Source organism: Pezoporus occidentalis, unplaced genomic scaffold, assembly GCF_034315485.1.
Source record: "Pezoporus occidentalis ecotype Australia unplaced genomic scaffold, CSIRO_AGI_Poc_V1 ctg11, whole genome shotgun sequence".
NCBI lineage: Eukaryota > Metazoa > Chordata > Aves > Psittaciformes > Psittacidae > Pezoporus > Pezoporus occidentalis.
The window spans coordinates 13,298,421-13,369,676 of record NW_026912886.1 but is presented as its reverse complement, the minus strand read 5'-3'; the positions used below and the strand labels follow the sequence as shown (position 1 = coordinate 13,369,676).

The 71,256-nt window shown below is 45.1% G+C and overlaps 1 protein-coding gene and 1 long non-coding RNA gene across 6 annotated transcripts; one reads left to right on the top strand and one right to left on the bottom strand.

Annotated features, from left to right (window-relative positions):
* Nucleotides 1–26,971: 26,971 nt before the first annotated feature.
* NR2F2 (nuclear receptor subfamily 2 group F member 2) lies at nt 26,972–40,907 on the bottom strand. 4 transcript variants are annotated; one of them, XM_062631473.1, is made up of 4 exons: nt 40,890–40,907; nt 40,404–40,465; nt 31,881–32,408; nt 26,972–28,661 (listed from the first exon to the last, which is right to left on the bottom strand). In XM_062631473.1, exons 2-4 carry the CDS (start codon nt 40,444–40,446, stop codon nt 28,387–28,389), a joined length of 846 nt encoding a protein of 281 aa, XP_062487457.1. In that variant the 5' UTR covers nt 40,447–40,465; nt 40,890–40,907; the 3' UTR covers nt 26,972–28,386. The 4 variants fall into 4 exon arrangements, with proteins under 4 accessions (XP_062487457.1, XP_062487449.1, XP_062487430.1 ...); XM_062631465.1 differs by lacking the exon at nt 40,890–40,907 and having other exon boundaries at nt 40,404–40,806; XM_062631446.1 differs by lacking the exons at nt 40,404–40,465; nt 40,890–40,907 and adding an exon at nt 34,199–36,026 and having other exon boundaries at nt 31,881–32,429.
* On the top strand, nt 36,937–71,046 carry LOC134170241 (uncharacterized). 2 transcript variants are annotated; one of them, XR_009967169.1, is made up of 8 exons: nt 36,937–39,478; nt 39,604–39,739; nt 47,638–47,685; nt 48,162–56,371; nt 59,601–59,816; nt 60,131–60,343; nt 61,695–64,190; nt 70,027–71,046. It is a non-coding gene; the product is annotated as an uncharacterized LOC134170241 (long non-coding RNA). The 2 variants fall into 2 exon arrangements; XR_009967170.1 differs by lacking the exons at nt 36,937–39,478; nt 70,027–71,046 and adding an exon at nt 69,210–69,845 and having other exon boundaries at nt 39,533–39,739.
* Nucleotides 71,047–71,256: the final 210 nt, after the last annotated feature.

Below are 71,256 nucleotides of genomic sequence, written 5' to 3'. Positions count from 1 at the left end.
TTTCCTACTTTTTTCCCCTTTTTTTGTTTCGCTCAAAGCGGGAAATTCGGCAGAAGCTGAAATTTACGTTGTACAAGTGCAAAATTCCCCTCAAAAAGGGAAATAGTTCTTAGAAATTGATTTATTTCTATTTCTCCCCGCTGCCCGTCGAATGCCTTTAGTATTGCGTGTTTCTAAATCGGTTTGTGAGGTTTTTTATCTTTATTTTCCTATTCGTAAATTTGCATCCGAAAACCTGGATTGCAAACACATCACTAGATCGAGGCACAAAAGCCAGAATCCTCCTAATTCTGGTTTATCTTTTCTGAAGGGAAAATATTAAATAATTATCCCCCCAAAATACGATTTGGTCATTCTTTAAATCAACCGATCTCTGCGTGTTCGAATTACTTTGTTTTAAATCAGTCTTTTTTATTGTCGTCGGGAAATCGCTTCTGCTACCACATAGGTTCCGTTCTGTGGCACAGCGCAGAAATATTCCCAGCAGAGGAAAATACACCCCAAACGCATCTTGCAAAAGTTTTTGTGTTCCCACCCTGCAGTGGATCCCTAATCTTTCTCCTTAAAATTCTCATCCTTCAGACAGGAAAAGTGGGGTCCACTTTCAATGGGGGTTTGTTTGTTAATGAACTGATCGCTTAAGATAGCAAAAGAGGGGGGGGGAGTGAATATTTTGTTCATTATTGAGATGTCACTCGCCAGAGTTACCACTGTCAGATTCGGGCAGTGAGGGAAACGGGAAACTTTGCCGGGTTTAAATACAGAGTTTCTTATCCTAACTTCAACAGTGCAAATCTCATCATGGGGAGCATTTTGCAGAGGTTATTTTCTGCACCCCAGCTGCAGAGTGGTTAGTTTGTATTTCGAGAGAGATAGTGAAACTCCGGTTACTCAGTGGAGTCTGAATCCTTTTTCATCCCTTCCAAGGGGAAAAAAGGTCCATCTTTCTTGTTAATTATTTTATTTTATTTCGTAGAATATATATATTTAAAGTCAATTGCCAAAAAGATTTTTCTCTCCTTCCCTGTCCTCTCTTTATCTGAGGAAGCGCATTAGGTGCCAAGAAGTTAGCTGAAAATATATACAAGCATAATATATATATATATAAAGCTAACCAAAGAAGAAAAAAACCCAAGCAGGATGTGGAGTACGGGGGATATTTTACTATTCCCACTGTTTGTCTTGCAGAGCACCTGGCTGTAAAATGCAAAGGGGGCAACTTTCCCGTGAACCGAGGTGCCCAAACTCCCGTCTCGGAGCTAATTAGGAAGGAGCATCCCGGAAAGTTCTTATTCCCAACCCGGCTCGTTCTTTTCGGAAAGTTACCCTCATCGTTTCTTTTAGAAACCACAATAATTAGACCTGAGCGGAGTTAACTACTCTTCTTCCTGGTCAACAAATCAATAGCAATTAATTTGAAACAGCTGAGATGATAAAACACTTCCTATTGCACCTGACCTTTCCGAAAGAGTTATAAATAGAATATACTGACTATATGTTTTAACACAATTCCCGCTTGGTTTCATGCGTCTTCTGCTGTCCCTCGGCTTTTAGGACACTTTTAAATTTTCAATTTCCTGCCTTTTTCCCGACTTATTTTTTAGACTTTAAACAAACTTCCTTAGAACGGTTTAATAATTTAAATATTACAATAATGGTGTGAGACATTTGAAGCAAAAAAAAAAACTATGAAGTGCGAGTAAAATGGTATACATTTCATGTAAGCATATATGATGAATGAGACGGTATTAGGCATGAATATACATGTAGCAAATATTCTATCACTTATGCACACTGTTTTGGAAGACATGAATTGATCTAAAATTGAAATTGTAGAGGAGAAGAAGGTGATGGGGTGGGAGGACTGTAAAGGGAAGAGATCAGAAATGTTTAGGTGTGGAATATTAATTATAAACCACGGAACTCTCTTCACTTTGCTTGGTAAGAAAGCCTCATCTTCCCCCGCTCCCCCTCTTGCTCCCTCTCCCTCTCTTTTATTGGAAAGAGGATCCTAAATTCCTTTTGACTGATAGGAAGTTACAAGACAAGATGCTATTTTCTCTTTCTTTTCTGACAACTCTGTCATCCCAGGGATCATAGTCATGTCAGAGTGTCTGTCTGGGAGAAGAAGAAGGGGGGGGGGGAAGAATCAGTGAAGCCTGTGGCCATCTTTGCATCAAAATTTTCCAGACCTCTATTTTTGATTGTGATCCCGCTGATCTGAGTTTGAAATGCGAACGCAGCAAAGCCCCTAAGCCTTCAATCGTGTGAAATTTTCAAAAGATCTCTAGAAGCAATCTCAGGCTGTCTGACCCCTGACAGGCGGAGATCTCTTTATACCTCTCTCTGCCAGCACTTCATTTGTTGGAATATCTTTCAGATTTGCACCTCCAGATGACAACCTGAGTGTTTATTATGTGTATGAATCTGAAATCTTCACTGTAGTACAAAGGAGACGTCTTCAACATCATATTTAATTTCAGATCATAATTACCTGCTCCTCTTTTGCTTCTAATTATCTATTCCTCCTTCCTCTCTGTGGCATGTTGATATTTTGGTGATTCTCCCTTTTAATCGGCCTTTCTTGCTTTCTTTCTGTCTTTTTTTAATCATATTAGTTGAGTCCACGGGGGAATTAAACATGTCACGGTGGACACACATCATGCCTATGTGAAGAGATAAAATTCTAGCGACGAGTGTGCACTCCCTATGGCTCCCCATATAGATGTATGTGCTCTGGAGAAATAATAACTATTCCTGCAATTATAATCCAGGTTGTTAGTATGCTTCAACTCCCATTAATCTTTATACATCAATTTAAATTGGCAGCAGTGTTTATGTTTTGTCCCGTGACGTAGCAGCAATGTCATTTGGTAGCAACCAAAGCAGCCGGAGCCCTTTAGCATCCCTCCTTCAGGAAAGCAGGAGGGGAGGAAAGGGGAAAAAATAAGGATAATTGTTAAAACCCCAAAACACCTCTAACTTTTCCCCATTTTCTTTAAGGGAACATATGTCTCCTTCCTGTCCTCCTTCTCTCCTGTATAAAATAAACCCTCTGTTGCTCCAGACCCTATGGAGAGAGATGGAGCTGGTTATGCAGACGCTACTTATTTTATATTATATTGTTTTGTTGGCGTTAATTTCTCAGGTGAAATAGCCGACCCTTTAATAGCATGATAGGTGTCATCCCAAGTGCCCAGCTTATTTGCACAGGCTTGCTAAGGTAGGATCCAGGCTTGCTCTGCAGCTTAAAAAGGAGGAGTGAATGAATGTCCCTGGTGGGATCGGGGGAGCCCAAGGAGGTGGGAGGCTGGTGCGGGAACCCGGCGGCCACCCCCGACCTCCCTCGCTGCCAAGGTGCTGAGAACTGGGAGATAAGTTTTATTTTGTACAGGGATTTCCATCCCTACCCCTCCGCTATGGAGCCGGGGTGTTGCTATGATTCACTTATTAAAATACCTTATCCTCAGTTCAGTTTGTCCCGAAAGTGATTGCCTACGTGGTCAGACGTTTCCGTATTTATCCATTTTTTCCCATAAAACATGTATTAAAACAAAATGTTACTTTTCTTTCTCTCAGGAGCTGTATATAGAGACCCTCCCTTTTTGAAATAGACCGCAGGGACTGTCATTAGATCAGATGGCAAGCCTTTATAGAAAGTGTTTTGCATAATTACATACCAAAGCCAGAATAGTCACCCTCACATTTTATGGGTCACAAACCATCAACAATTGGCACATTATTGTCCAAGAAACCCCAGTCCATTCACTGATAGAGAAAACTAGACTGCCTAATCTAGAACTGAAGAAGATTGAAATTTCTTCTAACAAGAACCCAGAGAAGATTATTTTCAAACTGACAACGTGTTTACATATAGTTATAAAGTTCAGAGGACCGGTGGGGAGAGAGAAAGGCTATAAACCACTAAACATGATTAAGAATCTCACAGTGGCCTAATATAGATGGTTCATGAAAAAGGAACAGACTGAAAGCTCTTCCCCCCCCCCCCAAAACACCCCCACCGACAGCCCCTCTCCTTTTCAGATCTGTTCCCTTTTCTACCGTTGTGATTCAGTAATTAAGATATTCTTATTTGGACAGACAGCTCCTCTGGTAACTGAATAATATTAGTTCCCTTTGATGTCAAACTTTTGACAGTTATCACACTAGCATTGGGCAATTTAGCACAAATGCCCTCTTTTTTTCTTTTTCTTTTTCTTTTTTTTTCTTTTTTTTTTTTTTAAGGGAGGGGAAAAAAAAAGTCTTTGAAGGAAAGTAATAAGTGTGATCGCTATCAGCAAATGATGTAAATCTCAGCGGACAAGCATCCCTGGGTATAAATTACATTTTGTTGTGTATAATGAAGCGAGTTTTGTTTTTACCTCATTCGCTTATCATTGTCCAAAATTAAGGCAATAATCCCACTTCCTTCACACCAATTCACCGCAGTCCCTCCCCCCCCCCCCCCCCCCATCCCCTTGATTATTTTCCTTTCTTTCACGGGAAAATTGGACGGGTTTCCAAGCCCCCGCCCCGCTTCCCACCCACCCGGCGCAGCGCGGAGCCACCGGCGCGGCTGGGCGGGGGAGCGGCGGGAGGAGCGGGGCCGAGCGGGGCCCCGACCCCACACCTGATCCCCCTAAAGCCTCCCCCCATGGTCCTTCCTTTTGCTGTGGTCCCCCGCAAAAGATAACCCAAGCCACCAAAATCAAACCTACAGCCCTTCGCCTGTGCCGCCTGGCAGCAGCGGAGCAGCGGTACAATAATAATAATAATAATAATAATAATAATAATAGTAATAATAATAATAATAATAGCTCTCGTAGCAAGAAACAAGGTGCATCCCTGGCTGGATTTGTGCCGGGCGTGGTGCCCGGCTGGTTGAGAACGGGAACAGTAGAGCTGCTTCCTGTGAGGAGTGGGGAAACGGGGTGGGGTGGGGGGAATTGCAATCCTTGCAATATCCAGTTCGGGATTTAGGGACAAGGGGTATCCCGGGGACTGCTCGTCTCCCTCCAGCATCCTACCCAGACCAGGAGATGGAGGAGATTTAGGGATGAGCCCCCCTCACCTGGCCCGGCTCCCCCCTCCCCACTCCGGGCAAGATGTCTCCACAGTACCGGGTGGTGATGGAGTGGAAGAGACTTACTTATCCTGCTTTTTTCATCACAACTTTGGTGGCGAGAGAGGAAGGGGGGGGGGGGGGGGAGGAAGGGGAGAGAGAGCTCTCGCCAGGTTTGCTTTATCGCGAGATCTGGGCAATTAAAATAAAATGAAATAAAATAAAATAAACCCACCCTTCAGCTCTCGGTGGAGTTGGATTTAGTGTATGCGGGGGTGGGAAAGGGGATGAGGCAGCTCCCCGGCTGTAATGTCCTCGCTAATCCCGCCGGACAGCTCGGGGGCAGCTGCGTGTCCCCGTGCGTGTGTGTGTCCCTTCTCCCCCCGCATCCCTCCGCTCCCGCAGGCAGCGCCCGCCGGTGCCGGCAGCACAACGCATTGCCCGGTCGGGGGCAAAGCCCCGGCCCCGGCCTTTCCGTACCCCCGGGGAGGTAGGGGGTACAACCCCCGATCTTTTCCAGGCGCAAAACCCGCGGCCGCGCTACCTCCCGCCCTCCCTCCTTTCCCTCCCTCCGTAATTAGCAGCTGTGGGGAGCGCCCTGATTAATTTAAATGCTTTTTGTAACACTGTAAGGGCGAGAGATATGTTTGCGGCCGCAGACGGGTTATATTATTTTCGGGCTCGCGTTTCTGTGGCTGGAAGGGGGGAAGCAGCGGAGGATGCGCTGGCGCTTCCCAGGAGATCACGTCGCCCCCAGCATCGTCCCTCGCTCCCGGGGGAAAGCGGTCAGGCTTTTCTGGAAACTTTGCTCCAAAAGGGTATCCTCGTGTTGTGTAACATTTTCCGAGGATTTTCATTACACGTTCAGCCAAAGGTAACACAATCATAGAGGGGAAAGTTTCTTTCCGTGGCCTTTTCCCCGGCGTCGGGGCACCCCGGGGCTGCCAGGCAATGGGACGCGCTCCCGCCCCAGCCCCAAGAGAGGGCAGCTCTGGGTTGGTGTTGGTCCCGGGGCGGCTTTCAGGGGAAGCTGGGCCGGGGTCGCCCCTACAAACTCCTATCGTAATAATAGACTTTCTCCTGTCGCTGTATCCGCATCTCCAGTGCGAATAAACCTCGGAAAAATCTCCCCGGAGCCCCTGGAAAATAGACACGGAAGGGGGATGGAGTAGGGGGCAGACAGCGCTTCAAACTGGGGGGGAATTAGTGAGGGAATGTGCACCCAGATACTTGCAACAGGTACGGAAGTGTTTCACCTGATTCTCAAGCTCTTCCCTAAAGAGAGAGGTTATTAATTTTCCGAGAGATAAAGAGCTTCATGCAGAGGGATCAATTGCGTTTGCAAAAACAAAAAAGGGAAGAAAAATGTATTTGCTTCTCAATCTTTTTCTAGGTTAAATAGGACTTGAGGAGAGCAAGAGACAAGTCCAGCTTTGGAGAGAGCGTAGTCAGACAAGAAACTTCGAATAAAGTCCTTGAGCGGTAAAAGAGAAAGTGCAGAAACTTTCCCAAAGGTCACCTTTAGAGTGAAGCAGAGGCTTCTCTCTCCCTGCTCTGCTCTTACATTTCTCGGGGTAGGGGTGTGATGAGGACGCCGAGACTTCCCTAACATCGATCGCACCTCTGCCCCTCTCCACCTTGGGGGGGGGGAATAGCCAGGACTGGGAAAATCAAGGGAAGTTAATAGTGCTGGGAACCGAAGAGCAGCCCTTTGATTTGTGCTGTCTGCAGGAAAGAGAAAACAGGGGAAAACAACAATAAGAAAAATCTTTCCCGGCCCTCTATCACAGACGGGGCTCCCGCCGCTCGCTTCGCTATTTACAACTTAGTTTAAAACCATTTGACAACCTCAAATAAAAATGTTTAGGCAAGGAAACCTCGGGAACCGTTTCTATGTTCCAGGAGCAAAGACCAACGCTCTGTACCAGCCCGGTCCCGTCCCGAGAGCCCTGGGTAGGGGGCGGGCGCCGGGGGAGCCGGCGGGAGTGAGCCCTCCGCACATGTAATCACAGGCATTAATTCAGTCATAATAATTCATTAGAAAGAAGCGTTAATTACTTCCTCTGCAATACTTTTCTGGTTGCAGGCGAGCCCGGGAAGGGACCGGCGTTGTCCTGCCCACACTTGGATTTGGAAGGAAAGAAGCTTCGCCAGGGAAAATTGCCTCTTTTTTTTCCCCCCGAAAATAATCGACCTTTACCTCTGTTAGTGCTCCCGATTAATTTCTTGCCTTTTCTTTCTTTCTCCTTTTTATTTCCCCCCCCTTCCCCACACGGTGCCTGTTAAGCCCGCAGGTAATAAAATGGTCAGGTAAAAGAGAAGGAACGGCCCATATTTATTTTAAGAACGTTCCTGCACTGCCTGGCAGAGGTGGTGAGTTCAGTACTCGGATCAGTTTGGCCTTAAAAACCGGTAACGCTGCGAAGCGCTTAGCTCAGAAGGCCTCTAAAATTAAAAATTATTAATAATCATAAAGTAAATTTAAAGGGGGAAATATCACTTGCCTTCGCTTCCCCAGCTGGATGTTTGGGATCGTTTAAATATCCCTTTTTCCCCTTCGAGGGTCTATAATAAAAGGGGTGAAAATGACACTGCTTTCTGCACAAGGTGGAATATTTGCTGCTTTAAGGGTGGTTTTGGAGGCTCGGGGAAGGGCTCAGCACCCACCGCCGGCTCCGCTCCCCGCAGCTCCTGCCCCGACACTGTATTAACTCCTAGTTAAGCCAGCAAATAATATTGCTCATTCATCTTTTTCAAAGTTGATTTATAGCAATCGACAGGTTAAAGCGTCATCTGACTTCATTACTTTTAAAAGCTGTCTATTTCAGAACTGTCACTTTTCATCACTTAAACCGAATAAAACGGTTGAAGAAATGAATTGAGAGAGACTTGGAGATCGTGTTTATAATTCTTTGTCTCGACGTTAACATTCCTAATGACCTGACCTGTGCGGGGAACCTGTGCGCCTAACGCGGCGATTAAAAACTATAATGAAAAGAAAATCAACACACCAGGCTCCAAAAGTTACAGGCAAGGTGAAAAAGTGGCAGAGGGGACGGAAGAAGACCAGGGCAGGGATGCAGCACACACACTGCCATAGCACCATGTCTGACCATACATGTACGACCCACCCCTAGAGAGGTGGAAGTTAGCACTGGGTTAATAGTAAATCACTCTCGTCTCCGTTTTTATCTCGCATTCCTATTACAGCTGCTTAAAATATGGGGGAAATAAAAATGAAATCGTAATTTTAAAATTAAAAGGTGTCTCGGATCCATTTAATGTATTTTTCATGCACCGTTAAGGCATTATTTATTTTCATCTCTCCAACTGATCATTTCAGAGAAGGTTGAGGGTATTGTAGGGAAAGGATAGACCTATAAAAGATCTGTTTTATTGTTATTATTATTTTTTAGAGCAGTTAAGAAAGTAACCATAACTCTCACAAATGCAATCCGAAATGACAGCTCTCGTCCCAGCGTTCAGGAAGCTCCCTGGCAAAATAAAACCCGGCCGCCCTGCTTTCACCTTTGTGGCAGTTTTTCTGCCTGCGCCTTCAGGGTGTTTTCCTCTATCAAACTATTGCCAATAACGGGAGTTTATTAACAAACTCGCCACCCAAGTGCAGCGCCAGTGGTTCACTTTCAGGGGCGCAAAAACTGGGGAGGAGGAGGGATTACTCCCAATAAACTACACGGGTTGTTCCCCTGCCTCTGCTTTCCCTGGGAGTGATGGCTGAAAATAACAATGGCCCCGTAAAAACGGAGCCGGGGTCCCGGGAGGGAGCTGGTCCGCGGCTGAGCAAGGGGGGAGTAGGGCCGAAGTGGGGAGGGCAGGCATCGCGGAGTGCCCGCTGGTGCGGAAGGTGGGTTAATGAGCACAGGAATGGGGAGGTGGGGCGGTCCCGGGAGCGGAGAGCTGTGTCTGGACGGGCTTTGTTTAATAAAATATATATGGTTTTGACTGTGATGCTTATTTGGTGGTAGTCGCTCCTCGCTGCGCGCCCGCGGCGCGCCGCGCACCCGACCCCGCTCTGCCGCCGGGCCGGGCAGCGCTCCCTACCGCCACCTCGCTGCGCAGGACGTAACTGCAGGCGCGTAACCGCCGCCAGCACCTGCGGGGCCGACCGCGCCGGGGCCGCGCTGGAGGTGGAGGGGGTTCGGGCAGAGACCTGGTGCTTTCAGCTTCACCGGGTAACACAAGCAGCGGGGTTTCAGGGAAGCTGTAAACAAATAACGGGGAGTTTTCCTCTCCTTCCCTGTAAAAGCTTTGCTTTTATTTCTTCCCCGGCTTTTTTTGACGGTGGTGCCTAACCCTTCAGGGACACTGACCCCAGGAGCGCCCTTGTAGCACCGATAACTGCTGCAGAGAAGTTCATTCAGTTAAAATCAGGAAAACAGGGATCACTTCCCGGCTCTGGGAGCTCCTGGCAGAATTTCCGCACAAAAATGAAATAAAATTATGTTAAATTAAAATAAAGGTATTTAACTACTTTATTTTAGATGTACAAAATGGGATGTAGAAGGCAGAGTCATTTCTATAACTACATCTAGCACGTACAACTATGGCATTTCTCGGGATGCTTTGAAATGTTTTAATAGCTTGGTTTTCCCTAGGAAAAAAATAACAAACGTAAACGGTGAAAGAAGCCCACCAGCCTTAGCTGATATAGACCGAAATTCCAGCATCACTTAAGGGAGCAATAAGAAATGAATAAATAAATGCAAAAGAGAAGAAGAAGGAGAAGTCTTGGAATAGTTTTAGCACTTGGAGGACTCTTTGGGGAAATTATTGTTAAAAACATAAATGAAATAAAAAGAAAGCGAGCCCCCCAGGCTCACCATGGGGACAGCAGTGTCACAGGCTATTCCTAAGCACCCCACGGACCTCTGAGCGGGGATTGGGTTTTGGGGGGGGATTCCTTCTTTCTGCTCCTACTGAAAAGGGAGCAGAGGCACGGGCAGGGAGGAAAGGGGCCATGGGGAAGCAAGTCCCCATCTCGCAGAGCTGACTTTGGGTGACAAGGGAGGACAAACACCCCCCGGTTCCTCCTAGCCCTCCTTCTTACAAAGAACTGCCCACCAGCGCATACGGCAGTTATTTAGCATGAACTGTGCATTAAGTATTGATTAAGAGCATCCACATGTTATTCCGAGAATATAAAGAGCTATTAGGAGCCATTTGACTTTACCAGAAAGTAGCGAATATTAGTTAATGAGTAATGGAGAAAATAGAGAGGTGCGGGCCCCCGGCCGGCGGTACCGCGATTGGATTCGTTCAAAGGAAGCAAAAAAAAAGAGGAGAAAAATCGCTCTATTTTTGAATTCCGGCGAGAATTTCTACCGGGAACAATATAACCCAACAGCTGCGACAGGTGGAAGGGAGATAATTGAGCAAAAGCTGCTTTGGACAATTAATATTAAGGGGAGATAATGTCCCCGGTCCGGGATTGTAAAGAGCCGGGGTGCGAAGGGCAGCGCAGGGGGATGCAGCAACACCCAGAAATTATGACGAATACTCCGAATTAGGGGAAAAGAAGAAAGGGGGGAAAGGCAAGAAGGAGGAAAGATCGCTAAGAAATTCCCCCTGTGCGGGCAGAGCATCCCGCTAAGGAGTTGCCTCATTTTCCCCTTGCCCGTCCGATTCCTTTCCCCCCCACCCTCCCACCCCCCCCCCCCCGTTTTGGGGGGTTAAAAAGGGGGTATTTCAGGTAGACAACTCCATGCCCGGAGTCCTTTTTCTCTTTTTTTTTTCTCTTTTTTTCTTTCCTAATGCTTTTATTGCTATTGCACTTCCTACCACAAGATGCAGAGCAAGTCAGCGGAGTTTGTATTACAACTATGTCATAATGTTTCACTGATGCAAAACATGTAGCCAGAGGGGGTTGCTAATGATTCCTGGATTAGAGAGAGGGAGAGCGAGGAGTGAGAGAAAGAAAACCTGGTTTCTTTTCTTGTTTTTTTTTTTTTTTTTTTGGTTTTTTTTTTTTTTTTTTTTTAGGCTACATAAAACCTGCCCATTAATATCCAGCACTTGCAACATCTCGGTATCTCGCACACACACGCGGATCTGCCATGAGCCTTTTAAACACCGCAAACGTTTTGCATATTCCACCTGTTAATTATGTTTGCAGCCTATTAATTTCCAGGAGATTCTTTTCTAGAGAAGACAACTTCCAACTTTAAATGAAAGGGAGGGGGAATTGGATCCTCCAAGAGCTGGGGGTTTCCAGTCAGGATGGAGACCGCTGCAAAGTCACCTTAGCCCAGAGCCCCCTGAGTCTCTCCCCTCTCCCCAGGACACACAGAACCCATACCCTCGGTGCTCCGGGCAGCGGGCTGGTTCCTCCCGGGTGTGCAGCTCCCCTGGAGCGATGGGGAGGGAGATGGGAAGGGAAGATGATGCAGGGATTAAGGAGCATCCCGCCGAGATGCCGCAGGGCACTGCGGGGCTGTCGTTGTCCTCCATCCGCGCTGGGCTCTAGGCCCGGCCACGAAGGCTCCCCAGGGCAGAGTAGGAGCTTGGGGAAGAGGGATATAGGGCCAAAGGAGGGGGCAGAGCCCTCTGCATGATGAGTAAGGGGAGATAACGGGGGTCTGGATCAGCCCTGGCCCCGGGGGCGACCGCCCTGGAGCAGAGCGAGGCTGCGGGGCTCCGGGTGCCCGGTCCTGGCCGACCTCCAGGCGTCCGGCCAGCCCCGTTCTCTGTGCGGGCTCTCCGGCAAGGCTGAGGCCGCAGCTGGAAACGATTTTGTCCCTTTGACAAGGCACTTTGCTCGCGTTTTCTCTTTTTTCATCCCGAAAACGAGCCTCCGAAACCCGTGCGGGGAGCAATGTGGGTCGCAAGGGGCCGGGCAGTGCCTAGACGGGGGGAACAGGGCATTGCGACCTTCTCTGCCCCGGTACCCACAGGCTGGAGCCGCGTACATCCCCCCCCGAAGGCTCCGGGTGAGACCCCCGCTGCCATCCTCATCCTCCTCCCATCCCAGGGCTGCCCTCCCCAGTGCTGCCTCTGCCCGTTCCCGTCCGTGTCCCCAGGCCCGGCCTGGCACCATCTCTGCAACGAGGCCGGATAGGAGCCACGGGGTGCCGAAGGCCATGAGGAGCCTGCAGGGGGGGAACCATAGAGCCCGAGATCTCGAGCATCCTCGGGAAAAGACACCGGGGGAAGGAAAGGGTTTGGGGTCGTGGTTACAGCCCAGGAGACCTGCCGGCCAGGGCTGAGCTTTGTACCTAAACCCGCCTATGCAAGACCAGCGGACAGACCCCAGCCTTGAGCCCGACCCCGGGGCTGCCACCGGCCCCGGGCACCCCGCAGGCACGGGCAGCGGCGGGAGGTGTCCGGCCTTTTTATCTCCAGATTTCGCTTAGAAGAGATGACAAATAAGAAACTTTCAAATGTGACCTAGTTCCATCTCCCCCTCCCCCTTTCCCTTTAGATATTCACGTCATCTATTAAGGGAGAAGGAGGGGGAGGAAAGAAGGGAGAAGCTAATTTTACGAGGTCTGGTGGGTTCTGGAGTCTGGGTGCTGGGAAACAGGTGTTGGCAGTTCGCTAGAGTGTCAGTCAACTTTTGGAGATGAAGTCATTAGGGAGGTAGTCTCCTCGGAACAATCTGGTGGTTTCAGTCGGAGTTAATTTATACCGAAAAAAAAAAAAGGGGGGGGGGGGGAAGAAAGGAGGGAAAAAAAAAAAAGAAGAGCCTGTAGAAATACCGAAGAGGACAAACATAACGAGAACAGATTCACACTCCTACAGATTATGCCACTTGGAAGTCACATCCTGAGAAAAATAGCCTCTATTGCCCAGCAGCGGGGAGAGGGTTATGCGGGCTGCAGACCCGGGGTAAGGGGGATCCTGTCCGAGCTCCCCCCCACCCCGAGCCGCCCCGCATCTCCACCACCTCCAAAGGTGACCACTGGGCAAAGGCCACCTTTCGCCTGTGTCGTCGTTCCCCCCCTTCCGCTCCCCAGCTCCTGCGTGCGGGGCTGGAAATTGCCAGTGACCCTGAACTGTTTCTGGGCCGCGTTTGAAAAGGCCGGCGATCTGCGCCCGAGACAAAAGGTTTCATGTGCACAAATACAATCTGCTACAGGCCCAAGCCCGGCGCTACTCGGAGCTGCCGCCGCCGCTCCGAGCCCGGGAGCCGGGAGGCGGGGGGGTGAAGCGGGGACGGGGTGGTGGCTGCACCGGTACCACCGGGGTGGTTGAGCCCGGCAAAGGCGTGGTGTGAGGCTCTGCCTGTCAGACAGGCATCATGGCATATCATGTGCTTCAAAAGATGGGGGGGGGGGGGGAGGACTGATGCTCCGATCCGATCACCCACCCCCCTTTGGAGCTGGGTGACAAATCACCTCCGTTGTATCAACCACTTGTTTCTTTTAGTATCGCGGGGAAAGATTTCATTAATGCTCCTCCGACCCCCCCTTCCCCTCCCTCCAAATCTCTTTTCTTGCTCAGAGTGTGTCTTCTAATCATAATTAAAATCGTCTCATATACATCGGCGTCTCTTGTGTGCATATTGAATTGCAGGTGACTGGGCGGAATGTTATTTCACTCTGGTCTCTCATTTTTACATTTTCACAATAAAATATAATAATAACAATAACAATAAACACACCCCCAACTCCAGCGCTTCCCGCCCCCCCCCTCCCCTGCCGCAGATAAGGTGTATTGTGAATATCGATAGAGAGGAGAAAGGCGATATTCGCAATCGATCGGTTAAGGGGCAGCCGTCATGCATCATGTTCAATCCCATGGCAAGCCCGCTACTCCACTTAATATAATTAAGATTAAAACTGGAGTGGTGGCGGAGGGAGCGGCTGGGGATGGTTTGCGAGGGCAGCAGCAGGGGTCGGGTGCCCGAGCTGGCGGGGTATATATATATATATATACACACACACACACATATGCATATATATATACATACAATATGATTTCCACCTTATAGCCCACATACATGTCGATAGGCGCGGGCTACGCGGCTGCGCAGCGGTGCACTTAGGTTCCGCTCTGGCACTGAGCAGGAAGCTCACCCAGATGACTCTCTTTATTATTTTTTTTTTCCTTAAAAGCAGAGGATTTACTGTTATTTACAGTCCCGTAATTAAGCCAATATGATGGGGTTTGAACCAGAAACCCAGTGGCGGTAGAGGGAGAGGGGCTGAAGCCAAGTTTATTGTCTATCATTTCAAGGGGGGAGGGGGAAGGTGAGTGTAATTTACGCGCTATTATTATTATTTCGGTGTGTCTGAGGCCACAAGCAAAGCATAAATCGAGGTGCTGGGTGTTTATTCCGGGCGATGTGACAGTCTGGATGTCAGGCAAGGAGGGACTGTGGGAGAGTTCAGGCAGAGCTGAAACCAGGGTTTTCCTCCAGGCTTACACAAGGGTTTATATCATTCTTTTCTTTTTCCTTTCTGATTTTCTTTCCTTGTTTTTTTTTTTTTTTTTTTTTTTTTTAACCAAACAGACACGCTTAGTTCCTTTTATTTCCCGACACCGTATTAAGCCCCTGCTCCTTAAAGTCCTTTAAGCCATAGGTGCGCGTTTACCTCCTCTGGAGCCAATGCAAAATACACTTCAGCTTAGGGGTTATAAAGAAACCTTCTCCGAAAGCAGAAGCTCTGCTGAGCAGCCTGGTGCTGCTGATTACCTAGTGCAACTTGAAATGATCTCAGCCGGTGGAATATTAATCAAATCAATCAGGGTTGACAAATGAGAAATATTTGAGGGAAGGTGGTAATTTACAACTTTGTTATTAGTTAAGAATCTCCCGCCTTGTAAGAGTAATTAATAACTCCTGGATGGGAACAATTTGGAGACGGCAAGAAGACAGCGTCTTGAAATAAAACAGGATAAAGAGAGGGGTTGAGAAGTGAACTGCGCCTCCTTGGAAGGGAAACTGCAAATGATTTTTTTATAAGATGTCTACGGGGGCATTATACATATAATATGTATATAATGTATACACACGTATAAATATGGCATAACCAGAGAGAGGGCGAGCGAGGGAGACTAGACAGGAGATAAGTACTGAAAAAATAAATCAAAACATTGATTCTTGTGGTCACATCTCCCATCCAAACATTAGACACAACGCTGGATTTCAAAGTACTTCAAAGAAATGATACCCAATATGCAAAAGTGCAAGTCAGAAACCAGAGGAGTGACTCCAAACTGATTCGAGAAATGTATTTTCTTCCACCTCCCTCTCATTCACCACCACCACCACCCCCGCAATGCCTGATAAATGTGAAGACCCCTTTTCTCCCCAAGTCCCGCTCAGATGGGAAAACTCAATTGTCTGCAATGTTTATAGTGTTAACCCTACTTATCTGCAGAACCCTCCCCTCCCTACTCCTCCCTTTTCACTTTCCAGAGGCATACATTGATTATCAGACTGCATGGACCCCCCTCCTCTTCCCCAACCCCACCCTCAACAACTGACCAAAATAATGACTTGTTGGAAAACTATAAATCATTTTCGTGTTTGAATCCCTGAAGACTCTATTTAAGTAAATAGGCTTACTGTGAAACAATGCATAGATCCGAGTCCTTCTCCGGATTGCTTCCAAATGCTGCCATCTCCAAAACTTTTATTTACAACAGAAGAAGGGGAAGGAAAAAAAAAAACAAAACAAAACCCAAAGCCAAAAAAAAAAAACAACAAACCAACAAACCCTCAAACAACCCAACACCAAACTTTGGCAAACTTTATCTCTTCTTTATTATAAGCTTCAGCCTTGCCTTGGTAAGCCCCAGCCTGTTCTACAAAAGGTGGCTAGAGATTGAGATTTATTGGTTTCCAAATGAAAAGATTCATTCGATATAAGAGGTTAACTCAAAGTTCCTTAAACCGTGACTAGCATTGGCAAGGAGCTTTGCCTAGTCAGCACAAAGGCAGTTCAAAGAAACCTTTAAAAATACACACAGATATACATACACACAAACACACTCTCACACTTTAGCCTCAACTGCAATTTTCTTTTCATTTTTGTTTCTTTCTGCCATTACAAAGCCCTGAGCCCCTTTGTAGGTAGCTGGAGGTTTTTTTCTTTTTCTTTCTTTTTTTTTTTTCCTCCCTTTTTTTTCTCTTTTCCCCCAAGCTGAACTTTGCCATTTTGGTGTTGACCAACCCCCTTTTCTTTTGCAACCGGTGAATGAAAAGGCTCAAGGAAAAAAAAAAAAAAAAGAAAAAAATAAAGAAAAAAAAGATTAAGAAGTAAACGGCGTGAGCAAAGAAAAAAAAATCCTTCTAATTTATAGCGGGCAGAACAACGCTTAAAAAATAATAAAACACAAAGAAAACCCCGAATCTACAAAGAGAAGGGGGTCAAGCAAGGTGACACGGGAGAGAAAGGCACTGAACCCACCCCAAGCTCCTGGGAGTGCTGGAAGTGGGGTGCAAGGATTCGGGGTGTCCGAATGTGCGCGTCCGTGTGTCTGTGTGTCCATGTGCGTGGCCGTGGGCCCGCCCGGAGCCGCACACACCCGGCAGCAGCCGGGGCTCAGTCCTGCGTGTGGAGCCAGGGCTATGCAAATGGTAATGAGGGAAAATTAACCCGGCCGTTTGCTACATCGCCGGGAGATCAGTGCCTGGCCCGGGCTGGGGTATCGCGTACTTCGGTGGGGGAAGATGCGAGATAATCACTCCGAAACGCACCGGTGGCGAGGGCAAACGGGGACCCGTTTGAATGTCGCTTTTAAGGAAAAGAAAAAGAACAAGAACAACAATAACAACAGCACTGATGCTCTCGCCAGAGCGTGTTATGGACAGGAACGGGAGACGTTCCCGGGCACAGCGGCGCGGGGCTCCGGCAGGGGCTGACCCGGGAAGGCTGCGGGGCCAGGGCGGGGGATGCGCGGGGGCAGTCCCGCCGGTTCCTGGGGGCTGCCGGCTTCTAGCAGCTCGGCTTGGACCGAGGGGGGGGGGGGCAAGGCAGCAGGCCAGGGGGGCCGGAGGGACGAAGGCGACCTCTCCGGGATGGGATGGTTTTAGTGAAACCTCGAAATAAAACATGAGAAGATGAAGGGGTTGGACAAATTCAGCTGGAGGAGAGCGAGCTGCTGTCTTAAAAGCAGCCAGTGAGGGCTAATGAGCCCTTTGGATAGGAACAGTGTGGGTTTTTTTTTAAAGTAAGACATCAGTAAACCCACAAAATTGGAAATAGTGACAGTGCAAAATGAATCATCCTCCTATAAAGGGAATAGGAAATACAAAATACGAGCGGGGAGGGGGTGTCTATCTGGCGTGGAGCATAATAAAAATTATTATTTTGCTTCCAAAAGCAGCTGAGGAAGGTGGCAGGGCTCTCCCCATGTTCCAGGAGACAATATGGGCAGTGTGATGTGCTCTGACCTGCCTCCTATTGTACAAGTCCGCCGCTGGCTTCAGGGAGGGAAAGATCGAGTTTGAGCTGAATAAAGTCCAGCAAACTTTGCTGGATGGCTGCCCTTCCTCTCCCTTCTCCTTTGAGCCTCAGTCAGCGTCGATGTAAAACTAGTCTGGATGTCAAATGTCTCTTTTAAGGCTTTTCCCGCAAGCTATTTCACATATGCTTCTCCCAGATTATTATTATTATTACTATTATTATTATTATTATTATTATTATCTGACAGCCGAGAGGATGAAATTTTAGGTCACTGGACATTTAATTTCCAGGGGTCGTTAATTAGTAATGTTGCAGGAGTTAAAGCAGAAATTTGTCGTCTGAGATTAGATTATGTAGGGAAAGAAAACCTGCGGGTGGACTCCGTGACATCTGCAACTGGGGACGACTTTCTTGTCCAGCAAAATAAACGTTGCAAAGAATAGGGACAGACAATGATCTCCAAAGGAAGACAGGGAGGGGGGTGGAATGATTTGGGAAGCCCGGGGCTGAGCCACAGCCCCAGTCCCACGGCGAAACGCAGCCCTGAGAAATGTGGTGTGAAAAAGGCTCTGGGACAAGGGAGGCAAATAAATGGGGAGGGGGGAAAGATCGCATTTCAAATGACCAAACTGTTTGTGATCAAGGGAAGAGAGTGGCTGGTGAAGCTGCTTTCAAAATTAGGATTATCTTTAAACCCGGGAATTAAGAGTGGCTGCGGGGCTGTAGTTTGTGGGTAGCGAAGGATGACGTTTTAAACCTAGTACCTGACAAATAGAAGGAATCACCGGAATGGTTAAAAGGACACTGGGAAGAATCAAACCGGGGGGGGGGGGGGGGGCTAAGTAATAAACAGGAAAATATCAAGTCGCGAAGCTGCCCCAAAACCCGAAAGGGAACGGACGGGGCAAAAAGGAAAGAAAAATGTGATGCCTTGGATGTTCTGACAGGAGTAAATGCAGAATGGGAAATCGGAGAAGCGAGTCAGTGCAGCCTGTCTAGTCTATATAGCAGGGACTTAAAAATTACATCTGGAGCAGAGCTGTCCTTGGCTGGCCGTACTTACACGGTTATATTATAGATATATATATTTTTGCAACAAGTATCCAAGGATCTAAACTAATTGATTCTGGAGTTTCTTGGAATTTATCCAAAGAGTAATATAGTTTTAATTGTATGTTGCTTAAAACTCCATTTCTCGAACAGTGTGAAACAAGTCATAAAAGTCATAAAGCGTGGCACTGTTCTTTCCCCCCCACCCATAAATACTCAGCCGACATTCTCAATTCTCTCCTCATACTCCTAAGGGGTGCAAAAATAATTCCGAAGACACGTAACTACACCATAAACTTGGAAACTGTTAATCTTTTTTAACTGATTAGAAGGCATTTCGGATTTTAGGTTTTTTAGGGGTAAAAGAAAAAGAAGAACGAAAATAATCTATAAAATGAAGACACCCTCCCGCCTATTTCTACTAACCCACCAGCAAGAAAGGTTTCGAAATCTTATTTTAAACTTGACCACTAATGTTCCAGTCCGGCCAAGGGGGTAGAACTGGATTACCGTGTAAAGTATTTGGGTGGAGATAAAAAGGCCTGTAAAGTTTACATACATTTTTGTTTTCCACATCCCTCACTTGGAAACCCAGCCAGCAGCATCCCTCGCTAATCAGACAGATCCAACCTCAAAAAGGGAACTTTCCCCCCCTCCCCTCAATTAAAAACAATATATTTTCATCGTTAGATGCCATGGCTATAAATATCTGACTATTTCTCTTAAAAAAAAAATACGACAGAAGAGTCAGTGCCTCCCTCCTCCCCCCTTTCCCTGCACACCCACACTTTTCGTGGCTAAAATTAGCAGGAAAAGTATGCACAGGAGAGAAAGTGCAATGTAGCTGAGGCAGGGAGGCTTCATTAGTTCCTGCAAAGGCTGGGGCTGTGGCCGGGGAACCAGGCATCAAAGGAAGCCAAACTGCATCTTTGCAGATCATTTTGGCGCTTCAGAGAGCGATTCAGGCTGGAAATCTGTAAAATCCACGCAAACCTTTCTCCTCTCGCTACTAGGCACCCTTTGACACAGTTGTATTGAAGTTGGGGCTGGAAGGTCCTTGGAGGTCTCTGAGTGTGACAGTACTTAGAATAGCGGGTAGATGGCACAATTTTCTAACATTTAGAGAGAAGAACCCACGCTGGGAGCAATAAGTCCATTTAAAAGCCCTTTATTTAAAAGGAACAAAGATAACTGACAAACAAAGTACAGAGACATCTCAATGAAATTTCTAGAGAAGAATAAAAAAAAAAACTCTCTGCAAAGGAAAATACAAGTTCTCGGGTTTATTTATTGTTATTTTAAGTACAATACCGAAATTTAATGAAATTAAATTAGAATACAGATGTATCTAACAAGCTCCTGGAACTGCGGATGTTTAAATCGGGGATCCAGGATAGTAAAGTACGAACAGCTAGTTGAAAGGAAGGAAATTCAGAAAATAGGGTTAATGTTTCAGGATGAATACAGCTCTCGCATGCCCGTTGTTTAAAGGACTCCATCAAACCAGCACATGCATTTCTTCCTCCCCCCCCTTTTTTCTTCCCAAGGCGAATCGGGGAAAGATGTGGTCAAATGGGGGGGGGGGGGGGGGGACCAGGAAGGGGGGGGGGGGAAATCTGAGGTTAGGAGCTACTTTCTAGGAAAGGGAAATCATCGTAAGGGCTCTGTGTGGCTGCATTTCAGTAATTCTCTCTTTTTTTTTTTTTACAGTGCTTGAATTCAACAATGAATAGTGGTTCTTTCTCAGTTCATTCCTTTTATTCGCATACAGGCTAACGGGTAGGGTTCAAAGCAGGGGCTAAGAAAAAGGAGAGGGAAATTTCAGCAGAGGTAGGCAGCATCTCTCCGGGGCAGTGGGGTCCCGAGAGCCGCTGGCAAAGCGACACACAGATAATTCGGGAACAATTTTCCCCCCTTTCATCATTCATCTTGGACTCCGAAACTCGGTCAGTTTTGATACCGAATACACATATCGTCGACATTTTGAGGGCTGAAGGCAAAGAAATAAGTGAAGGGAAGGGGGGGTGGGGGGGGAGAAGAAGAGAGAGGGTGATGCTGAGAAATTAGGCATTGATTCGGGTTTGATCGAGGCTAGGAGCTTCCACTAGCAATAAGCAGGCAAACACTCCCAAAACAGAGACAGACACACACTCCCAGATCCAGTGATTGTGTTTAAAAGGGGGAAATAAAAGGAGGACGGGGAGAAAAAAAATAAAAGGAAAAGAAAAGAGAGAGAAAAAAAAAAAAAAGGCAATAATCGGTATGTTCCCTCGAATCTGTGATGCTGTAAAGGAGTCAGTTTCCGTATAAATGATTGTATTTGGGTGGGTGCTTTTCCGACTTATTTGTTGAGTAAATCTCCCTCACCGCGCTGAAGGCGAATCCCTGTTGATAAATCCATCATTACCGTTTGGATACAGGGAGACAGCAGCGCCACTAAATTTATCTTACATTTGTAGCGCTTTAATAGACATTTATTAAATGCTTTCAGAGAGAGACATGGGGCGCCTGATTACATCCTAGTTATAGACAGAACATAAAGACACACTTTAACAGCTATTTACAAGAAGGGGAAGAAAAAAAGAAAGAATAAAGAAAACAAAAGAAAAGGCAAAGTTTAGGAGGAAAGCTGCTGGGGAACAGTCAGCGTGCGCCTTTCCGTATGGCCGGCAAATAGCAGCTTTTTCTCCTGCGTTTCTCAGAATATTAATCGTGGCCTATAGATGCTTGTGCGTGTCTACATATAGAGAGTGTGCGACACACACCCGCGCACACGCAGATGCGGCTGGAACAAGGCGACGCGTATTTCTGATCGCTCACCAACACATAAGGATACAGGAGAGCATTTACAATAGATTCATCGCCCTCTTTCACACTCGCCCTCCACCCCCTTACCCCCCTTCCTCGCCAGCTTTTAACTCTAATTTCAATGTTCTTCAACTGGAGAATCTCCAGGGACCTGGGCAAACTTGTGTAAAATAGTTAAACCAAGCGTGTTTCAAAGAGGATTGCTGAGTTCCTCTTCCTGCCTTAATAAACCGAAAGGCCCAGTTCAAAGCAAACACACTGGAATCAAAATTCAAAATATCTCACGACTCACAGGGATGGAGCAGGCTCCGAGCAATGTGCGCACTTTCATGCCTTGGTGGGCACGTAGTGACAAACATTTCCCCCGCTCCTTGTGTCTGGGAATCCTTCTTTGGGGCTTTTCATCCTTCTCTTTTATTATTATATATTTTTTATAACCCTCCTATTTTTCTTAAAACAAATAAAAACCCCTTCTTCCGCTGTCTCTCAGGTACATGTTTAAAGCCACCTCTTGCTTTTATAAAGTTAACCCGCTCCTGCAGAGATCTGAGCAAATTCGGGTTAACACTGCTCATCACCCTTCGCTCCGCACCGCAGCGCGGAGCCTCCGCCATAACAGCAATGATTTATATATATATATACACATATATATATTTATTTCTATTTTTTCTTCCTCTGGTGTCTTGCGAGGCTCGCCTCCGCGTTATCTTCCCACCATCCCCGTCATGCCAAGGATTTCACATCATCGCCCGGATTTCACATCTAGCTCGGAGCTTATCCTCCTCTAATACCCCCGTGGGTCGCCTTTCGCAGGGGGACAGGGACACACGCACCCATCCACACAGGCACAGCGTTGATCCCCGCACCTCCAGGAAAATGATAATAAATACATAAATAAGAAATACCACTCAAAACCTTCTCCCCCCCCCAATCACCACCTCTGCCCTTTCTCAAGAACACTTCTTCTATCTAAAAGTTTCCGAAAGAAAATAAATACAAGTGACACTGTGCTGGGGGAAAGCTCATTAGTTCGTTGTCCAACTCTAATAAAAGAACAGAAGTGCAAATTATAGAGTTCAGCTTCAACACACGCTCTGTCAACTAAAATCAACCGGGTGCAGCCTTGATTCAAATAGCTGCGAAGTTGGTCCGCAATTCAAAACCACCTTCCCCCTCCTCCCTTCCCCTTTCCACCCCACCTCCACCCTCCGCCCTGCCGCAGGGACATTCGCTTGGAAAAATATTGTTCCAAGGAAGGTAATGATAAAGCTTAACGTTAGGAAGAGGAGTGCGCAAACTCATTTCCCCATCGGTAATCCCAATAAAAGTAGCGTGGTGCTTCCTTCGCTGGGAAGGGCTGGGATAGGAGCTGTGTGTGGGGATGGGGGGAGGAGGAGGAGGGACAGGACTCCTGAAATAACATCTTCTTTCCAGCAAGGTAGAAGAAGAAACGGCCGCTTTGTTTTGATAATTAGCTAAGCCCAAACTAGGAAAGCAGATGTGTTTGCTTAGCTAATCATAAGACAAGTTTCTTTCAAAGAACTTCATTGAGAGATTGCAATTGTGAAGGAAGGAGAAGGATTTCATTCCCCTCCCCTTTGCCTCCCACCCCCCTCTATTTTTATTATTATTATATTTTCCCGCCATAAACTTCTCCTAATATGATATAAACGCTTCCGATTACCTAGATGGGAAGAAGGGGAGCCCTCCTCAGCCCAGCTCTCCCTGCTGCACGTTACCACGCGTGCTGTTGACATTTTACTTGGGGGGGGGGGAGGAGAGGAGGGGGGGGGGAAGGAGGGGAGGGGGGGAAAAAACAGAGAAGGGGGAAAAATAAAGTTTTAATGACATGTATGACATATTAAATTAGGCAGTTTTACAATTGGGTTTGAATGCAATGCTAACTGATTACAACTGTGTTATCAAAAGGGTGATAAGATTTATAACTTCGCGAGCACAAGCCTCTCCTCTTAATGACAATAGCTGTTCAATAGCAGAAATCTGGTTTCTATTTCCCAAGAAGAGACGCTGTGTGTCTCCGTTGCCCCTTTATTACAGCAGGATTCGAGATCCTCTCGAAAAGAGCTTGGCACTTGGAAATCCACAGGCCAGGAATACCTTTATGGTCCCTATTAACTACTGTGTTATTTACACTTTCGCTGGTTATTCTCACTCAATACCCGTATCACATACGATGGATAGCACAGCCTCTCCCCTTGCCTGTCGCGGGGTGTTTTGGGGTTATATTTTGCATTTCTTTTCTTTACAAAAGGAAAAAATAAAGGGGGAGAGGGGAAAAAATAACCCCAGAGCTCTGTCTCTTACACCCCTCTCCTCCCCAGCTCCCTAAACCAACACATTAAGCAAACTTTAAAAACTGGGTTCCTATTACAAAGCAGCGCCCAGGACTAACTGCTTTAAAATTACTGCATAATTAGATTTAGTTGAATTTCACCATTAATTAGGCAGCCGCACTGCGGGGAGCCTTTGAAATCTGAGAAAATGGGAAAAATCATCTGAAGCACGTTTTTTAAACCCAACTTCAATAAATCCTGACAAGGCCTGCATTTCTCCGTGTATCTCTTTCCATTCTACAAAGCAAAGCAAAGCAAGCGCGATCCCCAGGACCCACTAAAGTTTTAATTAAAAAAAAAAAAAAAAAGAAAAAAAAAAAAAAGAAGAAGAGAGAGAAAAATAAAAATAAACCCATCTCCATTGCTACATCCCGCTCGTTATCAGCGCCGGCGGCTGCGGAGCGCCTCGAAACATCCCTTTTTCTCCTTCCCTTCTCCTACCCTCTCTCTTCCCCCCCTCTTTTTGAGGCACCTTCCCAAGGATTCCGCTGTCCCTGCGGGCGCAGACCCTAAACCTGACCCCCCCGGGGGGGGGATCTGACTCCGCTTCAGCGGCCGCGGAGCCGCGCTCGCCCCGGGAGGTGCTTCCCCAGGGCAGGGACCTGCGGAGGGACGCGGGCTCCGGGGGAAGCCGCGGCCGCCCCGAAGCTCTCCCCGGTCGCTCGGGCACCGCACCGGTACGCACTGGGGAAGGGGGGGGATCGCCGGGTTCCCCCCCTTATCCCCGGCCCCGCGGAGCGGGCGAGCCGCGCCGGGGCCGCCATGTTGGCTGAGCTCATCGGACCCTGCCGCGGACTTTCCCACGCGTCACCTCCGCGGCCGCGCAGCGATCCGCGCCCCTCATCTCCTCCCCTCCCGCCCCGCACTCCCTCCCCTCCCGCCCGCCTCTTCCTCCTCCATCCATCCGGCCCCTCCGCGGCCGCCGGCGGTGCGGCCCCACGGGCGAGCCCCGCGGGCTGCGGGCGCTGCCCGGCCCCGGCAGCCCCACACGCGGCTGGCACCGCCCGCCAAGCGCCTCCTCTCGCCCCAGCCCTCCGCTTTTGTCTGAACTTGGGAGAGCCGCCTCCCCTCCGCGCCCCCTCCGCGCCCCGCGTACGCATTTCCCCCCCGGCGCTCTGCCGGCGGGGCCGGAGAAGGTTTAGGAGAGCGGCGGCTGGAAGGGAAGAAGAGGAAGAGGAGGAGGAAGGGGGGTGAAGAAGACCTTTCCCGAGCTGTGCCTCGCACCGCGGGCGGCTCCGCAGCTTTCGCTGTCGTTCCGGGTCGCCTTTAGGTCTTTCCCTGCGCCGGTGGCAGGGGCAGTGGGGAAGGAATAAAGCGAAGTGAGCTCAGATTAAAGGGGGGGGGGGGGGGACGACATACAAGGGAGGGTTAGGAAGGGGGGGAACCGCAAGGAAAAAAAATAAATTAGAGACTTAAAGGGAAAGAGTCGCCATGTTTAGCAGCTTTTTTTTTTTTCCCTTAAAAAAAAAAATCTCCTCAATTCCACACAGAGCAAGCTCCTCGATCCCAACCCTCCTCTTTTGTCCAATTCAATCTTTGGATAGATCTTTTGTTCTAACTCAGCATGAAAAGAAAAACTTTCTTTAAATGCTATAAACTTAAAACTAACTGAAGTCCCTAAACAAATCCTCCTCTGAGCATTCCAAACATATATACATGGGGCTTGTGTGTATGTGTGTGTGTGTGTGTGCGTGTGTGTGTGTTTTTATTTAACCCTGGTGCATTTTCTGTTTACTATTATTCTCTGTGAACCAAAGCTCGCTGCGAGAAACTTATAAATACAGAGATAGCTTACAGGCTTTAAAACATAAAAAGCAGAGAATGTTTTGGATTTGAAAATCATAAATTATAATTTAATGCCAATAACAATTTACAACAAATGGTTGTTTACAATAAACTAACACAAAACAAACAAGTCAAGATCCTGTGTTCTTAGTAAGCATAAAAACTTCACACACACACACTCACATGGATAGCACTTGCAATAGAAAAAGCTAAATCTAGAGGTCAGCAATCCCCTGCAATAATAGTATATTTATATATTTATATATATTTATATATTTATAGAAAAGGAGCTATGATTCAGATGTAAAACTCTGCTCAAATTCACAGTCATACGCCCCTCAGCCCCCAGTACAGATGTGTCTAACTGGAACACACTAAAGATCAGGGTTTAATCGACTTTACAGAATGATCTCCCTCCCTCCCTCTCTCTCTTTTTGTGAAACCACAACATGGTGTAGTTACGTGTGGTAAAAAGGGAGAGGGGGAAGCCTCAAACAAGAACAAAATTGCAAGCTTTCACATACAAAGCATCTGCTACAGACCAAGGGGAGGGTTGGGGAAGGGAGGTGCAGAGAGAGAGGAAAAAGAACTGACACACACGCGAAACAAAATATCACCCCCTTGCAAAACCACATCATCTCGCCTTCCTTCAGATTTGGGGGGGTTTTGTCTCTGCCTGCTCGGGACAGCATTGAATTCCCGGACGACTTGTCCGGTCCTATGCCATGGCACCCATGGGAGCTGTGCCTGTGCGAGGGCTGGGGAGAGGGCCCTGGAGCCCCCCAGGGAAGATGCATGTGCGCCTACACATGTATGTATGCAGGGATACATACAGACATATATGCCATACGTAAAAGATAGAGATGACCTGTGGTCATGCTTTCACAGTCTAAGGTAAAAAAGAAAAACCCACTTGCGAGTATATATATACATTAAAACCCGACTCCTCAGTGCTAGAAGCTAAAGCCACTCCATTTGAAGACCTCTCAATGACAACGATAGATGGCAACTACGGAGTATTATAAAAAATCACACATACTTAAAGAAAACTCATTGCAAACAACTGACCTATATTTACAATACTGCTATTACCTTGCTTGAATGATCTTGTGCGCCTATGTCAGACATTTACAAAAGGTTTTTTCGCCCCATTCTGATCATAAAATAGATACTGATCTCCAGATTTCTAATACTTTTTCACAACAATACCTCTCCTACGCAGGCACTTAAGTGTGACAAAAATAAGGGCCTTTTTTTTTTTTTTTACCCCAGAAAATCCATTTTTAATTAACAGGAGGATTAGATGAATGGGGGTTGATGGTTTACCATTTCAGCATAGTACTTCCTAAAACCAGAGATAAACCACGAACTTAAGTCCTCCGCCCCCATCCCGGAATTAAACAGGTAAATAGACTACAATACATCTGCTACAAACTTACTGTGACAAGTAAACAAATCAATCGCCTATGGACTTAAATGACTGCAAACTAGAGAGAAGTAATGCGGTTTCTGAAAGACATTTATGACAGCCAAACAAGTTTCAGATATCAAATAATATTTTAATTTCTGAATACTTTCAATTTTCCTTGGAATATAACACACAAAGACTCGACCAAACAGTTCAGTTATTATAACTTTTACAGTATACAGAAATGTTGCACTTAAAAAAAGAAAAAAAAACCTTCAGTTTTTTTTTAAACACAAAACTGTAAACTCTAAGATACTGAATCAATCACGTTATCTATAAGTGCCAACAGTGTTATTTTGTCATGCTGATTTCAATGGTATTTTTTAAAAAGGGAAAATATCAACAATTATTATAATACAAAGGGCTTGCAAATATACAAACAGATAGAGGAGTTTAATAACAATTCATGATGAACTATGTGGAACCCAATTCAAATTACAAAAGTTCACTTTGCTTGGTTTGGTTTTTTTTTTTCCTTTTTTTTTTGTTTTTTTTTTAAATCAAAAACCGTAATGTGTCTTGGACACAAATTCCTTCTACCTATAATAAATCCCCACAGTTCATTTTCTGACCGAAATATCAAAAAACTTAGATTGGGGGGTAGTTATATGACACGTGTGGTTCATTCAGGTCTATATAATTATAGCTCTCTCAGCTTCAAGCTAGATTTTGGGTCACCACCTTAAGTGCGCTTCCATCATTGTGTTGTTGAGGGTTTTTTTTCTCTTTTCCTTTCTTCCTATGATACTTTCATGGACTCAGTTTTAATTCTTTCAGAACATATATTTTAAGGATACACAGTTTATTTTTTTTTTAAAGAAGCCAAGGTTATATCAAAAATTATTATAGAACCACAGAATAAACTGGTTTGAAACCAGAAAAATACAAAAAAGAACAGCTATAGGTACATAGACACATAGGACAATTAATAATTTGGAAAAAAAAGACTTACTTTCTTCCGTTCTGCTAATTTTTTTTCTCCAAATTTCCTTTAAATGCACTTTAAGCGAGATTTTTTTAAAAAGTTTACCCCAGAAAAAGAAAAAAAAAAAAAAAGAAGAAAAAAGAAAAAAAGAAAAAGCCCAACATCGCTTCCTCGCTTCTTCTTTCTCCTTTTTCTTTCTTTCTTTTTTCTTTCTCTCGTTCTTTTTGAATTTTTTACAAAAAATGAGAAGTAGCAAGTTTTTTTTTCGGAACGACACGGGAGTTTTTAATGCATTCTGTAAAAGTTCATTTGACAGTCTCTCCTTTTGTTTTGTTTTGTTTTAATTCACAGTCCATTAATTTTTTTTTCCTGTCTTCTCTTAGCAAACTTGTAACATCCTTTTACATCCTTTCTTAGCAGAAGGAAATTTAAGTAACAACCAGAACCCAAATGTCATTTGCTTTCCTTTCACTCTCTTTCATCGCCCTTCTCAATTTTTTCTTTTTAATTCTTTTTTTTTTTTTAAGATTTTTTTTCTTTTATTTTTTCTCTCAAATATTTTATTGAATGGACATATAAGGCCAGTTAAAACTGCTGCCAGACAGTAACATATCCCTGATTAGGGTTTCTATGGGGGTTTTACCTACCAAACGGACGAAAAACAATTGCTCTATGACAGAAGAGGAGACAGTGCGAAGGGAGGGGAGACGTAGTAATAGCTTCCCGAATCGTGTTGGCTGGTTGGGATACTGGCTCCTAACATACTCTTCCAAAGCACACTGTGACTTCTCCTGTAAACTTTCAACATGGGCTACATCAGAGAGACCACAGGCATCTAGAAGAAAGTGTATTAAAAAAAAACAAAAAAAAAAAAAAGAAAAAAAAGAAAGAAAAAAAAGAAAACAATCATCAGATTAAAAAGTGGTTTATTTTAGAATTTTTAAAATTTGATCTTTTTTTAAATGGCTAGAATTAAGCGTAGATCTTGCGCCATCACCTCGCTCCCCAGTTTCAGTAGGTTTTACCAAAAGGGACAATCTCTTTCTGTGCATGCGTGTGGGGTTGTATTTCTCTCTCTCTCTTCTGGAGGGTCTCCTTTAGGATTGAGCCCAGCTCCCAGAGTGGAGATTTCTCATGGCACGACAGACCTGAGGGGCTGACAAGGAGGTGTTGGCCAAGCGGAATTTTGTGCATCTATATTTTTAGGGGGAAAAGGCTGGGGGAAGGCGGGGAAGGCTTGAGTCGAAAGGGGGGAGAGGGAGCCACTATTTCTCCCCTCTCCTTGGAAAATAATTGGGGAGAGCCTACCCATGTGATGAGAAGGAGTAGTAAGAATAGTGATAGAAATCATAATCATCATCATCATCATCATCATCAAAAACTGGCCCAGCCAAAGATAATGGCGCCCCGGATCCAGCAACAGATTCTCCCCCAAAGAAGACAACGCGTTTTTCTTCAGTCTTTGAAACTGATTTAAGTGGCCCTTTAAAACTGATCTTGTCAGTTTAGCCTATTCAGAGGCAGCCATGCAAACTGTGATCTCTCTGTTCATTTGAGCTGTTTCTTTTCCCCCCTCTTTTCTTTTCTCTTTCTTTCTTCCCCCCTCTCTACTCCCCCCTCTATTTTTTTCTTTTTCCCTCTTCTTCTTCTTTTTAAACCTAAAGGCCCTTACAAGAAGAAAACTCCCTGATAGGGTCTGGACATTTTTTTCCCCCTTTTTTTCCCTGATACGCTAAAATACAATAAGTTCCCTTTAAATCAGAGACGTCTGTGCTGAAAGAGCACAGGTTGTGACCTGACCTCCCTGTGGCTTTCCTAGGCGCAGGGCTAACACATGCATATTCTGCGAGTCATTAGAACCCAGATTTCCCCCCCCTCCCTCCTCTTAAAAGAGGCTGCAGCAAACATTATATGCATCTATCTGCGTCTGCTTTACATCAGACTGTGTTATTGGGGTGCTGCAGGAGCTGCGGGCATCACCCTATATTTATTTTATTTCTTTTCCCTTGCATGCGGCTATCTCCCCCAGAATCAAGATAACAAGAAACGTTTATCTAGTTGGGAGGCAATTTACACGCCAGGCCTCACATTTTGAAAATAGTAATAAATTAAACAGTTACGACAGGATCGGACGATTGTTTTCTCAGAAGGCTAAAAAAAAAAGAAAAAAGAAAAAAAAAGGGGGGGGGAATAAAAGGGAAAAATAAAATAAGTGATTTGGGAGAAAAGGCAGGATTGGAAATAAACTCCTCGGTGTGAGTGTGAGCTGGCAAGGGGCTTGGGGAAGGATGTGAGCGTGTGTGGGATCCTCGCTGTGCAAGGGAGAGAGGAAAATGCATCCTAGAAAACGATAGGGAAAAAAAATGAAGTGAGCACCCCATGTCCTCCCCCTTCCCACTCGGGATCCCTGTGTCCCTATGGCTCCATGCGCCCTGCTCATTGATCACCTCAGGACTTTAGCACGAGTGATTTGGGGGGGGAGGGAAAAAAAAAAAAAGGGGGAAAAAAAAAAGGGAGAAGTTTTTTATGTGTAAAGCAATAATATATAAAAGGAAGTTTAGGTCACGACCCAGAACCTGGACAAAGTCCAGAAAATGACTTCGTTCCCCAGACCCCCTTTAACACAACAAGGAATGGATTGTGAGCCCTTCTTTTCCCACATAAACTACATTTTTTTCCTGTTTCCTGATATCAGGCTTTAAAAAACTCCGATGAGTAATTATTTTACAGGTCCTGCTTCCATTCATATGTTTATCGCGTGGCCACTTTCCCAAGCTTTCCAAAGAGTTACAGAAGAAATCTATGGATTTTTAAACTTAATCCTCAAAACTTCTAGGGCTCCAGCACACTGGCTTGCCGATGCAGCCTTAAAGTTAGCAATCTGAGATAACGTATTGCACAAATTAGCGAGCAGAGGAGTGGTTTTTTTTTTGTTGCTTAAAAAAACATAATAAGAATAAAAAAAAAATTTAGCCTCCAGAGTTAATATCAGGATTATTACTCACCCAGGTTAAACTCTAGTGCAAGCTAATTAGATTTCACAACGCACTCAATTATTGCTTTATAACTCATGCACTATTTCTAGGCAGCAAAAGTTGACACGTATTCCCCCCCCCCCCCCCGTCCCCTTCTCTTTGATTATCTAAGAAACACCTCGAGGTCTTTTCCTCGGGAGAGGCATGGTTGTGCCACTCCGGAATTACACTGCGGAGCTGCAGCTCCACTCGCCTCTTACTTTTCCATACTATCCCTGTCTACTTATGGTAACGATCTTTTCGCACCCGCTACTCGTTTTGGAGCCTGCAGTTCCTGCTGGGTACAAATGCAAACTTTTCCCCTTAGCTTAAATGACACAGAACTGCTCACTGCCACGTTCTGTTTAAATCAGAGACAGCTCTTTGGAAAGTTGATTTATTTTATTTTATGGGATGGCAGGGAACATATTTTAAACTCAGCTTTGTGCATTTAACTTCTTTTTTTTTTTTAATTCAATTTTTAATCCTGCAGGGCTTTTTTCCCCTTCCTGGCTGCCCATAAAATGCTCACCTTTCTTTTTTTTTTTTTTTTTTAAAGTGTTTTCACTGATAGGACGACTTGTATTTAACAACATCAAACAGATTTTGCTGCTGTTCAGATGCGTGTCATTAAATGCAACAACCCAGAGCTATACTGTTAAATAAAATATTCTTTTCAATGGAAAAAGCACGGTCTTTCATGGCGAATGGGTGCCTCTCCCCAAGCCCCCTTTTCCCCAGCATTACTCAGCTAGGGTTGGGGTGTCTTTAGGTGGCCTATTTTGTGTGTCTGTGTGTGTTTTATTTCTTTATTTCTTAATTTATTTTTACTTTGCACTCCCGCACAGATGGGATGCTCAGATCCGAGGCCCTGAAGGGGAGACCACAGGGCACCGTATCCTAAAAGGAAAGAGAGCGCGCCGCTTCTTGGGGAGCAGGGAGCGGTGGTGGGGTGTCAGGCAATAACACTTTGGAAGAGCAAACAGTTCTCGGGGAGGGCCCGGGGGAGGAAAAAGGAAGAGCAAAGAAATGCTGCCTACCTGAGGTGAAGAGGACTATGGCCTTTAAACAGCTATATTCTGCGGAGTCGACATGCAATGCTTTCAGTTTTTCTACTTGCTCTTGGAAGATTCGTATGTGGTCCATAAAGGCGACCACTCGGTCAGCAGACATTGGCGAAGCGTGGAGGCCGGCAGCTGCCAGGAGCGGAGCTACGTGGAGGGGCATGGAGCACTGGGCAGCGTTGAGGACAAACAACTCGCTCCAGGTCAGCCTCAGGAGGGCCACCTGGTCTGTGATCTGGAGGTCTGGGAAGAAGGGGATATTCCTGGCCCACTCCACCGCGCTGAAGAGCATCCTAGCTGCCAGTTCACAAATGTTCTCGATGCCCATGATGTTGTTGGGTTGCATGCACTGACTGCCAAAGCGGGAGGTGGGGTAGGGCTCTGCTCTCAGAAGAAGGGAGATATATCCGGATAGGTAGGAATGGCAGTTGAGAGGGTCCCCATTTGTCAAGGCGAACTGACCATGAGTTGGCTGTGTGGGTGGCATTCTGCCCCTCTGGACCGCTGCAGTAAATAAAGAAGAAACTACAGCTATTAATATCTGAATTGCGACCATCGGTTCCAATACAGCCTGCTTTGTGTGCTTGTGCGTGCTCGTGTGACACCGGACCAAGTCAGTTTAAGAGGGAAACATGCATTTTTTTCAGCCAGAGTTCAGCCCGTACCCCTGCTTTAAGGCTCTGCAGCTCCCGGGTCAAGTCAAAGCAACAATAAGAGCAGAGCAATGCTGTCCGCTCAGCCAGGACTGCCTGCAGGAGCCCGAGATATTCACTTCCCAAAACACACCACAAGCCGGTTCTTTCCCCCCTTCCCAATCCCTCCACCGCCTCCCCTCCTTCAAGAGATGCAGGGTACGTCTTTGTGTGCCCGGGTATTTTTCTTCATTACACCTCAACCAGCTTATTGATTTGGGGCTAGGGGAAAAGGATGGGAAAGGAGGGAGGGGAAGAGGGGAGAAGCACTTCAGTTCAAAATCCCCGGCGCTGGTCCCACACGCGTTTCTCGCCCACTGAATATATTGTTGCTGGTGTTATTATACACACCCCCCCTCATAAAAAAAATACCAAAGGAGCCGACATCACCCCTCAACATCCCGGCAGATCCCCTGGCGAGGCTGGGGGCATGATCCAAAGGCACCTTCCTCTGCTGCCCATGGAAAGTGGGCCTTTCATTTTGTTAATAAATTTACACGGTGACAGCGAGAGAAAAAGGAGAGAGGAAAAGGGCTCAGAGGCAGAGAGACGGCAAGAAGGGAGAACGCCTAAAAATGTGCTTGATTTGTATTTGTTATCGCCACTATTACAAGGTTAGTTACTCTTGCAGAAACACAAAGAGAGAAGCCCAGCAAGTCCCAAGCCCCCTAACCCTTAACCTACATAGCAGCGTCCAGACACAGAGCACGCACTGGAAAACTGCAGGCTCACATTTCCCGTCTAATTTTATATCACAAAGACTCGACTTGCAGAGACCCGAGCACCCCACACTTACTTCTGGGCTGCTCTTTCCTTCCCCCCCCGCCACCCTCCCCTTCTAACTCCCCTCCTGCCTCTCCCGGTGGAACGAGAAAATAAGAGGAAGAAAGGAAAAGTGGGATAATAACAACCAGGAAAGGCAGGCAAACGGCAATATACATATATATACATACACACACGCACGAAGATGTGCGTGTATATGTATTTTTAAAGGAAAAATCCAGCTGGGAATCCACAGTGGAGTGCTGTAGAGCCTCGGTAGGGTGAGTCCCATTGTAATAGTAATTTGAACCGCCTGTGTAAAATTGCAATCTAAGGCAGGGTGCTGGAGGATATATATATATTATATACATATATATGCGCCTGTGTGTGCATCTCTTGTGTGTGTACACACGCACAGAGACACACATACACATGCCCGGAGCAGCTAACTCGGAGCATGCAGGAGGAAACATGAAGTAACCACACGTCAGAATCCTCATCTCGCTCCTAAGCAGCGTGAAACTAAAAATCCACTTCCAATAAACCTCCATCAGCAAAATCAAAACAAACACAAATCAATTACGAGTGCGGGAGAAGAGCATGCAAGAGCCCCTGCCCACCCTCCCCAGCACCTCTTTCTTTCATTGCGAGAAAGTTTCTGTCTGTTTATTGAGGGTGAGGGGGAGGGTGGGAGAGGGAAAGGTTCTGGTTGGGTTTGGGGAGGGAGGTTAAAAATAATAATAAATATATATATTAAAAAAAAAAGAGAGAGAGAGAACAACAAAACCCAAAACGCAGCGAGTGAAAAAAAAAATTGCAAAACAAATGAAATCCCAATACCTTCCCGTCTCATGCCAACTTTGAGGCATTTTTTGAGGCGGCAGTACTGACACTGATTGCGGTGGTGCTGGTCAATGGGACAGTTCCTGTTGGCACGACAAGTGTAGCTGAGATTCCTCCTTACACTCCGCTTGAAGAAACTCTTGCAACCCTCGCAGGTAAACTGGCCATAATGTTTGCCACTAGACTTGTCCCCACAAACCACACACTCAATGTGCTGCTGCTGCTGCTGCTTGTCTCCTTGGCTCTGCTGGCTCGGCGGGTTGGGCTGGGCCGGCGTGCTGGGGGGGCCGCCGGGGCCCGGGGTCTGCGGGGTGTGCGGGGCCCCGGCCGGGGGTCCCTGCACCGGCGGCGCTTGCGAAGGCTGCGTTCCCTGAGCTCCGGGCACATCGTCCTGGGGGTCTCGCCACGCACCGACTACCATTGCCATATCTATGGGACACCGTTGCCAAACTTCCTGTTCCCCCTTTATTTTCAAAGTTTGTTTGCTTTGCTGGTCAGATCAGCTTTGCAGCAGTCTTTTTCTCTGCTTTTTTTTTTTTTCTCTCCTCCTCCCCTCTCTCTCTCTTCCCCCCTCTCTCTTCTATTGTTTTGCCCCCTTTTTCTCTCTTTTTTTTTTTTTTGTTGTTTCCTTAGGTTTTTTTTTCCTCTCAGGAGGCTCAGGGCGGGGGGGATCTCCCGGTACCGGCGGAGGTGCAGAAGCACGGGGCGATGGAGGTGTGTGTGCGGGGGGGCGAGTTGCGAGTCGATTGTCTGGGCTCCAGGAGAGCGAAGTAAAAGAGGGTAGTGGGGGGGTTTGGGACGGGGGGGGGGGGGGAAAGGGGGGGAAGGAGAGAGGGGGAGAGAGAGAGAGAGGAGAAAAAAAAAAAAAAAAAAAAATCTCTTCAAAGATCTCCCTCTCTCTCTCTTAGAGCTGATCTGCAGCAGAGTAGTTGAAGGAGGAGAGGCGGGTGTCTGGGGGCCAGGTCCAGGGAAGCTCGCAGTCAGCCATTCAGGAAAGCCATCAAAATAAGAATGAATAAAAGGTTAAAGATTACACACACAGCGGAAAAAACCACGCGCGGCTGCGGAGGAGACTTTTCTCGGCGCGGAGAGAGGCGGCCGGTCTCGCCGTAGTTTTTGGAAGTCCAGCTTGCAGCAGCAGCAACATCAACCGCGATCGCTTTGTTTTTGTGGGCTCTCTCTTTTCTTTTTTTTTTTTTCTTTTTTTTTTTTTCTCTCCTCTCCTCTTTCTCCTCCTCCTCCTCTTTCCTCCTCTCTCTCTCTCTGCTCTGTCTCTCCTCCCTCCTCCTTCGCTCGCTTTAATTCTTCCTCTCCGCCGCTCCGCCCGGGCGCTGCTCTCTTTCTCTCTGTCTCTCCCTCTTTTGGGCTCGGGGGTGGGGGGGCTGGCTGTTTGGGTTTGTTCTTCCTCCTCCTCCTCCTCCTCTCCTCGCTCTGTTTTGATTATTATTATTGTTATTATTATTAATTATGATCGTTTATTCGCTCCTCGGTTCGCCGCTCCCGCCGCGCCGTGTCCCCTCCGCCGCCGCCGCCGCCGCTCGGGTGCTGCTGCCGCTGCCGCCGCCGCCGCGCTGCCTTATGCTGCTTCTGCCGCCTCGCAAGTGGGCTCTCGCCTCCGCGCCGCCGGTGCTCACGGCGCGGGCGGGGGGAGGGGGGCCGCGGGGCGGGGGGGAGGGAAGGAGTCAACTCGCCAGCACAGCAGCGCCCAGCCAGCCAGGATGATAAAAGAGGGGAGCGGGAGGAGGAGGAGGAGGAGGAGGAGAAGAAGAGGAGGCGGAGGAGGGAGAGAGGGAAGGATCATAACCCAGCGCGCAGCATCGCTCCTCAGCCGGGGAGGGAGGGAGGGAGAAAAAACCACCGCGGGGAACGGGGCGGGGGGGAAATAGCGACAACCCTCTCCCCCCCCCCCAATTAAAAGAGCGAAGAGGGGGATCACCCACCCCACCGGCCCCCACTGCCCCCCCCCCCACCGGCGCGGAATGGGAGGGGCGGGGCGGGGCGGGCGGCGCGTGGGCCGTAGCGGCGAGCCGGAGCCGTAAAGAGCGCGCGCGCCCTCGCGCTCTCTCTCTCTCTCTCGCTCGCTCACTCTCTCTCTCTCTCTCTCTCTCTCTCTCCCTCCCTCCCTCCCCGCCGGCCGCTCGCCCCGCTGGCGGGAGAGTGAACTTTGACACGGCTGCTGCAACTTAGCGCGCGTTGCCATGGCGACCGCGCGCCTTATAAGGCGCAGCGCAAACCACCCCCCCCCCTCACACACACACACACTCACACACACACACATCCCCCCCTCCCTTCCCCTTCCTTCCACCTCCCTTACCCCGACCGGCGTTTGACTGGTCAAAAGCTCGCGCCCCGCCCCTCGGCCCTCATTGGGCCGCGACGCCTCCTGCGCGGCCTAAACCATGGCCGCCGCCGCCGCCGCCGCCGCCCGCGCGGTCCTAGAGGCAGGCGCCGCCCCGCTGCTGCCACCGCTACCACAACCGCCACGGGGGACTGGGTGTCCCCCCGCGCACCCCGCTCCCCTCGCCCTGCCCTTCCCGTCCCCTCTTCCCGCTGGGGCGAGGGGTTAAGGCGAGCTCGGAGACGGGAGTGGAGTGCGGCCGCCGCCGCCGCCTCACCTGGGGCCGCCCGGCGGGGCACGGCCTCGGGGGTCGTGAGGGGGCGGCGGGTGCAAATCAGAGGTCTGACGCGAAACTGAGGTAAAACTGCACAGAACCAAGTGAAAACCAGCCCCGCCGTCCGGCTTCCGCCGGCGCTGAGCGGCTCAGGTACGCGCCTCGCGCCCGCTGTGGTCGCGCCGCGGCCGGCGTTGCCTTTGCCCCCAGCTCGGCCTCCCTCCGGGCGCACCGGCGGCGGCACCTGCGCTTGTCCCGGCCGCCCGCACTCAGCGTGCTGCGTGTCCTCGGCCCGGCGGTGCGGGAGAGGCCGCTAGCCCAGCACGGCCCCGGCTGGGTAACGGGGCTCCGCCGTTCGCCCCGGGCTCTCCGCCGCGGCCGAGGCACCGCGGTTCCCGCAAGACAGCGTCTTTCCCTTGCCCTGTGCTCGGAAAGACCTCGCAGCGTGTGCTGCTTGTGTCTTTCCCTCGCCACCTCCACGGCATCGCTATAGCGCAGCTCATCCCGAGCCTTTCAACTATATTTGGGGGGTTTGTGTGTTCTTTCCCCCCCTTTTTTCTGTTCTCTTGGGTCACACGTACCCTGACACGGTAACACAAGCCCTATGCTCCAGCGGGAGCACCGGTAACCGGTCTCAGCACACGGGGACAGTTGTTTATTTCCCTCCGAACAGAGCTACCGGACAGCGGAGCGGGGACAGGGGGTTCATCTCCTCGCGAAAATGGCCAAAGGACACCGGGACAAGCGAAGGGACGGAGAGATAAATAAGAAAACACGTTAACGTAGCCGGATAAAAGCCCGGCCGGACTATTCCTCCAGTGCAAACACCGTACGCTCCCATCCGAGCTGGCCGCCAAGTGCGGGCGAGGGGACACAGACCTGGGCACCCCTCCGCAAAGAATTAATTGCCCCTCACCTCCTCACACGCACTTTTTCATGTTGCCACATGCACACCCCCTCCTCCTGCAGCAGAAATAATATATGTGGCTAATGCCGCAGGTGCTGAGGTGACTGGAAAGTTGTAAAAAGGCACAGAGACTTGACAGTGTCCTGCTCGGAAACCTGGTGTACCAAGACCCCCCGAACGGAGATAGGCTGCGGCTCAATTTCAAAGACAAGGCTGCAGCATTCCCACTGATCCTGACAGAACAAACCCGACCTTTCCCCGAAATAGGGACCAGGAGCGACTGGAAAGACAGAAAGGGGGAAAGGAATCTTTTCCCGTTAAAATGTGGGGAAACTGCCTTATGATTTCCAAATAACCCAGAGCCGAGGAGGTCACCTTTCGGGGAGGGTGGGCGTTCAAAATACAGAATAGCCACAGATTGTTGCTGATGTTGAATTTCTTTAGGAGGAATAACAATAATAATAAAAAAAACCGAAACCCCAGCCCAACACCAACCTTTCCTGCCTCAAACCTGACAAAGTAAACAGGATTAATTCACCACATGAAAAAATTACATTAACGCCGTCTTAACAAACGTAGAAATCAGAAGAGAAAGCGGGTTTAACAGGACGGACAATATTAATAGTTTGAACGTAGGATCGTAAAAATGAAAAGCCATTGATACACGCTTAAAAGCCGCCGTATACGCTGATTGCTCAAGCATTAATGAAGAATGCCCCAGATTAACTATTTGCTCTTCGAGGGATGGAGCAATATAACTATCTATTAGCACCATTAGATGCTTTGCTATTTATTTGAAAACACCCCTGCGAGTGGGTTGAGGCAGAACAGATGAATGTAAAAATGAACTGCAGCTAATTTCGCTCAATAATCCTCGAAACCTGAGCGCCTCGCAGAGCAGGGGGACATTCTCCACCGTCCTTCTCCCAGCCTAATGACAATAGGAACGCTCTGTTTTAAAAGTAAGAGCGTATTGGTTTCCCAAATAAACAAACGCATCCCTCCTGCCATTTTACTGCAGATGTAAATTTATTTTAATGAGAGGGAGTGGAAGGATTTATTTTGCTAAAATAGAGTTGGGGAGAGAGCCGGTGTAAATCTTTAGGTTTAAAAAAATAGAGAAGAAGGGGAAGCTGCTTTCCTGGCAGAAAGCTTCATAACAGTCCTCTAATTCTTTCTAGATTAAATCGCAATATGAATACAGCATCGAATAAATACCGAGTTTCGCTCTGAACTCAGTGGAAAGCAGTTACGTCTAACAGAATTCAATGAATTCCTCTTCTCCCTCAATGTAGTATGTGTGTGTTTTTCTCTTCCACCACACTGAAGTTCCATGAATAGGGAAAGTGGCTCCTATTGTGTGCCTCTGAACTTCCAAGTCAATGCAATTTTTAACCACTGGCTTGTGGTACTTTGAAAATCACCAGGGGCTGTCAGAGTTGGGTCCTCTGAAAAATTTACAGTGCTAAATCAGAGCATATGCTGTGAGAGAGGAAAAAAAATTGCTTAAGATTGGAGCAAGTACAGTATCCGGCTGCCCCCTAGTGTAAGTCTCTTATCTGCCTAAAATTCAACTTTAAAAGAAAAGGATCTCTTAAAGGGAAACGACTTTTGGCTCACGTATGCGTACGAGAATGAAACTTCTGTACATTTTAATCTGATTAATTCCTAAGGATTTTAAATTAATTGGCTTGGGCACTCCTAGACCGGACTATAAGATTTCTGCAGCAGGGTTTCTGCGAGCGCTGCACCGAATAGGTATTTTTAAGGGATAGTGGTAAAGGAATGGGGGGGGGGGGGGGGGGGGGGGAAGAGAGGGAGAATCCTGTTTTGTGATTTTTTTTTTTTTAAACGCCGAACCGTGCCTCGCATGCTGCTGTCAGAGCAAAACACTTTTGCTGCTTAAAGTCACATCTACGCCTTTTGCGATAATCCTTTAAAAAATATCCATTAAAAAAAAATGAAGGAGAAATAATTGCTTTAAAGCCTCGGCCGAACTGCCAACCACACCTTCGGATGGTGAGTATATTCCAGCTTTTTTTACCCCATTGTACTTGCTCAGCCGGAGAAGGGACCGGAGGGGAGAGGGGGGTCTCGGCGCTATACCTTCCCCACTGACCGCTTGTATTTAGTATTTTATTTCTTTCCCCCTAAATAAACGCTGCCAGCTGCACCCGGCGACATAATTCCGTGCAGTTTAATACCTATCACTTAACTTAAGAGCCTTGTTTCTCCCCCCCATTCCCACCCTCCAGGGCAGGTTCCCCCCCCCTCCCTTTCCTCCCGGAGCCGGGTAAGGGAGGCTCGGACCGGGCTCTACCTCCCGGCCGCCGCTTTGGAAATGACTTTGAGGAGCTTTTCCCTCGCCTCGGACCTGGAAAGCAATTCCGGTCGTTGGGTTTGTTCGCTTGTTTGTTTGTTTGCTACTTTGCTTTATTTAGCTAAAGGACGTGCTAACTGATGGTGCTGCAATTCCACCAGCTTGGGTCTGCCCCCCTCCCCTCTTCCCCTCCTCAGAGCAACCCACGTAACCTTAGAAACGATCGTTTAAGACACACGTTAGCTAACATTTGCTTTTTTTGATTTTTTGTTTTCCTTAAAAGAGAAACACAAGAATCACAACACATTGCCCGAAAAAAAAAAAGTGTCAAAGAAGAAGAAAAAAAACTAGAAGTAAACATACCAAAACCATATTTGCCTTGTTCAAGGTCCCAAATCGCTTGCATCTTCCTTTTTCTACCTCTCCTTTAGTTTGGCAGGTGAAACAAACAAGCAACAAAAAAATAATCAGACCGCTGTTTGCCCCCCAGAAAGATGTGCGTTGGGTAATTAAAGAGAAGTCTCCTTCTTGGTGTTTATCTAAGCGATTGTGCAAACTGATAAAAAAAAAAAAAAAAAGAAAAAGGGAGAGAGAAAAAAAAAAGTAAAGTTACAGCCTTCAAGGGGGGGGGGGGGGGGGGAGAAAGGAGGCAAGGTGAAGGGAAGAGATTTCCCACAACCTAAAGGGAAGTGCTTTCGATGTATTATTAGCGATCAGCCTTGGGAGAGAGGAAAAAAACCACCACCCCACAAAAATCCTGGACACACTCTAACTTTACACAGACAAGATTTCGGGGGGGTGGAGGGTGGGGGGGCTTTGTACACAGCTGCTTAGGAATGTGCGCCTTGCCTTTAAGAAAAAATCCCCAAGCCCAAGGTAGGAGATGTCTTTGAGTGATCCTTGTCTCATTTCATTCCTTAGAAGGAAGAGCGTCTCGCTACACCTTGTTTGGAGCTGGAAAGGCGAGACTTCACAAAAAAAAAGGGGGGGGGGGGGGAAATATTCACAACCCACCCTTCCAACTGGGGAGGAAGAAAATGATAAGAGAGGGAAATCTCTAACTTAATGACTGTGGGGGTAGGATGGATGCGACTGATTTCAGCCCCCCCCCTCCCCTCACCCCCTCCTTTTCCCACCTACCCCCTCCTGCAGGAAAAAGAAAAAAAGGGGGGAAAAAGAGGAAGGAGGGAAAAAAAAAAAAAGAAAGAAAGAAAAAGCCAACCGCAAACAACTACAGGCTGAACTATCAACACATGCACCGGAGGGGAAAAAATATATAGTGTCCTGTGTAGGGTCGGCAGGGAACGCAAGCACACGCTAAAGCAAGTTGGGAAAGAATCCGAGCTAATCAGCAATCTCTTTCTCTCTCTCTCTCTCTCTCCTTTTCTCCCCCTCTCTCTCTCTTTCACTGCCCCTGAGATCCCAGCTCGCAAGAGGTACTCCACATTTTTTCATTACCAAAAATCCGTTGCAATAATCATTTGTTGCTAATTGAAACCCTTGGAGACTTTTTTTTCCCCCCACCCCCTTCACAAACATGGCAACTTTTAGACATGGGAAGCACGTTTAGTTCTATTTTATTTATATATATATATTATGGTTAGGAGGAGGCTGAATCTTTAACCTAGGAGAAATATCAGCTCATCAGCCCCCCTTTCTCCGGGGTGGGGTGGGGTGGGGGGGGGGACGGGACCCCGGTACAGTGAGGGCTTGGGAAAATTTGGAATACATTATACCGCCTTTGGCAGGAGAATACTCTCCAACTAATGGATTCCTGCTCCTTTTTGTGTGTGTGTGTATCAGTGTGGGGGGTTTCTGGAAAGAGGGGTGGTGGTCGTGGTGGTGGGGAGCCGAGCTTTTATTTTAAGGAACTGTTAGGGTAAGAAGTGTGTCATACTTGACAAATGGAACAAACGCTCTTCCATTTCTTGCTTGTCCTTGCCTTAAAACAGGAATTAAGTTAACCACAGTGCTGCATGTTAATTGCATGTTTACTGGGCTAATGAAAATTACAAAAGGGTTTTGCCACCTCGATCCGCGATGATGAAAAAGTAGGAAGACGATCGTCATCGCAGCCTTCGGGGAGGGCCGGGCCGGGGGTGGGGGGGCCGGGCCCGGGCAATATTGATCAGAAGAAGGATAAATCTTTTAACTGCTCGTTAATACCATAAATATGGTCTACACAAGTTTCCACTCTTGTTAAGTCTAATCAGTACATGGAAGATGGAGACAGAGCCCACTTGAATGAATTTTTATTATTGCCAGAGGGGTGCTTGCATCTGTGGGCTCTCTCCCCTCCTCAGTTTGCCCCCCCCAACTTCTCCTTTCCAAAATCTCCCTTTGCAGAGGAGGATCGTGAAGGTGCACAGGAAACACAAGAGACCAACTCAAGCTTTTCAGCCTTTCTCCCCTTTTCCAAACCCTCTTTTTTGCTGTAAAGCTGAGCGGGTCGTGGTGTGGAAAGCCTAAAGGGGAGACATCTCTCCCCACACCCCAGACCCCCATTTAATTCTTGAGATCCGTGGATGAAAAGACAACCTAGTAATTCAGTTTGATGATAACCATTTTCATGCTTGAAAACAATCTGCCAAATTAAACCTAAATGGAAAGAGCAGTGGGAAAGGTAGTGGGAGCAAGGCATTTCGACAACACCCCCCCCCAAAAAAAAAAAAAAAGGGATTGTTTGGCAAGAGGAGGAGGGAAAGGCAATTAAATAGACTAAAGATGATTTAAATCCCAACCAAAAATAATTTCAGGGAGAAGTTTCCCCCCCTCCGGTGTTGCCCAGCCCTGGATTTGAAAACTTTGGCCCAACTTGTGACGATAGCTACAACTTTGCTCCGCAGGGGTCAGAGGTGAGGGCTATTTTAACCCTAAAAGCCTGCTAGTGACCAAGGTTGAGGCTGGGCTCGCAGCACTAATAGCCATAATTACCTCCTCCCCTTCCAGGGACATTCCTTGCTGCAGCAGTGTTAGACGCCGAATTGAAGAAAATGCTGGAGTTGAACATATCTTGGGGCGTAAATAACAGCAATATGAAGGAATTTCAGAGCTCTCCCTTTTGCTTGGGGGGATTGAAGCCTCTTTTTTTTTTCCTTTTTTTTTTTTTTTCCCTTTCCTCCTTTTTCTCCCCCCCCTTGCCAGCATTCCCAAGGCGCTGGGTCTTTGTCTTAGAAGGAATGGAGTGTCTGAATGGTGTGAAAGGGACAGAGAGGGTTGCTTCAAATCGATTTTACTTGTCCTCTCTGTCTTTTCGGATCAACGCCCTTCAATGGACACATAGGTGCTCTTTCAACCAAAAACTTGTGCAACATTTTCTGCCTGTATTGGTGCTAAATACAATAAATGCTGGGCAGATTTTTTTTTCTTCTTCTTTCTTTCTTTCTTTCCAAAGCAGAAAGCACCCTAATTAAATTGTTTTATATGGACAGTCAAGACAGACCAATTAAGTATGCATTAGTATAAAGATATATTCGAGAGATAAGCGCTCTATAGGAGCCCTGTCTAGGCAAGGTGTGTAAAGTGTCCTCTCAAGAGAGGCTGTAAGCAGGGTTTCATATGGATTTTTCCCCTCCATTGCCTCCTATACTCGAGTAACGGACTGAATAAGTTAGGGAAAAGCCATTAGTGGAAGTGGTTTCTAAACAAAGTTAACAGGTGGATGTATCTGGGTTTAGATTTGAATAACAGTAGCACATCTGTAACACACAGCCATATATTTATGCAGCACGGATGCGTGCAATGTACATTTACAGAGATAAATGCCTTCAGCCCATAGCTTATGTGCAAATGCACACACACGGAAATAAAATAAATAGCTGGGCACTTCTGTAGGCTCCAGGACGTGATGTGAGGAAGAACACACACACAAACACACCCCAGATATAACCCTGTATCTATTGTGTAGAGGCACCCAGCCCTGCATCAGGCACCCAAGGCATAGCGGTCTCGCCTGAGTGTGCTGCACAGACACCTAACCCGAGACCAGTGGGCACACAACACACACTCCTGGGGTAATTACATGTGGAAATATTTCCTATTCGAGGCAGAGGCTTTCCCAGGAGTGAAATAACTGATCAGGATAAAACATACACTCGCACACACACAGAGGAACTTCTCTTTCTGACCATTTTATCACCCTGGGAAAGCTCTGGTGTATGGTTAACCACAGGAACCGGGCTTTAAGCTCCTCTCTGTTTCATATTCCATTGCCGTCGGTATATGTTTTCCCCTCACTGTAGATTTTCCATGTCGTTCAAAAAACTCCCTCCTAAACAGACAAACAAAAAAGGCGATATCCGCCCCCCCCCCATCGCTCTGCCTCAACCCTGATCCTGGGTCAGGGAGAACAGCGGGATGCGAGGAGGAGGAGGGAGGTGGGCTGGAAGTCGCCGGGGCACCCTCCATCCTCGGGCACTGCATTACCCACCGCCGGGGCAGAGCCCTGGGACGAGCCCGGTGCCCGGAGATGCTGCAGGGAATCGGGGAATCGGCTCTTTATCGTGACATTGCACAGCAGGGACAGGACTAGGCTTGGCTGGAGGGGCCGGGGGTGTGGAGCAGCGGGGTGACGACTGCCCGGGGTGATACTCAGAGCTGTGTTAACCCATCAAAGGGATAAGGGAGACGAGGAGGAATAACCCATTCCTAGCTTAGGTGCTTTAATGTCACGGTAGACAGGTTAGAAACGGCCGTTTATAAAGCCTCAATTTCTCTTTACTGGTTACCCTTCTAGGATAAATCATAACAGACTGTATGGGGGGCAAAGAATTCATCTAAAGGAGATCTCAGCAAGTCACTACCCGGACAATAGTCCACCTCCTGTTGGGTTGGGTATTGATCAGGAGAGGAGCTGAAGATGTCGCCACACTAAATATTTACTGATCACACACAAATAGCCGCGGCTTGAACGATTTTCTCCTGTGAGGAGAGCAGAGAGAAAAGGGTAAATCATTTTATTAGTGTGTATAAAGCAAAGAGCACACTCTGGCTTGGAGTGTTTTAAGATGTGTCTTCAGCTGGATGAAAAGAGTTAGGGAAATCGATATGGAGTGATTAGACGAGCCAGTCGTGTCAAAGAGAGAGGCTGCGAATTTCATGGATTTGGTTATACCGGGAGGGGGAAAATATATCGAGAGATTAAAGGGAGGAACCCATTGTAGCAGAGCCAATGAAAAAATAATATCTAATCAGTCCCGGCAAAGGTAGTGACGGGATAAGACCCACATTTCTAGAGAACCACATCAGCTGGAGAGGGATCAGGGACACACATGAAAGAGGCAAACGGGGGGAGAGCTGGCGAGTGGGAGCCTAGAAATGCTACAGAGCAAACCCAGGGGAGGCACAGCAAAGTCGGCTCTGTGGAGCAATGCTGAGACACCACGAAAATGGGGACAAAAGCCTCGAGGGGAAGGCGAGGGCTGGAGTACACGGGCTTCGAAGTGAAGTTTGGGGGGTCTCCAGCCCGGTGCCCACCAGGCAGGGAGGTCTCTAAGCAGCAGAAGCGAGGGCACATCCACCTCAGGTGCGAGGACTTTAAATCCTTCTCCTGTAAGTTTGTTCTCCCCCCTAACACTCTCCCCAAGCAAATGTGGTGAGTAAAATGGATTTTAGCGTTTAACCACCTCATTTTATCCACGTAATGACAAGGCTCGTAATATGTAATCTACAGATTACTGCCATTCGAGGGTGACCACAAATGGCATAAAAAAAAAATATAATCAGCGTTTCCGCAAATGGCAAAAAAATGGCTAAAACCAACCCGTGCATTAAGTATTGGAGTTGGGGAGTTGCTGCTGCAGGATTTCATCGGTCGTAGGGAGCAATTCAGCCGTGGCTCAGGTACAGCCCTGGGCTGTCTCGGCGGATTAAACAAAACTTTGCTGGAGACAAGCAAATGTCTCAGTGCCAAAGGGCATAAAGCTGGGAGCAGGGCAGGGCTTTGCCAAGCGACGTTAAAACATGTTCTTTAAGAGATGCTCGGGGTTATTATTGTTATTATTCCATTGTTTTTTCTCTAGTCACTGATGTTTGGGCCGTGCTCAACCGCTACCTTCTCTCTGCATGCTTTTCTTTAGCAGAAAATAGGATGCGGCTGCAGAGAACTAAGTCCAAAGAGAGGGAAAGTTTGAGCCGCACTTTTAAGTGATGCTGATGGCTGGGAGCGAGGGAAGGCATCTAAAGCTAGGAACCGAGGAGTACAACTGATGTGAAAGCAGCTTTTCACTTCTCCTCTAAGTGCTAATTTTGCTACTGTAAACAAACACTGAAGTTAGAAACAGCTGCAAATAGCCTTGCCGGGCACCCAGGGCTCAGGGACCGGAGGGGAAAAATGACTTTTGTGCATCTCTTGGGTTGAATTTCACCCCAAATTTGCCTTTCCCCTCCCCCCCCGCCCCGAAATCAGTGACTGATGCTGGGTTTAGTGGTGGAGAAGGGAGGGAAAAAAATAAAATAGGCATATTAAGAGCATTTCATGTGAACCTATAGAGTGCAGGCAGCTCGGCTGGATCACCAGTGCAACAGGAAACCTCGGGATAGACTCAGCCTAATTAACAGTTTTCCATAGCTGAAGCGATTTTTAAGAATCCCAGTGGATTAGCCCAATATGTTCAGGTGTGAGGCTACGAGGGCCTATAACTCCTTTCACTATAATCTTATAACCTCCTTACCTAATTCCTTAGATTGCAGATAGGAAGAGTCTGACCCTGGAGGTCGCAAAGAGCTTGGCTGCATTAACCCTTCCCTGCCCGGTGCTGGCCCAAGGTGAACGGCGCTGAGATGCGTTTGGGGGAGGGAGGTCAGGATAAGGGGGTTGCAAGAGGGATCGATCCGACTTGGGGTGGTGGTGGGGAAAGGCTTAAACTGATTTGTGCTCCCTTCATTCGCCTCGTTTGAGCCAAAGGAAAAATGGAAAGGGAACTTTCCTCTCTCCCATGCGCTAGGAGGTTCATAAACGCACGGGATTTGTGAGACAATTCATTCCCTTTATACCGTTTCAGAGTTATTTTATTGTATTTTCAAATAATTCTTTTTCTTGCCAAACGTGGAGGAAATGAAACATTCTAGAAACGTCAGCTATTGCAGAAAGCAGAGCAACCTCCATCTTTAGGACCAGCAGCAATCTCTTGAGCTTCTTGCCCATGGTAGAGCTGTAATCTTTAAAGAGGAAAAAATAATGTAGAAAAGCTTCTCGGAGTGTGTTTGCCTGGTAACACATTTGGTTTATGTTTTAATAGGTAGTTATATTGTATTGATTCAGGGTACATCACGGATGCTGAAAGTTAATAACTCTCAAATTATATCTATCTGCCTACATACATAATTGCATACACAGTATTAACACTGTAAGGATTTGCATTTTGCAGCACATTCTTTGTCCTTAAATCTTTTAACACGTTGAATTGTTCCTTTGAAGAAAATGTTATTGAACCGTATGTTTAAAGAAAAGATGCTTGTAAACTATGTGTTTTAGCAATGAAATTGTTGAGTGAAATACAGATTTCTTTGTATTTCACACAAGCCTTGCCATACGCCAATCTTAACCTGTACATCCAAACTGCCTTTTTTTGTTGTTGTTCTTTTTCCCTTCTCCCAGTTAGAAGGCAGAAATACGCGAACTCCTGAGAGAGGTGGGTACTTTTTGGTAAGTATGTTTAAATATGATCTTCAGATACATTTATTGTACTTTCAAATTCTTCAGATACTCATTGAGCTAGTAAACAATATCCCAGCTGAATGTCTCAGCTCCTTCCCTATTTAACAAGGTTTTCATATAGAATTATACTGTAGCCATCCTTCTGCTAAACAATATAGCTGAGGAGTCACCAGAAAGGGAAAAATATGTTAAAACCAAATTATAATTGCTGCCTTATATCTGACTCTTCTTCCTTTCTGCAGTCCTAATGGACTCTTTAAAGTGGTGTTTTTTTTTATTATTTCTGAGTGACAGATCAAAGGTAATTAGCAGAATCAGAAGCAGCCGGAAAGCTTGAAATAATGTGTCTAAATATTTCATATTGCTACTTATAACACTAGCCCATCAGTTGTAAAAAAGAACCATTCCCTATTTATTCTGCAGCAGTTTATAAATACAGAAAGATAGATTCTTTTTTTTTCCAGGGCCTGCCTCAGACATGACATAAATAGAGATTGAACTATCAGGGAAGAGAAAAGAATATAAACCCAAACCCCTGGACAGGAATAGACACAGGCAGATATATAACTGCATATGAACAATGTTACATACCGTGTTCGGGGATGGTAACAAGAAATAATAAATAGATCGCATATTTATAACCTTATAATTAAAATACATTCTTATCTCTCTCCTCTGAAAGGTTGCAGCTTTCTTGGATATATTTTGATTGCATATTTTAAAGTCCGTGTCCCGAATTGAATTGAGATGAGCTGTTTTACCCAAGAGTAAACCCCTTGTTTACAATTTGATGTTTAAGTTTCAACTGCCTATCAATTGCCGTATCATTTCCTTTGTATTTTACCTCCTTGCACTTGGAGACTTTATTTAAAATGGTGCTAGTTTCTAGCAAATGCTAATTTCTGTGTATCGGAAATTAGCCAATATTATCCAAAACAATCCCTGTGTTTGGCTGAGGCAAATTGGATGAGATTTTTTTCCCATTCAAAGGGTTAAAGCTAAACTGAAAACTTTAAAGCCAAGGGATACCAGCAAACAGTAAAAAATGGCACGTCTGCTCTCTCTTGACAAGCTTGCATTATATCAAATGTAAGGAAGCCCAGTTTTCTGAGTCTAAGACCAGTTTTAGTTTTTAATAGGAAATAATTACATGGAACTTTATTTCCAGAGAGAACGTCCCTTCCAGCTACAGTGTTTTGCTTTGATCTAAGTATTAACTGGTAATAAAATAACCATATTTTGGATCCTAAGCATATTGATGCTTAAAGGAATGTTATGCTTTCAATCAAAATCTAACTTGAGATTATCCAAAGGTATTCATCCTTCTTTTGTCAGAAACCAATTTGCTCTCTTATTCCCACAGCTACCCACATGTGGTTTAGTATACTTTAGCTGTTTTTTTACAGTAGAATTTGCACTATCGAGGTGGAAAACTTTTAAATGGAGAGAGATCATGTTCCAGCCTGGTAATTTGGGCTGTTTCTCATAGAGCGACCCAGTCCAGCCCTTCTTTACACTTGTTGTACACCACCAGCATCGCCCATCTCCGAGGGTGACTACCGCAAACGTCTCTGCAGCAGGATTTTGGTTTAAATCTTCAGATTTTTTTTTTGTTTCTTTTTAAAACCTGCAGAATCAATCATTTGGACCCATCCTGAACAATTAACCTCGTCTTTATATTACAGCCCCAAGCACAGTACTTCATAAAGACATGAAAAGGACATCCCAGACAGCAGGACCCGATCCCAGGCTTGTCACAGAGTATAAAAGGAGAGAGAAGGGGAGTTTTTATCTCTTTGCCCCACCAATTCTTAATAGTTCTAAGTTTCAGTGTGACAATAAACCAGTTTTGATAACATAGCTCATGGGTTTCCCTGCCACATAAAGTTTTCTTAATAATAAAAAAGAAGAAACTTTATCCCTGCTAAATTAAAATAGGGCAGATGTTGGATATGGTTCATATTAGACAGCCTTTCACCCTTTTGCCCCTGGCACTAAAGTTCTGACTTTTTCTTTCCACTATGTCTGCTTCTAACTGAAAGGTATTATTCCTGCCCTAGCCCTCTTCTTCTATTTATTTTTTCAGCGCCTAAAATTAAACCTATTCATTTAGTAATATACATTCTATTGCAGATTGCTAAATCTGGGCAGAGAGGGAAAACGTTTTGCTAAAAGTGATGCACCACTGACCTTAAAAGAAAACATGAAGCAGGGAAAGCTGTTCTGAAAAGGTTTATTTCAGGAGAATTCTGTAGCTCTGTTGACATTATAAGGATAATGGCTGTATTGCAATGCGCTTTCAAGGCCCAAGAGGTTTATGTTTTCTTCTGACCATAAGTATAATAAAATTTTAAAGGTGCACAAAGTCTCATCACTTTAGATATTTAAAACTAGGTTGAAAAAACCCTTAGGAAACACACATTACAGTGGACAGCCCTGCTGAGAGAGCAGGAAATAGGGGAAAAAAAAACAACAAACCCCAAACCCAAATAAAACCCCCAGGTTTTTTATGCTAGCTCTATGAAAATCCTGGCTATTAAACTCCCAAGGATAGCACAACTCTTTTCTCTAGGGCTGTGAAGATAGAATTTATTGTCCATTTGGAACGATCAAGTTTAGGCTAATAAAAGGCCCTCTGTAAGCAGAAGTGCCCAAGTTGATGTTTGGCAGAGTTTTCAATGGTAGAGTTTATATAGGATGGGGGCTCTGCGCTATTCGAAATTACTCATCTCTCAGCAGCCGAGGATGAGTTGACATACAGAAGTAAACGTTAGTAGGCAACGGCTGAAGGTTAATCAGCACTGCTTTCTGAACTGGAGGGTTGAAAGCAGGAAGAAGTGAAAGCTGCTCTCTCGAGCCCTTCCTTTTGCTAAGGTGCTGCTAACTTTTATGATTTTTCTCTCCCCCCCTCCTCTCTTCCTCTTTTACTATCTGTCTTTGTGCCTGAGGGCCAGTGAAAGAACACTGCAGATTCTAGATTGCTTTCAGAGTTTCCCTTTGCTGATGATGGATTACCATGTCAATTTAAACGGCATAGGATTAATTTGTTTCAATGATTTCTCTTTAGGCTGAATGCCAGTCTTTTTTTTCCTGTCTTTCTCTTTGCTCTTAATAATAATAACAATAATAATAATAAAAAAATCCTTAAAAACCCCAAACACTTTTGATCTCCCACATTAAAAAGACAATAATAGAAACAGACAAGTTAGGTGTAATGTTGCAAAACAGTTGTAGGTTTGAGTGTTTTTATCTCATTCTAAGGGGCTGAAGCATACAGTCAGTCACATTAAAATGAAATTGGATCCAACGTTTATTCAATAAATACTTGTCTTGTAGGTAATCCAGAGCAGAGTGCTTTTGACACATAAGGACTTAATTTGTCTTGGATAACAAGTTATTAATATGGCACATTTAAACTTGCCACCTACAATAAGGTCATTTAGATCTATAATACGACTCGCAAGAGAACTTCATAAAGCCAGAAACAAAGTTTGAGGCTGCCTCCGAGTTGTGGAGCAGAACGTGGTTTGCTCTTTTCAGCAGAAAGTTCAGAGCCAGTAAGAGCTACCCAAACCCAAGTGGTGTGCATCTGCTCTCCTTTGGAAGGCAAACGTAAATGGAGTAAGGAGGGGAGAGGGAAAAAAAAGAACCCAAACACACGTTTTTGAATGAGTAAGCTCGAAAGCTGCGCTGCGTCTGCTAGCAAACTCATCGCAGCTTTGGGAGTGAAAAAACAACATTTGGTTCCGAGTGGAAATTCGCCTGCGTTTGCACCCTACCTCTTCCATGTGCTTTGCAATTTACTTGCCTTTAATAATAAGCGAGGAAGTTGGAACATAATCCACCCATAAATGTTATTGCTGTAATTTGACTGTGCTGTGTTTGTTCATGCATTAGCCGTATATGTAACGCGAAGTGGGGATGTATGGTGGTGATCCCCGTGCAGCCTGAACAAACAGAGATGTTTTGGTACATACTGGATTTCAACCCCCAAATGCTCTGCAATCTGGGAAGCTGGAGGTGGGGTGTTTAGTTTCAGACCTGTCCTAACCAAACAATGCCTGCATGAGGTTCATCAGGAGTGGAATATCGGGGGCATGTGATGCAGGATGTGTTCTGTGGCTGGTGACTCGGTGTCCACACCGTTATGCATGAGCTTTATTATTCTGCTTTGATGTATTAAGCTCTTGGTTGCCCCTGCTCTGGCAGATTCTGTCTCTTTAAGTAACTAAATCTAATTTTTAAGCTCTTCCTGGGAAAAGGATGTTACACATGAGTAGAAAAACGCAGGCGAGAAAGGCTAATTGAATGAAAAGAGAGAATTAGGTTAAAAATAGAGTACAATCTAGTATCACATTTTCACTAGTGTAACCTGAAATGAAGGTGTCTCCAAGTCCCTAGTGATGCCAGAGTGTTTAGATGTTGGGCACAGATGGAGACACCTATTGAAATGTGTCTGAAGAAGATTAATAGGACTTGTCAGTGTTGGGAAAGCACTGCTTTGCTGTAAATTTCTACTAGCACAAGATGAATTACCGATGAATGCTCAGTTATCAACCCCATCACTATCATTGGACACTAAATCAAATTGAGCAGTTATCTACAATCAGAAAATTTCTTTTAAAAATAGGCATACACCTTTAGGCTTAAACTCTTTTATAAGGCAAAATCCTCTGTGGTATGTGTGTGTTCATGAAGGGATATGATTTAAAGTTTCTATACAAAAAGCTTCTGTTCAGAAACAAACTCCAAGTTTAGTGTGAAATCTGAGTTGTCAAACAATAGAAATATTCAGAAAATACTGGTTATATGATACAATGTTCTGCTGGGGGCCTGATCCAAAATGGATTTTCGTGCATGTCATTGAATTTTGGATCCGTCCCTATTTGTGAGAGGTTTTTCTTTCATCCCTCCTCTCCCCTTATTTTTGGTGATGATAAAAAAACTTCTCTCTACCTTAAAGACTGAGCATCCAAGATCATATATGAATGCAGAATAGCTGTCAAGACTCAGGATTTATGTATCATAATAATACCACCCCCCAACTTATTTATGAAATTACAGCTTAACATAATGAAACATGCGATGAAAGAATCAATGAATAATATGTTAACTGAGAATATTTCCTTCTATCCTTTATAAGAGGGGAAACTGTCACAAGAAAAACTATCATAAACATTTACCATCCCGCTGCTGAAGTACATTACCTGTACTTACTGTGTGATGTTGATGATGACAATGATATTAAATAAGCATCCTCTATCTTTAGTTTCTAGGATTTCTTTCCCTCTCACCCAGGCATTGTGCTACTTTATCCAAGGAGATTTATCGTGGCGTATTTTCAGAAGTCAATTTTTACCTTTTATTATAGACAAGGGCAGTCATTTATGTTTAGGGAGGGAGACAGGTACAGTGCCTTTATCAGATCTGTGTCCCCAGCCACAGCTCCCTTCTTAATCGATGGCAAATTCCCACTCTGGAGGATCGGGCCCTATCTGGGCTGCTTCTCAGCCCAGGAATGTATCCTTCCCTTCACCTCCACATATCTTACCTGTGATGTATGCTACTTTTTGAGGAGGGAATAATACGCTATTTACCACAAAGTGCAGCTTCAAAGCCTTTGTGTGTTTCTCATCTCCAGCCAAAAGCTTATTATTTACCACCTCATAAATTTACCCGGGTGAGGGATAGTAGCAGTTATTGTCTCCAGTTTTACATCCTAATTTTCACACACCAAAATGCCCTGTATTAGGGCCAGATTCTTACTCAGATGGAAGTTATTAACTTTAGCAGAACAGAGCCGATTTCAGCCAGCCACAGCCCGTGCCCTTCTAACACAGTCACTTTACAGCGTCCCCTTGTTTATTTTTTCCTTTGGAGGGCATGATTCGTTAAACATGTTTGTTTTACACAGAGCAGCAGTTGATTCCTAACTTCTCCCCCCCCCCCCCCCCCCCCAAAATATAAAGAGAATATTAATAGAGAATATTAATAGAGCTGAGTGCGGTGTGATGCTAGTTAGATTGTAGTAGCCGAGAAATATGAACTAGCGAACATAATCCATAAACTCCATTTGGTTACTATAATACTCCAATCTGTATTTATTACAACCCCACTCTGATGCTTATACAACTGCAATTGCTAGATTTATACACTTTAATGGTTTCACAATAGGAAAAACCTGTGTTCTTTATCTTTCTTTTCCTGTCCAAAATAACCCCTTCCACATATACTTCAGGCTTCTCCAGACCTTGTCTGGGTTTAATCACAGGCTCTGGGACAAAATGTGCATTATTAAGAAATATAAATATTTTCAGAAGCAATCAAAGGGTTGAAAGATTGATTCGGCATGTAGATTGGATTTAATTCGAAGCAGCTTTGTTCTAATGAGGACTACTGGGATACAAAGACGGCAGCCGCTTATGGCCACCAGTTGGGAACTTCGACTCGCTGCAGCAACCTGTCAAGAATTTCAAGGGACTGCCAGGTATTAAGCAGAGAAGTGATGGGGAAGCTGGTGGTCTATTGTTTTCAGCCTCCTTCCGAGGCTGGATTAAGGCTTCATAGTCCCTGTTTTCCCAAAATGACAATTAAGGTTAATTTCTTGCTGCCCACAGGACCAAATCCTGTTCAGGGGGAAGCCCCTCTGGACTTTATGGGGGGCTTTGCCTAAGGGAGAGGTGGCAAAGTTTGGCTGAGCCCCAAGTCCAGCAAATCTGAGAGCCCCGTAGTGATTTGTTCTGCTTCCAGACCTGGTGTGGCTGCTTTTGGTGGCTATTTCTGTTAAATTTTGCTACCTGTGCTCCTATACGGCACAGGACCTTTTTGCATAGGGCAGTGTTTTCCCTGTGGCGAAATACAGCTCTGTGTTGGCTGGGAAGCTCTTGTGTCCTTGTTGGGTGACCTGGACCTGTCCTGTTTCCCGGGGAAAAGTCTCAGACATGCAACAAAACATCCTTGAGGTGATGCTGAATAAAATGGGACACCCGAGAGCTTTACCCTTAGACTTAAAAGAACCCCCCAAACAGTAAGATTTCAGTGTGCGCCGTGTGGGGGTGTCACATCACAGGTATTTGGGGAGCACAAGACCCTGGCAGCTTTCCTAAGTGTCTAGCGTACAGTCAGAATCACAGTATATATAGGATCAAACACTGACTAGTTTCTCTCTCCCCTTAGCCCCCCTCCCTTGCCTACTTTTGTCCATAAAAGCAAGAGAAAGAGAGAAAGCTTGAATTTTCTGAACTGTTTCACCCATCCACAGCTGGAATTCCAAAGCGAAATGAAAATGCCTTTAAAATCAACCCTACATGGGAGCCTGAGAGAACAAGTTTTCCTTTGTTGTAGGGTATAGTATTATTTGCTGTAGGTTTTTGATATACATTCTAAATTAGGCCTGCAAAGGAATGCTTCATCTTTAATTCATCACTCTCAGCTGAAAGAGATTAGCAATGTCTAGCACGCACCCTTCGTATGGTGCTGACCTCATCAAGTATGGCCTGAAATTAATTAGCCTCATTCATTCCAAATGGAAAAGGATAATGGAGCTGCATTTTAGAGATGACCATCACAAATTGTATGCAGCATATTTAAAATCCCTCCTCCCCGCCCCCCCATTCCCCTCCCCATTAAAAAAACTATGTAGATTAAAATTCTTTCCAGAACTTGCAATATGTCAGAGTTATCGAGCAGAAACCACTCCGTTTTTATTTGTGGAACTGGGAGCCACGTTTTGTGTGTGTGGCTGTAAAAGCAGCAAGCCTGTCATAAATGGCACAACACCTGGAATTAATCTGATATTTCCAGGTGCTCTGGCAAGCTGGGGCATCAAGCGCTTGGTGTTTAAACATTCTTCCACTGGCTTGCTTAAATCAATATGAAAGTGGTGTCCCTTTGTCATTCATAGATGCAAAGTGCTAGCACAAACTCCAGCTTGGCTTCAGAGTCCTACATCACTCATAATCTAATTAGAAATCAGAGCAGAGCCGAAGCAGCATTCTTTGTGGATTCTTGGGCAGCAAATAGGGATACTTGTCTTTTGTTTCCCTCCTCGATTGCATCGTTCACAAGCTTTCACACCACATCTCTAAAGGTGGTTAGGTGCCTCAAGATGTTGACAGGCATGAAGGACAAGATTATTTAGGTATTTAGGTGCCTACCCAGGGTGATTTCAAATGGAATTAAGCAACTGGATGTTACTGGGGGAAAAAAAGGGGGGGGGGGTGTGCAGGAAAAAGAAAAGCTTCCAATGCGTATGAAAAGCTCTAATTTGTTGTCCTAAACTCTAGCAACGTGGGCGATGTTTTTCCAGGGTAAAATTGCCTGCAGGGTGAATTTACTGAAGTCTGGCAGTTTATATTGAGATGAGTGGGTCCTTGGTTTTGGGCAGTGCAGCTCCATCAGCTCCTCCCTGGCCAGGCACAGGGGTGGTGCGTGCTCCCGTTGCTTCCCAAGAGACAGGAAAGTGGTAAAGAATGCAGGATTTCCCACAGGAATTTGGAAGATGCCCATGTTTAAGACAATGGTGAGGATTGAGCCCAAATCCAGATCCAGCCTGGATTCCTCCACCTGGGTAGTCCTGTCTCAACCTACAACTGCTGATGGATAGTGGCAACGTGGATCTTCCTGTCTCCTTACTCCCCAGCACCAGATCACCAAGAGGGCCTGAGATAATACTGTGAGTAAAAGACACGTTTTTTCCTCACACCAAATAATTCACTGTGAAACTTCATATTTTGAAATAGCAAGGTCAGAATGGCCACTATCTGCAATACCAGGGCTTGGGGAACGTTTCTGCTCTTTGTTCACCCAAGGAAGGCTGAATATATAGGGGAAACATTTTGTGATATGTGCTGTAATCACCCCGCACCCAGGAAAACTGAGAATTAAGTATTTCTCTTTAACGCAAACAAACATTTGTCTTCCAAAGACTCCATTCATTAAGACTGCCATTGAATCCAGGATTGAACCCATTGTTATTAATCCTGAATGAATTCAAGTTTGCCTACCATGAACAAAGCTGCTCACCATTTGATAATCCAAATTTGTTCAGGAAGAAAGAATGAACAAATGTTAGAAGCAGCAGGTGAAATCATAGCACAGTTATTAAGCCTTCTTTCAGGGGAAGCACAGGATAGATTAAATTGTTATGTTAGGCCATGTTGTAAGTCCACGTCAATTTTGTTTGAGATCTTATCTTAGCTCGGAACTGTTTCCTCCTAAATTAAACTAAATGCTGAAGACATGAGAAGCATATTGACCCAAAGATTCAAAACTCTGGACTCAGCAGCCTTCTGATCTTTTGTCCACAAAGTATCGAGTTGTAAAGCTGTGGAATATTAAATAATCATGATTATCTTCAACTTGCCTAAGTTCATTTGTCATGCTGAAACACTTTCATGGATTTTCCTTGCTGTTTCTTTCAGGACAAAACATTGATTATGCCTGAAAGCTGGTTTCATTTGCCACTGATTTTACCGACTGTGGTCCTATACTGATATTAAGTCTCATACACTAACCATAGCCTGTAATTCTGTCCATGGTGCTCTCAATCTTCCTTTTGCAAACACCATTGTCCAATAAAGCAATAAATAAAAATCCCACAATCAAAATGACCTAACTATGCTGGTACTTTGACTAGCTGTTATCAGGCACAAGCAGTTCTTGAAACGCAGTGTAATTCACCTGGGGTAAGAAATCAAATTCAAAATGAGCTGAACAGACATTCTTAGGAATGAGTAAGTTTCTAAATAAACCAGCTTTTTTATTCCACCTTTTCTATATTAGTACTGTAAATCAATATAGGCTGCACTCGGAGAAACCAGATGAGTTTGAACTGTCATAATTAAATATCATCCTGTTTCTTGCAGCACAGTCAAGCAAGGAGTTTTACCCATAACACAAGAGTTTTCTCAAGTATGGACACCTTACAGCAATGATTTAAGCTCCAAGTAGTTCTATCATATTTAGAAAACAATTCTCTACCCAAATGCATAACACAATTCATGCCTGTTGTCACAGCACTGAAAAGACAGAGTTATATAAGAAATAATATTGTTTAGATGCTTTTTAATGATGATACATTAAATAATGTGATTTACTCAGTTGGACTTCTAATTATCTACATGCAAAACTGTGTATTCATTCATCATTTCATTCACTTCAGCTAATGTCAGTTAGTGGTAGACATTAACACTAAGCCATAAGTTTGAATGGGAAGAAAACCAAGGAGAGTGCAAAGCTGTATATTAGCTTAGACAAGTAGGATGTCATTGCCAGCCTGAATTTGCTGATGAGACCAGGCATTAAGCAAGTAAATCTTTAGCCACTGAAGCAACAGTTCACTCAGTTTCAGTAATGACATCCAGTAGGCAAAGGTGTGGATTTACAACAGTGAGTACCTATGTACTAATAACAGCCACTTAGCCCCAACCACAAAATAATGAGCCGAAATGGAGATTCACCTTTCCCCTGAAAAAATATATATATATTTTTTTTTCCTTATTTTAGCATCATTTCAAATGTCCAGGAGCTAGGGTGTCCTGGGTTCAGCAGTAGCAGTCATTTTTCTCCTCCTTGGTAGCTGGTGCAGTGCAGTGTTTTGACTTTCAGCTTGGGAACAGAGCTGATAGTGATGTTTAGGTTTGGCCAAGGACTTTGTGAGCCTCATGCTCTGCCAGGGAGGAGGGGAAGCTGGGAGGAAGCAGAGACAGGACACCTTTGGGAGTTCCGGAAGGGCCGGGGACTGCAGGGTTGGAGGAGGTATATATATTGGTCGGGCTGGGGGGGGCGAGTTATCGGTCGGCTGGTGGTGAGATGATGTATTCTCTTCCCTTGTTATTTCCTTTATCATTATTATCATTGGTGGTAGCAGTAGTGATTTGTGTTATACCTTAGTTACTAAACTGTTCTTATCTCAACCCGTGGGAGTCGCATTCTTTTCGATTCTCCTCTCCATCCCTCCGAGAGCAGGGGGAGGGCAAGAAAGGGGGGGAAGTGAGCGAACGAATTACCTGACTGGGTTTAAACCACGACATAGGGTTTGGCTGTTTTTGTAGTGTGGAAGGATTTTAAGTATCGAGTTTATGGAGTTGTTCAAACAATTTCCTTTCTCACCTAGAAAAGACTATGGAGATGTTCAGTGGTACAAAAAGGTATCCAGCTCCCAGTCTTGGGGTCTGTGTGGTGAGGTCAGGCCTTTCTGTGGGCTGGGATTTGTTCCCATTTGGATCAGACATCAGTGACCTGTAGTGGTTTCCTCTAAATCACTGGGCATTGCAGGTCCACACAGTGAGCTCATGTGCTGAAAACAGAAATGTGTTGAGTTGCCATCGTAGTTCTTTGTCCCAGCTAAATTATTTGTCTCTCCTTCTGCAAGATTTTCTTTCTATACATCCTGAGTATACCATCCTTTTCCTCTAAGAACAACATAAATGAGTACTCTATAGGTGTAATTACGACAACAGTTCTTTCACTGCAAGTACTAGAAGACTGTAACCTGTAATTCACTTTTGCTGATACTCCTCTATTCTAACACTAGACATGTTATTTTAAAATGTCTAGGACCTGAAAGCTAAATTTATATAGTGATATATAATAACAATGGAAAGTAAGCCTCCTCCTTAACTCTGGCTTTAGAGCTATGTTGCATCTCTCTGCCAATTGGTGTCTTGTTCACCTATAAATATCACTCCCATAATGGTTCCAATATCAGAGTTAAACAGGAGGAAGCAGGATATGTCTCCATCTGTTTAATTTAAGATAAAAATCTATGAAAACCCAGGACATACTAGCACGCAATTTCTTCTCCTGTGTTATTCCATGGCAATTTTATGGGCAATAGTGCATTTGCTTCTCCACAGTGAAGTGCCATATATCTTGTAACACCAGCTATCTTTCTTTTCTAGGAATGAAGCATCACAAGACCATGACTGGAAAGTGTGGGAGCCACACACACACAGAGATGCTGGTTCCCTGACTGCCACTGGTTCATCTCTGTCATGGCACAAGCTACAAGAGGATGGAGGATCATTGTAAGGATCATTCCTGCCCTGGCTCCTCCTCATCAGTGCTTTGAGCTGTGTGAAGCCCTGAGAACCAAGGCAACATGAGTCCATGACCAGGTATTTTCTCTTCTCATGGTCTATATCTGAAGCTCCTGCAGGTAGGAGCTCAATCTGATTTACAGTGCTGGTGATGAGCAAGACAAACATGCTAAAATAATGCATGTGAACCTTCACCCTCTTCTAGAACTGACATTGTTTCATCATTTTCTCTGCATTTTCTGGATGAAGCAGCCAGCATGAAGAGGGCATGCTGGCACGCATCCCACTTGATGGCTGAAAAGAATAAACTGACAAACATTTTTACTATGCTGCAGCTTATCAACATCCCAGTGAAAAAAGGGTGAATGATATTTTCCACTGGTTATTCACAGATGCACATGGATATGCTGGTAAACTGCCATTCGGTCCAGAGGCTGGACAGAAATAAATCACCAGATAAAATATAATATTCTGAGTGAAAACCTTTATGGAACATGTTCTTGCCCCAAACTCCTCCTGGAATAGGCGCAGTAATGCTCCCTGAGACCTGGCAGCCCTTCTAAGTGAACATATGGTCTGCTCAGCTCTTGCAGTACTTCTGCATGGTGAGTAAACACACAGCAATGTCAGAGCAAACAGGAGGCTTTTTAATAGCATGAAATTCTGCGGCAACTTCAGACTTCATCAGTACTTCAGGAATGGATTCCCCTTCTCTGCTGCAGCACGCACTGCTTACAGGAGAGGTGGAAGGAATCTCTTTGGGGGTGAATGGTGTCTGGAGCCATCTCCCATATGGCTGATGCTGCTGGGAAGGGTCCTGGTGTGTCAGGAGCTGTATTTTCTTATGATGCTACATTGCCTTCTTCATCTTTCTGAGATATCCCCTGGTGCAGTGTAACTTGTGCAGTAATTGGAATAGAGAGAGGGACCTGAAGGTAAAAATCCCACTTAATCAGGGCTGACAAAGGGCAGAACATTAGCTGCAGTAATTGTGTTTCTGAGGGAATCAACAAAGCCGGGCTCGTCTACACTAGCAAACGGATCTGGTCCTGCCTCTACACTTCTTGCACTGGCAGAACATTGCACTGAAATCACTGGAGTAGGGATTGGGCCAGGAATGAGTGGCTGAGTTGCAAAGAAAATTAATTCCTGCCAAAAAAGTTCAGCTATGCTCACAAGTATGTAAAGTGTCTGATTTGAGAAGTGTCAAGTAGCATTTGTGACCAATTACCCAAGATGAAGGGGGCAGAGCTATGTTTACATGTACTAATCTTCAGCCAAAGTTTGAAAACTCCAATTCATGGACACGCATCAGATTTCCTTTCCAGGCTTGGCATTTGCCTGTACGCACGCATGCACATTGCTTGGGGATGACAGGAAAACATGATTACCGCTTGCAAATAATACAAATAAAGAAAGAAAGTGAGAGGAGCTGCCATGCAGCAGCAGCATGGTAATTAAGCTTATACTGTGATATGCAAAAGAAAATCATGGGCCACTCTACGAGTAAAACAGCTTTATCAGCTGAGCTGAAATATGATGTGTCTATAGTGCTATTTTTTTCCCAACCTGTGAAGCTGTGTGCAATGATCTACACAAAAGAATAAGGAGTAAAAGCTGCCTCTGTTTAATTAACATAGGTATACCAATTTAATGCAATTAATCAAGATAGCAGGGATTAAACAGTAACTCACAGTTGACAGTGACTGTGTTATCATTGCTATGGCATAGCAGGGCTGCAGAATGATAGTGGTGACTGGAAACGCTATGATTAAGAGCAAGCTGTCTGTAGTTTCGGGCGGGTTTCAGAGGTTTAGGCAGATCTATTGAATGTGATCCATTTTCATGTAGCCAAATGTTTATCTGCCCCTGCCCTTCCCTTTCCCCTCTTGGACCTTCCAGGGTAAAGTCCAGAGTGGCAAAAACTTTTAAAGCGATTCCTCTTTCTTCTAACAGGTTCCTGATGCTAAAGGTCTGACCTTAAAATAAGCAGTGCAAGAATGGGTGCCGCAGCAAGCTTCTGGCCTTCAACCCTTCCAAATACAGCTATTTTGGTAACCAGAACAGCATATTCATGATGGGTGAGGGAACAGAGCCTTCCAGTGAAGGATTTCTTGGCACATTAACTCTATCAGTGCTGGATGCTGCATCCCTCTTCAGGTTGCTTGTGTCTATTTAAGATACTAAATACAGATTTGCAGAAGCCTTGTAACTTCACGGATGTGCTTCAGTGCCTGCTGCACCTAAATATTAACCATTTTTCCTGGGGATTTCCACATAGATTTGGGGAGAACTGCAATCACACACCTCTGTGAGTAGCTCAGACTTGGATTTCTTGTCCACGGGAGGGGCACAGCCTGGTTTGCTACAATGCAACTGTCTTCATTAACGTTCTTCAAGCCTGATGTACTGACCTTGTACACCATCATTCACCACTGTAGGGTAAGAAGATCGGGGAGTTTTCTAGGCTCATTCTTTTGGCTTCAGAATGTTAAATTGGGTGATAATGAGTAGTAACTGTGTCCCTTTTTATGGTGAAGTTGACACTTGCCTTCTTGTAAACAGACACAGAGATGACCCTCCTCATTTCACACAGGTCACCAAACAGCCCCTGGGATCGGAAGGGTTATTGGCCATTTACCAAACTCTGTTTGACTTGGGTTCATGGGTGAGAGATGAAAGGCACTATATTGCATTACCAAACCCTGGGGCCAGCCAGTATCCCTAAAGGAGCATTTCATTTAGCAAGGCAACTGCTGGTCCATGGGAATCGGAGAGTTAAGAGAAAGAAGATGCAGTTGCAATCACAGATGCTTCCTTAGAGCAGATGTCTTAAAGCCACACAGAAACTGCTTTAGCGTTGCAACAGTTGCTTCAGGGTGCTTAGGGGCCAGCAAATTTTTCCCACAATATCCCATTTTTCCCACCAAAATATCCCTTAGGTTACCAGTGGTGTTTCTGCATCTGCCCTATTCTGTTTTGCTCCATCTCCCTGGAGGAGATGCACCATACCTGGGACAAGCAGCAGGTATGAGCTATTACCTTTTCTAAGAGCTTCAAAGTCTAGGCAGCACATACCTTCCCCATCTTCCAGATGAAACAAGCCTCCCTGGTATCACACTTAGAGCTGTTGGGAGCTTGGGAGAAGTGTTCTCCTGAACTCCCCAAATATTTTCAGTATCCTAAAGCTGAGATGCTGACTGATTTTCTTGGCTGTAATGGAGTGGTCCTTGTAATCAGGGCAGTCTAAGTGCTGCCTTTATACAGATCATGGATGCAGTGCTTGATGCTGCAACAGTTACAGGAAGGAGAACATCTGCTGCTCAGACAGACCAAGAATTCAACCCGGACCCATCCTTAATTTCTTATGATCTCAAAAGCCAGTGTGGTTCCAAATTCCTTAGCACTGGTCAAAATCCTTATTTCACTTTTCTCCCTTGCTTTTTTTGTTGTGAATTGTGAGGCATTCAGAACTTTCATTTTGTTTTTTGATAGTTTTACATTATGGTTGCAGTAATGCATCTGCTGAGTCAGCAGCTCTTCCTCTGTGTGTTTGTCTGTTTTATAATCCACTTCCAGCAAGTTCTTGTTACCCAGTTCCTGCTGACAACCAGGGAACAGGCACAAGTCAGCTCTGAAAATGAACGACTGGAAGGTAAGTGAAAGGAATAGTAAATGCAGGCCATTCATGTGACAGGATCCGATTCATTTTTATGCCAGGGAGATGTTTTAAATGGGACTTCTCCCAGTGGAAAGCTCTGCTGAGAGAAGGTGCTCAGGGCCTGCTTCACTATAAAGACAATACATAATTATTCAGAGCTTATTATTATTTTTTGTCACTCATTTTCCAGTCACCCAGAGCGAGGGCACAGATGAGATCAGGACCTAGTTTATTGCCAGGCACTGTACAGACTGTACAGTACACAGTACCGTAAGAGCCCTATAAAAGGTTTTAACTATCTACTTAATGGAGGCAGACAAATGCACCCAGGCTGAAGGTTAAAGCGACAGGTCTAAGATGACAGAAGTCATCAGCAGCAAAAAAAGGGACTCAGCCTGAGATCTTCTATCCCGGGATCCTGCATTTTGCTTTAGACATCTTTTCTTTTTACATTTATTTCAAATCACTGAAATGATGAACTGAGTAAACTTTGTGTCCTTTGAAGCACTGTTTATTGTATTTATAGGAAGCAGATTATCTGTTCTCCCAAGCTAGTGGAAATTATTAAGAGTGATAAACTCATCAGGAAAAAATGTAGGCTGGGTGTGACAGAGAAACCTGTATTTTATTCTGCAGTGCCATCTTAATCTCTGGTTTTGGTATGACAGACTATGAGGTCTCACCGATACTGCACCATCTTGTTCTCTGCTTCCAGGCTCAGGTCACAGGTTGGATTTGGAAGCAGCAACTTTCATGCAGAGATGTGACTGGTATCTGGATACTATTCCAGGGTAAGTGCATTTTTGTTTAATTTGGGTTTTGTACAATGTATAAAGTCCATTCAAAGTCTGTTGTTAATCCCAGCCTAGTTGCGAAATTGCTATGGACCACTACTTGTTCAATGCAATAAAGCATTTCCACGTACCACAGAAACACTGCTCTATTCATATATTAAAATTATTTTACCAGGTCAGTCCTCTGGGATTTAGCATTTCATTCAGAAGGGACTCTATAACACACACCAGTTGTGCTGTCTCTGGGTTCTGATGAATGTGGCGATTTTCTTAAGCCTATATATATATTAATTTATTGTAACACTTCTTTCTTATTTGAAAAACTGAAACTTAGAAAAAGAGCTAAAAAATAACTCTCAGACTGAATGGATACTCTTTATAATTTTCTCTTTATTACTTGCAAGTCTTGGATTACCTCATGCAACCTTTCCATGTTGACTACTCTATTAGCTTTGCTCAGACACAGAAGGTAGTGATAATGGATAATGTATGTTACAGGCTTCTTTACAGATGAAACCAAGGAAGCGTCCTGAAGTGTAGCAGCTACTCAATACCGGTAACTTACACAACCCTCTGTACTACTACTGCTGTTTTGAACCAATTTATTTAGTTATTTGGACTTTACTCAGATGCATTCCTTTCCACTGCAACAGCAGTGACACATAGGAAGGTGTGTTTTAAACCTTGCAGTCATTCCCAGCCTGGATTTCATGAGGGGTTATTCTTGTCTCAGAGGTGAATCATTCAAATATCCTTTTACAGATTCCAGGTGAGTTACTCACATTAAGATGCTTCCAAGTAATACACAGAAAGGTGCTGAGAAAATGATGAGTCTCTGCCTAGTAAAAAGCTCAGCGAAAGTAAGTCCAAGTAAATTATATACTAGCACTCAAAGTCTTCCTAAGGAAATCTGGGGGCAAAGGGCTTCTGCCTTCAAAAATGTGTGGCCAACAGGGATGCAAAACACTTGCTTTTCTGACTGACCCATCAGCTGCTCTTTGTCCCCAGAAATGGTTCAGGAAAAGACTGAAAGTATCTGAAGACATAAAAGGGATAATTAAGTTTCATTGTGGGAATAAGAGGGTAATCTGTCCAGACAAATGTAGGACTCGGTATTGAAAACTGTACTATCTGAATATAAAAAATGAGTAATTTTGAATAAAGATGTCTATCAGGACTGTAAATCCAGAGAGTAAAAAAGTAGCTTTGCTTAAAAGACCATCTCTGTCTCCATCTTCCTCTAACTCATTTTCTTGTTCTCTTTCTTCCTTTTGAGTGACTGCAAAAACCACGCATGTAAAATCTGATATTGAGAATGCTTTAGCTTCATTTCAATCTTCTCCAAATGTTTTGTTCTGCTGTGAAGATTCCCCCTGCGAGATAACCTTACCCGTGACCGCACTAGGCTTGCGGGACCACTTATTTGCAGAGAGAACGGCTGTATTCTGAAGCAGCCAGGTGCCCACTCTTCTGAGGCTCTTAAAGATGCTTTTGAGCTGGCATGAGAAATCACCCAGGACTTGGAATGGATCACAAGGTGCTTAGGACAGTATTTTCAATGCACCTTTTTTTGCTGAGCAGAATTCTGCACTATAAACAAATGCGAGTTTTGCCTCATTCTTAGATACTGTGAGTTATGAAAGCCCACTCTAGGTGTAATGAATGTATAGATCATTTTGACCAGATCATAATCTATTAGTATATAACATTCCTGGAAATGTATAGGTGAAATAAAGAACTTGCTACTATTGTTGTATTGTATCAAGGATTACTGATGAGGCCAACATGATCCCGAAGCTTTGTGCTCCTGATGTTTAAATACAAAGCTGAACTAACTATGGGGTTTGGTTAGCAAATTCCTTCCTGGATTAGGATATTCAGGCTTTATACTGCTGGAAACAGAAACTGAAACTATACAAAGCTCACCTGTCCCTAAACTGTATCACAAGCCCCAGACTTCACTGACATTTATAAAGTGACTTCATTCAGCTTCCCTGATTGTGGTAGTGATATTAATAAGCAAATCACACAGCAATTTTCACAATGAATATGACTGATATAGCAAACGCCTATAACATCTACGACTTCTTCACTGCCTGTGGAGGAAGCCCAAGGATACTCAGCTAAGACCTATGGTCAACTATCAGCGCAGCCTCTAGGCCATGGGAAGGTTAGTTTTAATGAAGATGGCACTTAAGGGACATCTGTGTGACACATGCTACAGTGTCCAGAGATTGGAGTTTATGTGTTTTGCTCTAAATCTAGGGAGGAAGTCAGTAGAGAAAAAAAGGGGAAAGAAGCATGGGGGAATAAAAGTACTTTTGAAAGGGAAGAAATCTACATTTCAATGAAAATCCTTTCAAGGCATTTCAAATAAGAGTCTGAGGGAAATAATTACAAAGTTTGGAGAGAAAGAACGTTAGCTTTGATATCTTTTTCTTCTATGAAGCAATTAAAATAAGCAATTTTTCAAATACTAAGCAGAAAATTACTAATGGCTGAACCCAAAAGCTTTCATTTCCTTCTTGGGGCCTTTATTCTTCTAAAAAAAGACAAAAAAAAAAAAAAGTGAAGGTGGTTTTCCAGATAGATTAATGCATAAAGCAGTCGCTAGTTGGATGTCATAAAAACTACAGCAGCATAGAATAGCCGAGATTAAGAGCTAGATTTAAATCATGCAACAGTCCAGTTAATATCAATGTCTAATTAAGAAATGCATAAGAAGTCTGTAATGTTGATTTGATGGAGAAAAACTCTAATAGGGTTTCTTTTGGAATTTTCCATTTCAATTGCTGTGTAGACTTTTAATGGATGTCCTATCCAGTCTTTGGTATTAGCAGGAACCATCCTCAAATTAAAACCGAGGCCTAAAATGGAACACAGGTAGACAAATTAGCTGGTCTGGGAAGCAGTCTGGGTAGAATGGCAATGTGAGCTCAAGCCGAAATTTTAGTACAAATAAAAAGGGAGAAATGTCTCAAATCTGGTGTGGAAACCCTATCTGCGTATCGTTTTAAACAGTTTAAAACCTGCAATTTTAAACAACGCAACGTTAACCCATTTCCCCACCTCCCTAAGCTTGCCAAAATCCCTGCAATTCACACTGAGAAATCCAGACCACTAAGCATTATTAATTAGTCTTTTTAAATAGAAAGGTTTTCTATAGCTATATATATTAGCAGTATAGAGGTGGGCTCTCTTTGCTTGCAGTGGGATTTAGAGCACACAGTTCACTATCACTATCAGTGAACACCATTAATCTCCCACTCCTCTCTGGGTAACTAAAGCTCTTAAACTCTTTGAGCAAAACTAAACCTGTGGCCTCTGCTGTGTCACACAGATCATGCAGGACATTTGGTCTCTCGATATGAAAGGGGAACTGGTTTTGTGCTGTATGTCACTAATGCCCTGAAGTTGTTAAACTAGGAGCAGGGTAACTGGTAGTAGGCACAAATCCATGTTGCAAAGAGGGAGAAAGCATAGCACTGGATTAAAGCAGCAGTGTATTTGTTATCACCACTTTGTTGTTGCCCCAACAAATCCAGAGGGAATTATCTCAGGAATCCAGGAAGACAGCAAAGGCAAAAGAACCTCTCTGACCCAGGCAGCCAGCATGCAGGGGAGTAATTTTTAAGTTCGTTAGAACCCAGTAAAATACAATATATTTGCCATGGTAAAGCAGGGCATATCTGCCTACATATTTCCACTACTAAATCCATCCAATCCACTGTTACTTAACTTAGCAAACAGAGAGTTAAAAAAGACTGGAGATAAAATCAGAGCAACAGCGAAAATTTGGCACTTCCAAGTCCCAGTCATTGCCTGAAATGTCCAGATTTATGCCTGACTTTACTCCATTGATCAACAAGGCACAAATACGTCATATTAAACAGGGACACCATGGCCCTGGGAGATGCCCCAAGGATTTTTCTCTTTGAAAGAGACAGGAACAAGGATGTTCTTAGTGAAGCATCTGCCTTCTGAAGGATACAGAGGTCTAATGTGAGCACAGTGAGGTCGTCAGAGCAGTCTGACTGTTTTACCCTCTTCTTGTCTGTATGACTGGGGTGGTACCACAGGTAAGGATGCTGCTAGATGATTGTTCAAATGGAGTACCACTCTAGCAGGGTGCTTTGTCTGTAAACTGTGTTGGATTAATGCAATACTTTGGAAGAGAAAAAGAGCATAAAGCAGTCTGTCATTTGCAAAAATATACAACAGTCAAAAATAAACAAACTTAACTTGTCCAAAACACTTGACAGCTGCAAATTCTGTTATGCTTTCGCTAAATGAGAGGAAAATTTCTCCTCCATAAAACCATCCTTTTAGATATCACTGCAGTCATGACCTCACTGCAGTTCCTGAATTCTTTCTGAAAAGATTAAAACTAGTGCACCAGTGATCTCATCACAGCTTAAAGGACATTATACATGGGAAAAAAGGCAGGAAAACTTCAGTGGTTTGTTTGCATCAAGAGTAACAAAACCACTGTACCCTAATTGTTGAGAAACTCTGAAGGTACAATGCCAGAGAGGCATTTTTCCTACCTTTATCTATACCTTCTCTTGTCTCTTCTGTGTCCTTCCTGCATGTTTTACTGTACCTGATTACTTTGAATCATATACATTACTTTTTCCAAGTACATACAAAAGACATTTTGCAGAGTATATGCATACAATCATGTTACACAAAAGTATTCATACATACTTCATCCATAGCTTACACTATTCTGGGTAAGAACACTATCCTATATGTATATACAGTTCTCAGGCTAGGGGGTCATGGATTATAACAGGTCTCATCTGTTTTCGAGCTGTTGCATCTTCTAACAGAAATAAGGAGGATGAATAGGGAGAGATGTTTTGTTTCATTTGGTAGGAGGACCTATAAGTTAGTATTCATGTAACCTCGAATCCCACTGCATTTTAAATGTTGTATCCCATTCTGAGGTTGGAAACTAGATATCTTCAGAATACGAGCAAAGCGTTAACAACCTCTTATCTCTTGTGCCCATAGGTACACCTCAGCTCTGGCTTGAGATCACACGTTAGGCAATGAGGTGACAAACCGGTTTCCTTCCTCAAGCTGAATGTCACGTAGTTGCCCAGGGGTCCATTTTGGTGGGGGGTCATGTTCCCTGACTTTTCAAGGGGAGATGTGCTGATGTAACCCTTTCCCACCCTGTGTACACTTGGCAGGAGGAGACAAAACTCCTCTTTTCTACCCATGACATTTCCCAGCCAGATAGACAGCCCCTGATGCACCAGAGCAGCCACTTGTTAGACACTGACAAAGAAACCTACATAAACCAAGTGGAGATGAATTCTCAGGGCTAAAGCAAGCTGATATAAAGGGTGACGGTACCCTTCTACCCACCCAATAAGATTTGTTACTCCTAGATGGGGCAACACACAAGCCAACCCCAAATGCTTTGTAGCTGATAAATCTGCTTTAGTGAACAGAGCCCTGATCAATAGTGTTATAGGCTAATACATGCTGCACTATTAGTAGAAGTCCAAAAGCACCAAAGAGCAGTGCAGATCATTGTTACCAACAAGAAAATAGTAGGTGAGAGGATATTGTAATTCCTGGCAGCAGGAGCCTGTCTGGAGGCACAGACATCCCAAAGCAGAGGAGAGCTGGAGAACTGGGGATATTACAGATTTACCAGGCCAGCTCAGACAGGGTAAAGGAGATGAGCGAGGCCCTGAGCTCTACTCAAAGTTCATTGCTCTGTTGATTGTGAAGAGGTATCTATAGATCAGGATCTTGAACAGAGACTGGTGTACCAGCTGAAGCTGTACAAACTAAATTGTATATCCCCCAACTACAGATAAAACAAATGGCCAATTTTAGCCTAATCATCACTTCTGCCAAAGGAAAGAGAAACTCTTTGAGGTAAGTCCCCTTGGATATAATTCTTTCTTTCCAGGTTAAAGAAGGGCTGCAGCTAATACATATCCTGAGCCATAACGTGGATTTGCACCTTTCCTGTTAAATATAGCTGGTTCGTGTCCAAAGCATCACTTTTATTCCTAATGCTCAGTTATACCATTACAACTTCTACATTAGTTGCAGGTGTGAAATGCCAACTGATCCACACCTCTCTTGCTGTCAGCATGAGAGTAATGTATGTCAAAGGCCTTATTCTCAGAGGTGAGGTCACCAGGATCTGCCCGTTTGCACATCTGCTTTGCTAAACACAAAACTCTGGAGATTTGCAAAGCTCCAATATGGACAAAATGGGATGAGCTCACTGGGAGCCACACAGGAGAAACTATTTGTGCTTCTCCTTTAGTGGGCAGGTCACAGAATTTTCCCCCTATACAAAATATTTGCTGTTTTACAACAGGCAGCATTTTGCTAGTTTTCACATGGATATTTGTATGTTCTGTATTAATAAGGAAAAAGGCTACACTTCATGTTACATGACACAAGAAAATTCAGGATACCAAGTTAAAAAAGAGCTCAATACATCAAGCAGCTTCAGAAAGATGCTAATATTCAGTGTGTCCCTGCTTGGACTGTGAAGATACTAACTCCTGGAGGGACAATGCTGCTGGAGACTGCTTCCGAGAGGCATCCAGATTTGGTTTTGAGGGCTTCAGAGAAGTGTTCACATAATTCTACTTCCTGTTGTTAGTGGATTGTTTTTTATACCTTGGAAAAAGTCTTTGAATTAATGTGTGCACATGAAGTCTACATCTTGCTCAGGGATCTCTAATACACAGTATTTTTTGCCTTCTACATTTTCCACAAGGTCAAAGACTAATCGTATATATACACTTAATTATTTCCTGATTTCTGCTAATATCCTTTAATATCTGCAATAAAGATTCCCACAAGTAATCTATACAGACTATTTTTTATCTTCATGTATGGTAAAGATGTAAGCCTTGTAATGCCATCTGGTTATGACACCATGATTCTGGTTATTCTGGACTTACAGGACACTTTAAACACATGCATCCACCAAGTGTCATTCACCACTACGAACTATACTTTTTCTCCCTCAGTTGACTATTTCTGAAGTTTTTTGGGGATAATGGAATCAAAGCTGATC

Coding starts and splice junctions, on each gene's coding strand:
- NR2F2 (XM_062631446.1), bottom strand. CDS start 34,628: ATGGCAATGGTAGTCGGTGCGTGGCGAGACCCCCAGGACGATGTGCCC. Junction 32,430..34,198: donor AGTTGGCATGAGACGGGAAG/GTATTGGGATTT, acceptor TAATAGCTGTAG/TTTCTTCTTTATTTACTGCA. Junction 28,662..31,880: donor CATAGTCCTCTTCACCTCAG/GTAGGCAGCATT, acceptor ACTTTCTTCTAG/ATGCCTGTGGTCTCTCTGAT.